The sequence below is a fragment of the Hemitrygon akajei genome, chromosome 2, assembly GCF_048418815.1.
Source record: "Hemitrygon akajei chromosome 2, sHemAka1.3, whole genome shotgun sequence".
In the NCBI taxonomy this organism is placed as follows: domain Eukaryota; kingdom Metazoa; phylum Chordata; class Chondrichthyes; order Myliobatiformes; family Dasyatidae; genus Hemitrygon; species Hemitrygon akajei.
In genome coordinates this window covers 33149425-33221513 of record NC_133125.1, presented here as the reverse complement: position 1 = coordinate 33221513, position 72089 = coordinate 33149425, and the positions used below count along the sequence as shown (strand labels likewise).

At 41.3% G+C, this 72089-nt stretch overlaps 1 protein-coding gene across 1 annotated transcript; it reads right to left on the bottom strand.

The window, feature by feature from the left end:
• Positions 1 to 24025: 24025 nt before the first annotated feature.
• Positions 24026 to 61354, bottom strand: tmc1 (transmembrane channel-like 1). The gene is made up of 17 exons (XM_073063763.1): positions 61230 to 61354; positions 55384 to 55474; positions 53691 to 53772; positions 51822 to 51928; positions 50128 to 50226; positions 49468 to 49610; positions 41087 to 41231; positions 36405 to 36599; positions 35935 to 36114; positions 35687 to 35842; positions 34242 to 34370; positions 34041 to 34108; positions 32983 to 33222; positions 32039 to 32164; positions 31127 to 31205; positions 26580 to 26667; positions 24026 to 24326 (listed from the first exon to the last, which is right to left on the bottom strand). The coding sequence occupies exons 1-17, from the start codon at positions 61325 to 61327 to the stop codon at positions 24070 to 24072; spliced, it is 2283 nt and encodes a 760-aa protein (XP_072919864.1). The 5' UTR covers positions 61328 to 61354; the 3' UTR covers positions 24026 to 24069.
• Between the last annotated feature and the right edge of the window lie 10735 nt (positions 61355 to 72089).

Below are 72089 nucleotides of genomic sequence, written 5' to 3'. Positions count from 1 at the left end.
TTCTCCCACAAAGCCAATGTCTAATCCAATTTACTACCTCATCCTGAATGCCGAAGCGACAGAACCTTCTTGACCAGCCTCCCATCCCATCCATGTACAGGGTCCATAAAGTTGATGCCGCTTTGCCTCACTTCTATAGACTCTGTATCCATCTCCTGAGTAAATACAGATGCAACGAATGCATTTAAGATCTCGTGAAGCGATTTTAAGGAGCTTGAAGACCCATACTCAATGCTTTAGGAACGTCTTATTCCTCTTTTCCATCAAATTTCTACACAGTCAATGAACCCATGATAATTCTGAATTAAGCACAAACGAGAAGGAATGGAAGCTCCGCTATTCCTCAAGGGAAAATAAACAGTTTTATGGGCAACAGCAGAAATCTCTTGATCTTAAGAACAGATGGTGGATTAAGAGGGTTCATTGGGCCAGAAACGTTACCTGAGGGCCTGTAACGTGATATGTCTCTAAATTCAGAGATGCGATGCTGAAGAGAGCACCAGATTCACACTAACTCACTGACAGGGATATGAGTGGCTTCTTCAGCTTCATCTAGGCAATCTGTGGCCTAACCAACAAAAATTTCATCCAACAAGATCAAAGACAGAGGGGCAGTCAATACCCACTAGATGGAATACTTTGGAAAAAGTCCTCAGGTCTTGAAGAGGCACCCTTGACTCCATTCCATAACAACCATCTGGGCTAGCTTGCCACTGGTCTCTACCGACAAGAAGTTGAAAATACTGTGCCAACTCAGAAACAGGAAGGTTTCAAGACAGACAGTGGAGCTCCAGTCAATAGCCTCAGCTTTATTGCCCACGTCGCTGACGAGAACCGTATACTAGGAGTCCTTACAGATGCTGTAATTGTGACTATCTGCAAGGAAGAAGACAAATCTGACTGTGGTAACTGCAGAGTGCTTTCCCACTGACACAAAGGCCCACCATGGCCCTTCTCTGTATCATCAAACAGCTGCTCACCATGTTGCAAAATAGATTCCATTTATCAAGAGGTGTAATGGACTTGATCTAAATCATGGAGCAATTCCAAGACAAAGGGTGGCAGCAGTACTATAGATGGCCTTTTTTGATTTCACTGAAACCTTTGATGTTAATCAAAAGGGTGGTTTTGAAATACCTTACTAGTCAGTGTCCTTTCTCAGACCAACAGCTTTAAAACTGAGACCCTTGGACTCATGGGCAGACCTCATTATCCATATGGTCAACACCAGACTCCAGAAACAGGGGTGCTGTTCTGTTACAAGAAATTTCTAGGTGGACAGAGGAAGATCTTCAAGGAAATACTCAGAGCACCCCCGAAGGAATGTAATATTTGTACGGATTTTTAGAAATCTCTAAGCCAAAGTGCAGATGGGGCATTCAGGTTGGAGTTAAAAACCTTGACTCTGTGCATTAGGAAATGGAAGGAGTACAAGAACATTCAGCATCCTCCTGGTGCATCTGTGAAGAGTCTGCAGCTCCCTATCAACCTTATTAACCATCTCAGAACCCACAACATCTGAGTGGAAGCAAGGCTCCTCAATCCTAAAGAACTGCCAAAAATGAAGAGGTTTGTTACTTCAAACCTTGTAGGAGAACAACAGTGACCCCCAGTGGAAATATTTCACATTTCATATTTTATACTATTTTCAAATACTTAGCAATTAAAACAATAAAATCAGATCATATATTGTCAATGTATATCGCCTGAGTTATCAAAGAACCTCTTAAAATATCTTAAACATGAGAAAGTCTGCAGATGCTGGAAATCCAAAGCAACACACACTCAATGGTGGAGAAACTCAGCAGGTCAGACAGCATCTATGGAAATGAATAAACGGTTAATTTTTTTTGGCCAAGAAGTGCCTGAAACATCATCTGTTTATTCATTTCCTCCAGCATTTTGTGTTTGTTACTTAAAATATCTTGGCAGCTCGATATTCCAGAGTTCAGGTGTTTCATGCACGATAGAGAGGGATGTAATAGAGATGGAGTTGTGCTGTTGATCAGGGAGCATGTCAGAGCTGCACTTACAGGGCAGATCTTTCAGAACTCAACCAGTGAGGTAGTATGGGTGGAGGGCCAGAATAATAAAGGAATAAGCATTATGATTAAGTTATATTAGGGCCCCCTATGGGGGGTAGAAGAATGCATATGTAGGGAAAGTATGGAAAGATATGAAAACAACAAGGATGTTATGTGGGTGAATTCAGTTTCCTCTGTATTGACTGGGACTCTCTTGGTGCCAAAAGCTTATGGGTGGCAGATTTGTTAGGTGCATCCCAGCATTACTTGACATATTATGTAGATAGTCCAACCAGGGAATGGAACGTACTTGAGCTTGTGTTGGGGCTAAGCTTGGTGAAGTGATCAGAGTTTCAGTAAGAGATTTTTTAGGAACCGTGATCATAACTCCATAAAGTAAGGATAAGACCAGACCACTGGAAAAAATGCTAAATTGGGGAAACATCAATTATGATGGTATTTTGATGGAATTTAGGACCAACAGGTTCACATGAGGAAGAAAGACAAGATGGGAAAATCTGGAAATATAGGATAATCAAAGATGTTGTAAGTTCAGAAAAAAGAAAAAAAATACATGTAAATAGATGCTTTAGGGACATGAAATCAGACAAGACCATTAAAGAATATAGAAGTACATCAAATTATGAGAAGCATAGATAGGGTAGGTAGCCATCATCATCTTCGCAAGGTGGAAATATCAAATATGAAAGGATAGAGATTTACTCTGACATGGGGAACATTTAAAGGAAATTTATGATACAAGTATTTTTATACAGAGTGGTAGATGCCTGGAATGTGCTACCAGGGGAAGTGATAGAAGCAGATATGATAGCAATATTTAAGAGACATATAAACAATATGATCAGATATTAAATGGAGGAGTACAGGTATTCAGCAGGCTGATTATGTTTGAGACATCATGTAAAGTCATCAGGCTATTGAGAGATGCACCGTACACCACAGGATCCCCAGCTTGCACCAACGGCCATAGGGTATACATTGCTGATCGAGTTGAGTTTGTGTTAATGGTAACCAAATAGAATGTTGATTTGACAATGATTATCCCACTTAATGTCAAGGATAAAAGTTTGCATTCTCAGTCTCAGAAGATGGTCAACTCCTGAATATTACTTCCCATTCATCAATATAAGGCATTGATATTGGTTCAGATATCCTTCCACTGAATTTGTGGAGAGTGCATTGATGGTACTTTATCAGTTACTCAAGGTGCCTGTTATGGGTGGTCCAAATCCCCAGACATTTAGGAAAACACAAACCATTTACAGGTAAACTATTAGTCTTGAGCTACTAACAGCCTTTTGCTCAATTGACATTGAAGATGACTGAGAACTTTGTCATGAGTGTCAGCCCTCTCTGAGAGACAGCTTCTGGGATATAGGAAGCGCTCCATGGCTGACAGAGATTCAGTGTGAACCTTCGGTATCTGAGGACAGTGTGGTGCAGCAGCAGAGGATTTTAGTCTTACAGATGTGAGTTTAAGGCCTAAGTCTCATATCCTCCAGTGACTGGGTGAAGAACAATGCCTTGCTGCTCGGCCGCCAAGAATGTGTAAGCATAAGATACATGAAGTTGCATAGTGCAACTCAACAAGTGAGAAGCAGAGGACCTTACTTCAGGAGTGCCGTTGCTATAGGTTCAATAATTTCCCAGTATTTCTAAAGATAAGACCAGCACCATAAGAAGTAGGAGTGGAATTATGGAATTACCTGATAATAAAATGATAAAAATTCCCATTAAAACAGTCTTCTCACTTTATTGCTTCACATACTGCAAGGAAAATAAAAAATTACTTCTATGAATTCAAGATATTATCTCCTGAAGTCTAAAAGGAATAAAGCTGTTTCCAAAATAATCAAAATAGCTGCTTAACCATGAAGCATAAGAGATTCTGCAAATGCAGGAAGAATTCGGCAGGTCAGGCAGCATCTATGGCAGGGGTTCCCAACCTGGGGTCCACAGACCCCTTGGTTCATGGGAGGGGTCGCTGGCAGTAAAAATCTATAGAGAGGAATAAAAGCTGTCATTTTAGGTGGAGCCTTCATCAGGAGGACTTGTTCCAAAACGTCAACTCTTTATTCCTCTCCATAGATGTTGTCTGACCTGTTGAGTCTCTCCAGCATTTTCTGTGTATTGATCTGTCTTAACTGTGAATTTGATTATTAGAATAACTTATTAGCACATCCAACATTTTTAGACCTATGGATATCAAAATGCCATGTTATAATCCAACACATAAAGAGCTCATTCATGATATTGTACATGGGCCTATCAATTAGTCCAACTTCCCTGCTAAATTCTCACAGGTATTTGTTTCCTTCTAAAATGACAGGTAGGTCTTTTTCCAAACTCAAACTCAAATTCCTCAAGGCACTGCACTTCATTTCGTAAAAGCTGTTTGCTTTTATATAAGTTTCTTCTAGTTCCTGGTGGTTATTTTGCCAGAAACCTGTACTTTACCTTTTGCTTCTAGAACATTCTACTCCTGGGAGTAGTTTCATCACTCTGCCAACACAATTCTTAACTCTTAAAGTCCCCTTTATAACCTTTCCAGTTCAGAGGAGAACAATCTCAACTACTCCATTCTGTCCATACTTCTGAAATCTCTGATCTCTGCTACATTGTTTTTGTAAATCACTTCTTCACCTTCTCCAAGGCCTTGGCACCCATATTAAGGTGTTTTGTACAGAAGTAAAGACAATTTCCCAGCTGAGGACCAACAGGTGGCTTATAAAAGTTTGGTATCATTATCATCTTCAAAATCGTTATGAACATTTTTCTGATATTCTCAACTTCTCCTGCCCAATTCAGAGATTTATATTCAGACCTTGCTGTGTCTCCCTGATTACGCACTCACTGGAAAGCTAATCTATTCAGGTTATCTTACGTCTTCTCAATCTTCCAACCAAAATGGTCTAAATTTAACTTGCTGTTTCTTCCACTTTCTGTGTCCTCCTGGTGTCTCTCACATTGTCCATCCTGTGTAAAACGTTCTTGACTCTCATGCTATCTGTGAATTTATATGCTTTTTCAATTTTATATATATAATTGCAAGAGCAAGGAGCTTCATATACCATTGAGAATATGCAATATAGTTCCATCCAGTTCAAAAATTGGCTTTCATTACAGTTCTTTTTATTTTGTTTTAACTTCCAAAGTCTAGCTTGTATTGATATTGCTACTGCCCTTCAGATTCATTATGTCACATTGTCTGACAAAAAAATACTAATTTTTCAGGTTCTTTGACATATTTGCACTTTGTCATGGCAAGCTGTATCATAAAGAATTTGTACTGTACCATCCCTGTTGCCTAATATCCCTCCAACAATACATAAATGAAAATTTTATTTGGTTCTCCAAATTTGATTTTACTATGATTTTATAGAGATTCTATCTCTGTTTTTAATACAGTATCCCTTTTATGATACAATCCATGACCCTTTAGCTTTCTTTCAGGTAATATCTTTATTCTATCGAAGTATGGTTTATAAAATCTGAAATCCTGACTCCTGAAAGCTTGCAATTTCTCTCTAAGCATTGACTATTCAATGTGTAATAATTGCTGTTAACCAGTATACCATCTAATTCTTACTGACATTGAATTCCAGACCATGAATAATTTCCAGAGCTTCGTTCTCTCTTTGTGAAAGCAAGTGTAGTGCTGACCATTCAGAAATATACAGTATATTGACTCTCAATAGAAATGTGAAGCATTTTTTCAAGGATTTCTGCAATTTCCTCATCCTTATTTGTCACCTTCTTTCAATACTTCGCATAATTTCACACTCGTTTCCTCTTTAGCTTAATTTCTGAATTGAACTCATTTTGTTTCATGACCCCATTTTTTTCTTTGCACAAACATCACATCACCTATTCTTCATATATTTTCAATATCTTCTTATATAAAAAAATCTGCACAAAGTGTAAACAGAACCAAAAAAAGAACTGTTTACTGTAACTGTTTTCAAATGTTGGTTAAGGTTTTATCTGCAGACACATGAAAGAGATAGAGATAGACTTAATTTATTGATATTTTTATACTTATAGCAGAAAATATATTGTTTCTGTAAATTCTCTAGGAATTAGGATATGCAAAAATTGGACAAGACCATTAAATAAACAAAACATAAATATTCTACCAAATTTATGAAGTAAAGCTATCATTAATTATCACAGTATGATATTATCTGCTATGGTGTCATTCACATCAGTGAAAGCCAAAAGGCTCCAATTTACCTCAGAATTTGATCGCTTCATTCAAAACCGTTTCAGAATCCTTATATTTTGCTTCTGCTGCCGAAGAATTTGATGCACTGATAGCGCGATGGCTCATTCACAATGCTGCAGCATTAGAGTAAGCCATTGTATTCAGATTGATTTTCATTTGAGTGTAATTTAATCTGAATCCCACAACCCTGATTTAGTTTTAATGAGTTGAGCGAGAGGACAAACAAGTGCTGGATTTTATGTCAATTGAAAATGAAAGTGGCTTCTGAATAATTTACCTGCCTCCCTCTGATCCATTGCAGAATTTCAAATAACTTCATAAATTATTTTTGTATAGTTGCAACATTGTTTATGAAGTTGTAATGAACTGAAAATATATCATAAATTGAACTTTTGCCACAACTTCAGTGGAAGTCCGACAGAATATTTCTCAGACAAGGACATCATGGATTGAATCATGACTTACCATCTCCAAAAGTTTTTGATCAGCTAGGAAAAGGAGATGATTACTATACTAAATGCCAAACCATAGATCTGACTTCCCTTTTCAAAAATTCTTGGTTTTCTGACCCATACATAATGAAGAGAGTGGATCAAGAAATATGAAGCGTATGAACTTCAAGAAAAACACTTTAGCCATTCCTGCAGCAAGTGTGTATTAAACTGCACCTACATTAAATGTTCTCAGAGATCTGTAAGGTTAAGCCATAATGTATTTATACCCCATAAACATATAAATTACCAAACATGAGAAGGACGTATGAGAGGACCAGACATATAGTTGTTGAATTTTAACCACCTTTTCCTGCTTTGACCACCAGTGGATTGGTTGTCCGTGTGGTTCATAGATTCACACAATACTAACAATTTTAATTTCAAGTCTGAATTTATCCCAGAAAGCTGTGAATATCTGTGCTTAAGCTCATAACTTAAGGGAGAGAAAGTGTCAGATTGTAGTGTCAGGTACGACATGAAATTATTGTGGCCCTTCAACTCATGTTAAGGTAGATCTTCACAAAAGAAAAACTGCTGATCTGTCATGTTGCATTATCAGCAAATATTCAGCCCTGACTCCTTGTAAACCTAGGTAGATATAGTTCTACAGCATGGCTGATCCATGTAGGAAAGCACACTCGCCTCTCTAACAGCAGCAACTCAAACCAGTGGCCCCTCCAAGGAAAGCAACATGAATCAGCGGTCTCTCTGAGAACTCTTAGCTCTGCTCCAGATTTGCTTCAATGTTTCAATCTTCCTTGACGCTTTAATCAGCGAGAAATGCAGTCGATCATCGCCCCTCGTCTCGTCTCTGAGCTTCTCCACATGGTAGCTCATGCTTGCATTCCTCTCCTGGAATTTTCTTGGGGACAGAAGAGCACTAGCTCACTTCAAAGGTGGTGATGAATAGGCATAAAGCAGGGAGGTTGGAAGTCTGGTTGAATGGTACCATGACAAAAAACTCTCACTCAAGGTCAGTAAAAAAAACAACAAGGAGCTAATTATTGACCATCAGAAGAAGAAATCAGAAGTTCATGAGGCACTCCTCATCATGGGAATCAGAGGTAGAGAGGGTCAGGAATTTAAATTCCTTGGTGTTATCATATCAAAGGATCTGTTCTGGGGCCAGCATGTGAGTGCCATTACAAAGAAAGCACAACAGTGCTTCTATTTTCTTACAAGTTTGCACAGATTCGGCATGTCACATAAAACTTCTACATAAGCACTGAGGAGAGTACCCTGACTGGTTGCATCACAGCACGGCACGGAAACACCACTGTCCAAGAATGGAAAGCCGACCAAAAGTGGTGGATACAGGCCAGTCCATCACAGGCCATTGAGCGCATTAGCACTAGAAAGCAGCACCCATCATTAAGAACTGTGACATTAACATTAACATTAAGAACATTAACACCCATCATTAACTAAGCCATGCCTTCTTCTTGCAGCTGGCATTCGGAAGGAAGTACAGGAGCCTTAAATCGCACACCGCTAGAATCAGGAACAGTTATTACCCTTCAGCCTTCAGGTTCCTGAAACAGTGCAGATAACTTCACTCACCTCAACTCTGAACTGCTTCCACAACCCACGGACTCATTTTCAAGAATTCTGCAACTCATGTTGTCAGTATTTATTTGTTTATTTATTAGGGTATTTGCACAGATTGCCTTCTTTCGCACATTGGTTGTTTGTCATTCTTCGTGTGTAGTTTTTCATTGATTCTATTGTACTTCTGTGAATGCCTGTGAGAAAATGAATCTCAGGGTAGGATATGGTGATATATCCAGCATGAACTTTGGTAATAAATTTAACTTGCACTTTGTACTTTGGGGAAAAACATGGTGAGCTGGAGCTACTATGAAGGAAGCTATGGTATGTTGGAGGTACTATAGAAACCATATAGAGTTACTGCATCTTGAAGGTAGTCCACATTGCAGATAAAATGCAAAATGGAGGATAAGCCAATGATTAATTGTACTGCTTCATCCTCCATGTTGCTGAGCTGCTTGAGTGTGTTGGAATTGCTCATTGAAGCAAGTGGAGAGTATCTTATCACTGACTTATAGAAAATAGTTGATGGAAAATTTTTGGGAAATTGCTTGTTGTTTCTCTCCCAAGAGTAAATGACCTTTGTAGCTAGTGGGGACTGACTAGTAGTAACGTCAATTAGTAGCACAATAAAAATAAACTTTCTTTATTTGGGATGACCACTGCCTGATCTATGTGCACAATGACATATTACAGAACAGTGGACCTACTCAAGATATCAGCTTAGCATACGAGTAACAAGATTCATGCAGTAATCAAATGGTGCAGCAGAAAATACACAGCTTCAGCGATCCTCAACTCAATCCTGATCTCAAGTGCTCTCTAGGAGGAGTTTGAACGTTTTCTCCGTGACCGTGTTGGCTTCCTCGTGAAGTTTCAGTTTTCTCCGACAACAAACAAGTAGCAGTAAACACGAGGAAATCTGCAGATGCTGGAAATTCAAGCAACACACACAAAATGCTGGCGGAACACAGCAGGCCAGGCAGCATCTATAGGAAGAAGTACAGTCTGACTCCTGACGAAGGGTTTCAGCTCGAAACATCGACTGTACTTCTTCCTATAGATGCTGTGTGGCCTGCTGCGTTCCAAGTAGCAGTAGATCATTATTTTACTCTAAATTCATCCCTAATGTTTGTGATTGATGAAAAGGATAAAGCAAATTTAAGATGCTTCCTCTACATTGGTAGAACTCAGTGTAGATTGAGGGGCTGCTTCGTCGAGCATCTTCGTCCTGTCTGCCACTGAAGACAGGAAATCCTCATGTCCACCCATTTCAATTCAATTTCCAATTCCCACACTGACGTGTGAGTCCATGGTCTCCTCTACTGCCATGATGAGATCATGCTCAGGATGAAGGAGCAACTCCTCATATTCTGCCTGGGTAACTTCCAGCCTGATGGCATGAACATTGATTCCTCTAACTACTGATAATTTTCTCCCCCCCCCCCCCCATCCCCTTCTCTCTTTTTCCATTCCCCATTGTGACTGCCCCCTCATCCCTTCTGTTCCCATCTCTCTGGCTCTCCTCCTCCTACTCTTTCTTCCGTAATCCATTGTCTGCACCTATTAAATTCCTTCATCCATTGACCACTCCCAGTTTCTGACTTCATCAGTCCTTCCTCACCCACTGACTTTGCTCTTCACCAAGTTTCTCAGATCACCTACCAGCTTGTCCTCCTTCCCCTTATCCACATTATTCTGGCTCCTGCCCCTCCACCACCAACCCAACCCCCCCCCCCCCCCCCACACTTCTTTTCCAGTCCTGTTAAAAGGCCTCGGCCTCAAACACCAACAGTTTATTCTCTTCCATTCATGTTGCCTGACTTGCTGAGTTCATCAAACATTTTGAGTGTGTTGCAGACGATTTCCAACATCTGCAGAATCTCTTGCTTTTGAATGTTTCTGGGCATGTGTGTGAGAGAGAATAAGTTGCTGCAATACAGGAAAATAAAGAAAGGTGTTAGTGGACTCGTGGGTTTGTTCACCTGGATACCTTCCCAGATTTTAATGGCTGAAGACTTCCTCCTTTGTCCTGGAAGTCCAGGCTCTAAGTTTTAGACTGTGTCCTAACCCTAAATTCCCACCTAATCAGAAACTATATAGCATTTCAATTAAATATCTCACTCAGTATTTCTGTGCATTCTTCCTATAAGCTGCAAAAGGTTTTTCTTTCCAGGAGAGGCACTTAAAAAGAGATAAAAATAAGAGGAAAATCTAGATTACTAACTATAAACTAAGCAGTAATGCTAATTGCGAGGAAACACGAGGTGTCAGTGAAATCCAGGCAGTATTAGTGTAGTGTAGCGGTTAGAAAAATCGCTTTACAACACCAGCTGTAAGATTGGGATTTGATTCCCACTGCTGCCTGCAAGGAGCTTTTATCCCAGGAATGACGAAGTTCATGTATGAGGAGTGTTTAAGGCCCTACACTTGCAGGAGTTTAGAAGAATGGTGGGGGGGGGGGGGGGGGGTTCTCATTGAAACCTATTGAATATTGAAAGGTCTAGATAGAGTGGATGTGGAATGTATGTTTCCAATAGTGGAAGTCTAGGACCAGAGGGCACAACTCAGAATAGAAGGACGTCCCTTTTGAAAAGTGATGAGGAGGAATTTCTTTTGGCCAGAAGGTGGTGAATTTGTGAAATTCATTGCCACAGACAGCAGTGGAGGCAGTCATTGGATATATTTAAAGCAAAAGTTGATAGGTTCTTGATTAAAAAGGATGTCAAAGGTTATGGGGAGGAGGCAGGAGAATCTGTTAAATTCTCCTTCAAATTTATTGAAGTACATATATTATCTAATAAAAATTTACATGCAGAGAATAACTAATTCTTCAATTTTGGAAGAGTGGGCTAACGAAAGAAACGAAAGTAATAAATGAAATAAATTTCAGGTCATATTGATTAGAAAATATTTTAAATTACTTAACTAAGTTGTACACTAAATGGAATAAATGTGGTTGATGTTAAAAATATTTTTAAAAGTCCATTTGATCTTTAATACTTTATCTACATTTGGACAATTAGTTGAGAGTGCAGAAAGGTAATATAATGCAGGTTATCTGTGCCGTGAGGACAGCCACAAGGTATACTTAATGGTAACCATAATTTTAGTTCACATGCCCACTTCCTCCGTTTCTCAAGATAATGAGGAAGGTTTGGACTAAAGGCTCTATCCCACCAAACTGGAAAAGGGATGCTTTGTTCCCAAGAAAGAAGATTCCTCTACAATCACCCAGTTTAGAACAATCTCACTACTTAGTGTGGAGTGCAAGATATTCTTCTTGGCGTTTGTGAGAAGGCTGACCTCTTACTTAATGGAGAACCACTATATCAACACATCCATCCAGAAAGGTGGCATCCTGGGTTTTTCTGGGTACCTTGACCACACCTCAATGATCAGCCAGTTGATCTGCGGGGCCAGGGAGAAGAAAGATAATCTAACAGTCGTCTGGTTAGACCTAGCCAATGCCTACAGATCAATTCCACACACCCTCACCTAGGCTGGCCTGTATCACTACCATATCCCACCAGTAACGCAAGACATGATCATCAGCTACCTAGGAGGATTCAGGCTATGCAACCAGGTGGCAAGACCTCCAAGAAGGGATTCCAACTGGCTGTATCATCTCCCCCGTCTTGTTTGTCATGGGTATGAATCTCCTCATATCAGCAGCAGTAGACATTACCCAAGGCCCAGTGTTGGAGCCCGGCATCCGACAACCTGCAATACAGGGTTCATGGATGACATCACAGTAACCACTGTAACCCATGTCCAAGCAAGATGGAAACCCTGGCCAACATAGCTACCTGGGCTAGGATGATCTTCAAGGCCAGGAATTCCAGACCCATGGTGATCAAAAAAGGGCAAGGTCACTAGCAAGTCCAGTCTTCAAGTACAGAGAGAAGTCATTCCATCCATAGAGGACAACCTAGTCAAATGTCTTGGAAAGTGGTTTAATGCAGCAATGACCGACAGCGCTAACATCACCAACACTGTAAAGTAGACTGAAGGGTGGCTGAAGAAGATCAACAAAACCAGACTCCCTGGTAAATTAAAGGCGTGGAAACACCAACATGTCTTCCACCAAGGCAGCTCTTGCTTATCACAGTGTACTAGCTCCCCATGACCACTATAGCAGGCTTCAAGAGGAAAGTCAACAAGCACCTGCGAAGTGGCTGGGGATCCACCCCAGTTTTTCTTCAGAAGAGCTCTACATATGATCAGGCCAGCTACGATTCTCATTGTCATCGGTAGTGGAAGAGTTCAAGGTGGCAAAGTGTAGAGTTGTGTTAGCACTGAGGGGCTCCAACGACAAGCTGATAAATCGAGTAGGAGTCACAACAATATCAGGCTGAAAGTGGGCTGCCAACTCGGCCATAGACCCAGCAGTGAGCTCCCTGCAATTGAGAGACATCACTGGCAACCCATGCCTGGGAAGTCGAGGCCTTGGCTCCTCAGTCTTCCAATGATGGGAGAGTGCAAGTGCAAGGGATAGGCGTGACATGGTCCAGGCAGAGGTACGGAACTGCGAGGACGAAAGGTGGTTATTGAAGGCAGTGGATTTGGGATCACAGGGTGGCTGGACAAAATGGGATCTTCTCAAGTGCTAGATCACTTGGGCAGAGCTTTGGAGACTGGAGCCCTCCCTACACCATCACAGCTGCACACATGGGGGCCGAGAGAAGACCTTAAATGTAAGCTTTGTGGTCAGCAAGGTTCACATGCACATGTTACGTCAGGATGCAAAACAGCTTTAACACAAGGACGATGTAGGTGGTGCCACGTCAAGGTCCTGCTGTCCCTTGCTGACACTCTGGAATGGGAGAGGGGTAAGTAGGACCAGCTGGCAGAGAGGCAAACAGGACAGTCGTTTTCATCAAGAAGAGGGACACACCAGTCATATCAAAAAGGATTAAATCCAATCTGCTGCAAACTGCCAAATTATGGAAGATAAGGGTTGATGTGGGGAGGAAGCTGCTGTTCCTGGAGGTGGTGGAAACCACACGGATCAGACATCGTACTGTGGTCCACGGAAGACAAGAAAATCATCCTGGTGGAGCTCACAGTACCATGGGAGAAAGAACGCGAGGAGGCTCACGAGAGGAAGGCCCTGAAGTACCAGTCCTTAGTCCAGGAGTCCTGGGACAAGGAACAGCAGACGTGGCTATTCCCTATGGAGAGCAGCTGTAGAAGGTCCCCGATAAGGACGGCACGGAGGTTGCTGTCTATGTTGGGCCTTGATGAAAAGAGCAAAACCAAGCACTTGCAGGATGAGGAAGGAAGCAGAAAGAGCCTCTTGCTGGATATGGAGCAGACGAGAGAAGTCGAGCTGGAAGTCAGAAGCAGATGGGCAGTGACTCGGCTACCACTGCTGACTCACCAACTGGACTGTGTAGTGGTTAAGGGTTGAAACATTCTGTGAAGGTTGGGCACCACCTGTTCCTGGCTAAAGGCCATGGTTACCTCATGAAGTAACTGTAGAGAGCATCCCTGTGTATGAAGCAAGTTTAAGAGTATAATTTCTATTTCTTACAATGATCTTGACAACTTTCTTGTCATTCATTTATAATGTTTACACTTCCTCTGAGCAAGAAAACAGAAACTGAACATTCTGTTCTGATATTCTTACAACCTCTCCTTTTAATCTAATCTTGACTGTTGCCATTTCTCTCCCCCAGTCACTCATTCTGGCAAAAATATTCAATGCTCACTAATGTCAAAGAGTATCTTACAGTTAGTTTTAGACCTTTTATAATTATCTTGAATCTATATCAGTTATTCTAGACCATCCACTTCTATGTATCTACTTCTAGGTATCCCTGTCTTCTCCTTTCACAATCTTACACACTTCCATCACAGTGGCCTGTAATCTCCACCTAGACTAAATAGTTTTCTCTTTTTCTTAGTTCTGATGATTGATCTTTGACCTGAAAGATAATTGTACATTTGTACATTCTAAATTGGATTATTATTGTTACATGCAGAGGTACAGTTATAAACTTTGTTTTGCATGCCATCCACACATATTGTTTATCCACATCAGTAAAATGATACAGTTACAGAGAAAGTGCAGTGGAAGGCTATAGCAAGACTGATTGACATCTAGAGTAATCTTATTGTACCGGAACACTATTTAATACTCTTTAAACAGAGGGATAGAAGCTGTCCTTGAGCCTGGTGGTACATGCTTTCAGGCATTTGAATTTTCTACCCAAAGGAAGATAAGGATGATGAGAGAATTTCTAAGATGAATGGGATCTTTAATTGTGTTGGTTGTTTTACTGAGGCAGCAAGACAGAGTTTATGGAGTCGAAGCTGGTTTTCATGATGTGCTGAGCTGTGTACATGACTCTACAGTTTTATTGGGATTGTGTGCAGAGTTGTTGCCATATCAAGCCATAATGTATCCAGATTGAGAGCCTCTGTCAGTCAAAGTTGACCATGGATATTGCATCCTAGCTGTCTAGCTATGCAAGCCTGTGTTGTACAATATGGACAACAAGCTGTTGACCATGGAGTAAACTCCCCCTCTCCATGCTTCTGATGAACCCAAAGTGAACGTCAGAGACCAATACAGTTTGGTACCAGCAGCGTCGCAGGAGTTGCTAGTCAGGATTAAACTCAATGTTCAACTGCCTTAGGAACTCCAGCTCCAGATTTTTCTCTCAGGGTTTACTCCTGAAGCCTTCCCCATGAGAGGGTATAGCCGCAAGGCAACTAAGATTTGAGATCAGAGTCTTTTTTCTCCTAGATGAGCTGCCAACCATGGCTGACAAGCCCCATCTGCCCGGTGATTGACTTTAAGGCACCAATAACCTGCCTTTGCCCCTTTTCCTGTCAGTCGAAATGGCTCTGCCAGGCTTAGTAGCTAAGCCACACATGAAGACCAGGAGCTAGACTTTGTTGTCAGAGGCTATTTGAGGCACATGCTATTAGGAGCTTTAAATAGGTAGTGGGAGCTTATCCCCATTACCACCCCCACTCTAACAGCCTTAAGAACCATGTATCCCGAAATGTTGCTTTTTATGGTGTTTCCAATAAAATTTGGTAAGTGTTCATTGGGAAATTACATATTTTTTAGCTTCCTGAGGAAGAAGAGACACTGCTGATTATCTTGGCCATAGTGTCTATGCAGTTGGGCCAGGACAGGCTAATTACTCTTCAGAATTTAAAGTTTTCAACCACCTTGACCTCAGCACCATTGACGTAAACAGTAGTGTGTGCAACACCCTCTTTCCTGTCGTTAATGACCATCACTTCTGTTTTGTGGACATTGAGCGAAGGTTGATTTCCTGACCCCATGATACTAAATCCTTTCTGTAATCCGACACACCATTATTTGGAATACAGCGCACTGCAGTGGTACCATCTGCAAATTCCTCAATGGAGTTGGAGCAGAACATGAGTGTATAAGTATCTGAGGATTCCTATACTATCTGAGGATGAAGCAATGTGGGACATCACTGTTGAGGGTAATCGTAGCAGATATGTTCCTGCCAGTCCTTACTGATTGTGGCTTGTTAGTAGTAAGTCAAGGATCCAGTTGCAAGTGGAAATGTTGAGACCAGCTCAAGTAGTTTGGACATAAGCTTGCCTGGAAATATGGTATTGAAGGCTGAACTGTAGTCAATATATAATTACCTTCTGCAGACGCTGCATGACCTGCTAAACTTTAATTCCGCCATTTTCTGTTTTTATTTCACATTTTATGCGCAGGTTTTGTTTTATTTTCAGCCTCTGATGTGAAGTTGCGTTTTTCTTACCTTTATTTCCTGTACAGAAGTAAAATTTTTGATGCCACACTTCCTTTGAAATGATTGAATTTTAAAAATGTCGACCAGCAATACAGCTAAGCTCTATGATGTGTTCTGTAATATCATGAAGTGTGAGTGGCAAACACAATGGTAACAATTTAGCAGAACTAGAAAGAATGCAGGACTACTTAAGAAAACAGAACCCTTCAGCAAATAGGCACAAATATAAAGAAATGACATAGCTATTTAAGCATTCCTAATATACTTGATAAAGGAAGCAAAAATGTACTTTAAATTTCTACATACCTACTGAATCCATTTGATGGCTCCAGAGCTTTTCTCATTTTCAAAACAAAAACAGCGAAGCATAGAAACATAAGGTTTAGTTTTAAATTTAACAATATAAATGAAAAGGGCAAAAGAATTAAGCATTGCAAAGTGCAAATTCAAAGTAAATTTATTATCAAAATGTGTCTATGTCACAATATACAACCTTGTGATTCATTTTCTTGGAGGCATTAACAAGAAAAAAGAGAAATACAATGGAATTTAATGAAAAACTATGCATAAACAAGCAAAGGCTGACAAAAACCAACGTGCAGAAAAAGGTGCAAATAAAAATATTATTGAGAAGATGAATGGTAAAGAATCCTTGAAAGTGAGTCTGTAAGTTGTGAAATCAGTTCTGAGTAGTGGAGATGAAGTTACCCTCGCCAGTTCAGTAGCACGAGGGTTGTTGGATAATAATTGCTGCCGAACGCGGTGGTGTGGGATTTAAGGCATCTCTACTTCCTACCTGCTGGTCATAGTGAGAAGAGGGCATGGCCTGGATGATGAGGGTGTTTGATGCTGGATGCTGCTTTCTTGTGGCAATGCCCCTACAAACTTACTCAATAGTCGGGAGAGCTTGTGACCGACTGGGCTGTACCCACTATTTTCTGGAGCTCTTTCTGTTCCTGAACATTGGTGTTTCCACACCAAGCAAGGTTCCTTTTGACTGCAACAATATAAAATAAGTGAAAAGGAATCTGAAATCTGTTTAACATTTCTCCCAATTATACTTTCATTACTTAGTCAATAATATTTTAATTTCTTTACCCGAAGAAAAATACTGTATGTCATTTTTCTGTGTGGGTAAATATGATGCCTTCTAAGCTGCCTAGTACCAATGTGATAGACTCAAGTAGTTCCATAGAAGTAGATGGAGAACTAATTTATACCACTTGTCTGACCCACTAATTAACTAACTGGCAGATTAATTCAGGTATCCCCGATAATGAGTGGATTATGGAAACTGAAGTGCCTGCAGCTACAGATAATTTTCCCAAGACGGTTCCATTACTGTCCAGTTGTTAGTTGTTTTTTATTCTTGCCTGTAATGAAATGAAGTAGTATCTAACAGAATCTAATCAATTACTGAGGTTCTGTAAATTAAATCCCATCCATGCCTGGATAGGTTAATGACCTGTTAATGACTACTGTACACATTCAGGGCAGGCTGCTTGTCGTCACTGGTTCCTGACATTTTGTCTGTAATCCTGTTGTTTCAGCAGATGGCAGTCTCCTGAGTCCAACAACACTGACCTAGAAATTTCCTCACATGACTCCAAAGAAACACTCTTGGGCAGTAAAAAATCAGCGAAACCTGGAAAAGGGTCACTTTCCACAAATTTATGGGGGCCTGTTGGGAAATGTAGCTTCTGCCTTCTTTGATGCCCTGGTATTTCTCTGCAGCCTACAATTCCCCTGAAATAACATCAATACTATGCAAAATAAAAATGTACATGCAATAAGATTTTCGCAAAATCTCAGCTGCCTAGAACTATGATTATGTCAAATTTTGGTGGCCTAGGCTTTGTTACACTTAGCATTGATGCCAACTGGAGCCCTTGCAAGCTATCACGAAATTGACCAAAACAGCATTTTTTAATGCAGCTTACATTCAAAAACAAGCACTAAAATGGCAGCTGTGTGGACTCTAAAGGAACGTTACCAAGTAGAAAACAGCTCCCAATGCTTTGATGTATAACAATCAAAGAATGATGTCAGTCCTTCAAGGCACTGAGTAGCAAAGCACACTTCATTAGGACAATTTTTTTTAGCCAGAGAGTAGTGAATCTGTGGAATGCTCTGCCACAGACTGCAGTGGAGGCCGAGTCCGTGGATATATTTATGGCAGAAGTTGATCATTTCCTGGTCGCTCAGAGCATCAAAGGATATGGTGAGAAGGCAGGTGTACGGAGTTGAGTGGGATCCGGGATCAGACATATGGAATGGCAGAGCAGACTCAATGAGCTGAATGGCCTAATTCTACTCCTTTGTCTTATGGTCTTAAGATCCAAAAAAATGTTCTAAATCAGATAATTGCTTAGGAGTTTTCACAGATTTGGCATGTCACCTAAAACTGATAAACTTCTATAGAAGCACAGTGGAGAGTTGCATTACAGCCTGGTACAAAAAGACCAATGCTCAGGAATGAAAAAAGTCTACAAAAAGTGATGGATACAGCCCTATCCATCATAGATTTATATTGTATTTCTTTACTTTCCTGCAAACACCTGCAAGAAAACAAATCTCAGGGTACCATACGGTGACATATATATGCACTTTGATAACAAATTTATTTTGACTTCTACTTTATCTTTGAAATGTTAGGACAAATGTCCTATATACTGTGAGAAGAGATGTGGGAGTGCTAGAATACCAGGGCAGGAAGTAGTCTCCTCCAGGAGTGACAATCTGTTCAGATTTAAATTCCTCACTGTTATCTTTTCAGAGGATCTGTCCTGGGCCCAGCACATAAGACCCATTATGAAGAAGGCACGGCAGTACCTCTCCTTTCCTTAGAAGTTTGCAAAGACACAGCATGACATCCAAAACATTGTCAAACTTCTATAGGTGTGCGGTGGAGAGCATATTCACTGATTGCATCACAACCTGGTGTGGAAACACCAATGCCTTTGAATGGAGAATCCTACAAAAATTTGTGGATATGGTCCAGTCCACCAATGAGCACATCAACACAAAACACTGCTGTAGAAAATCAGCATCCATCATCAGGGATGCCACCACTCAGAACATGCTCTCTTCTCACTGCTTCCGTCGGGCAGATGGGGCTTGTCAGCCGTGGATGGCAGCTCATCTAGAAGGAAAGCTTTGACCTCAAACTTCTGCTGCCTTGAGGCTATACCCTCTCTTGAGGAAGGCTTCAGGAGTAAAACCCAATGGAAAAATACAGAGCTGGAATCCCTAAGACAGTCCTACATTGAGTTCAATGCTGATTTGCAACTCCTGCGATGCTGCTGGTACCAAACTGTGTCAGTCTCTACCATTCCTTTGGGTTCATCAGATAAGTGGAGAGGGGGAGTTTACTACATGGGCAACAGCTTACTCTCCATATTGTACTGCCCAGGCTTGCATATCTAGACAGCTAGGATGCAACATCCATGGTCAACCCTGTTCAACAGAGGCCTTACCCACTCACTCTTTCTTGTTTATCCTGTATTATTATATCCGGACAGTTATTATGGATTGTCCTGTCTGTAATAATGGATCAGTCATAATATAATTTGTGGTATTCTGACTCTAAAACTGGATCAGGCCTGTATTTATAGTAAGGTATGATTTATTTTATGAATTTGTACTTTAAAGCAAGATTTTGGTGAATGATGTTTGAAACTTGATTGTGCCTGTGTAAGATTGAGTTAAATTGCTACAGAGTCCCGTAAACTGTTGGATTGTTTCTGGTCCTTCTTGGCATTTTCTACATTTATCATCTTGAATTTGGCAGTCTTTTATTAAGTATTTTTGATTTTTTTTTGTGTTGACCACCTGGTCCTGTATAGCCACAAGGAACCCCCTGTTTCTGGGACGAGGTCTCCAAGTCTGAGCCAGGCATTCGATACTTCCTTGTCGACATCTAGTCTGCTCAGATTGTGGGGATGTCTTCTATGGAGGGTCATGCTCTTCCATTGATTAACTTTTTCTTCAATAGTGATAATGTCTTCATTTTCTGGGTTGTGGTGTGTACTTCTTATCAGAATTGCATATTCATGCTTGGAGTGCCAATTATTACTATTAGTAGTAGTAGTATTAGCATAATAAAATAATTTCTTCTTTTTCTTTTCATATTTGCACAGTTTGTTCAAATCTCAGGGTTGTATATGGTGACATAAATGTATTTTGATAATAAATTTACCTTTGGACTTTGAAATAAGCCATGCTGAAAGAATTTGCATGTTTTTCCAAAATATGCCAGTACAAGTTTCACACTATAGGCACCTACAGAGTGGAAATCAACACTATAAATAAACTTTATGCAATGGTCTAAGTTTATTGTTGGTGCTAAAGGTTACTGCAAGTCAGAGAGTCACAGAATCTTACTGCATGAAGATGTCTCCTTTGGCCCAGGCTTTCGAGCATCCACTTACACTAATGCCATTTAATTCTCCCTGCTTTCCCATCAACTGACCACCAATCCATTGCACACTAACATGATACATACATTCTTACAGCAGTTGCTACCATATTATATGCTTTTGTTTAAGATCAGAGCAACCTTATTGCCCTTAAAGAAACTATATGGTATATGAATGCCACACTAACATACACACACAACAGTGATTAACAACTAGGAGAGTTTATATGAGCTAATTTTCCAGTGACCAATAACTTCTTCTGTTGGATCTCTTCAAGAATGCATTAGTCCATTGAAACAAGTTTTATACCATATAAGTATCACTTTGTGAAAAGCAAATTCTGATGCCGTGTCTGGATGCCTCAGTTCTCATTCAAAGCATCCAAGCAGCAATTCACACTCTTAATTAGAATTAGACTTTGGATTTAGCACAGCTAAGAATAGATGGAGAAAGTGGCTTTGTGTGGTAAATTTCTGTTCTAGCTTGTGCCTACCTGTGCTGAAGAAAATAGGGACAAATTCCCAGCATTTCAAACAACAGGCCTTTGAACTGAGATGTTAATTACTCCAGCACCTTCCATATTTCCACCCTGATGTGCCCAATGGAATTAGCTATGAAACCGCTGCCTAGTCATCAGCTCAATGTGGGATAATCTTCCCTCGTATTTAGTAACACAAAAGCTTTTAATCCTGGATTTTGCAGGAAAATACCACCAATCTGGGATTGCCATGAGCTATTGGGAATATGGGATCAGTGCAAGATTAGTTTAAATGGGTGCCTGCTTCTTAGCATAGATTGATGGGCTGAATGACTTACTTACTTTTATAAACTTCAGTGAATACACTTGAAAGCAGATGTCCCACACTAGTGGGCATCTGTTCACCTGTGTTGTCCCAAATGCTCAAATTCCATTGTATATCCAAATTTCTCAATGTGTGGCTGTACCACAATAATTAAGCCAGAGAATGTATACCTTGGAAGGATATTAGGTTTGGCCTAGTTCAGGATGGTGCGCTCATTCTTTTGAATAGGGGTACAATGGCTAAGAGCGACCAACATAAAGTTTATTTACATATTTTTGAATTAACTGAGTTTTGTTAATTGTTCTCAGTACACTCTTCTTTGCAAAACTTTCACCATCTTCAACAGGATCCTACCACCAAGCACATCTTTGCCTACACTCCTCACCCACTCCCTCCACTTTCCGCAGGGATCACTCTCTCCATGATTCCCGTATCCCTTGTGAGCAGAAGAAGTGTTACACCTGCCTATTCACCTCCTCCCTCATCTCCATTCAAGGCCCAAAGAAGTCCTTCCCAGTGAGGTAACACTTCACCTGCAAACCTTTCCACCAGCATTTTTTGTGTGTTACTCTAGATTTCCGGCATCTAGACACTAGAATACTACAGCACAGTACAGGCCCTTCAGCCCTTGATGTTATGCCGCCCTATATATTTCTTTTAAAAAAGTACTAAACCCTCACTACCCCGTATCCCTCTATTTTTCTTTCATCCATGTGCCTGTCCAAGAGGCTCTTAAATAACCCTAATGTTTTAACCTCCACCACCATCCCTGGCAAGTCATTCCAGGCATCCACAACCCTCTGTGTAAAAAACTTACCCCTGATGTCTCCCTTAAACTTCCCTCCCTTAACTTTGTACATATGCCCTCTGGTGTTTGCTATTCGTGCCCTGGGAAACAGGTGCTGGCTATCCACCCTATCTATGCCTCTCATAATCTTGTAGACCTCTATCAAGTCCCCTCTCATTCTTCTGTGCTCCAAAGAGAAAAGTCCCAGCTCTGCTAACCTTGCATCATAAGACTTGTTTTCCAATCCAGGCAACATCCTGGTAAATCTCCTCTGCACACTCCCAATAGCTTCCACATTCTTCCTATACTTGAGGTGACCAGAATTGAACACAATACTCTAAGTGTGGTCTCACCAGAGATTTGTAGAGTTACAACATGACCTCTCTACTCTTGAACTCAGTCCCCCTATTAATGAAGCGTAGCATCCCATAGGCCTTCTTAACTATCCTATCAACTTGTGCAACGACCTTGAGGGATGTATGGATTTGAACCCCCAAGGTCCCTCTTTCATCCACACTCTTAAGTAACCAACCATTAACCCTGTACTCAGTCTTCTGGTTTGTCCTTCCATAATGCATCACCTCACACTTATCTGCAGAAACTCATGTGTTTTTGAGAAGTAAAAATTATCAGTCATATATTGTAAATCTAAGTATTAAAAATATACAATTAAAAATATCCAATCTATGGAAATACATTAATAATATTAATGATAGTTAAAATGAGAGTAAGAACGCAGTGATCTTCATTTACCTTTGTCAACTAGATTAACAATTGCATTCAAATGAATGTGCCTTGTTGTTTTGCTTCAGTTATTGTGGGCATAAGACAGACAGGCTAGATTCTTTGAACTATCCCATCCTCTAATTGGCAGCCTTGGGTAACGGCCTGTACTTGGTACAGTGCACATCTGGCAATCACTGCATTCCACGCCACAGTGTGCAGCTGTGGTAGTCAGAATGTGCTGCCACATGCACTGGAGCCAACAGAACTGTCCTAATGAAGTGTCCTGACCCAAAACATTGACTGTTTATTCTGATGCTGCCTGACCTGTTGAGTTCCTCCAGCATTTTACCTGTGTTGCAATGCGTCTTAGTTTTGTTTTTGACTATTTTAACATTTTACGTATTTTTGAATTTAGTTTCTTCTTGTCGGAGACATTAAGGCTATTTGGTGGAGCTTAATTTTCCCTGCCCATGTGTTGTCATCGATATGAAGGTCCCAGCCCCCAGACAAGATCTCACTACTAAGAAACAGGCCGGAACTTTGCAGCAGGTTGACACCAGATTCCCATTGAAGTTGATTGCCTATCTAACACAGAAATCAGTAACAAACATGGGTGGCTCACTTGTACCAGGAAGTTCTGTGTTTGATCAGCATCAAATAAGAAGAAAATATACTGGATGTCTGTCATAGCATGCAAAGGCATCTCTGGTGGACAAGGCAGATGAAATTAATGGGGAAATTCAATGGCCAGGAAGACAATTCTGCAACACTTTGTGGAGAGTGATGGGCATGACAAGGCATAGAGGTCATGGTCATCCATTGCACCCAAGGAAAACCCCAGTTGTGACAATTGCTCATACCTCTGGACCTGGACTTCCAAGGTCAAGAGAGTGGAAACACCCCAGTGCAACAGTTTTTCCACTTTAAAAATTCCTCTACACATGTTTTTTCATGCAGTTCACATCTTCTATATCCAACATCAAGTCTTGCCAAGTAAAAGTTATCATCCTCGGGTATGACAGACAAACAAACATACAGGATTATGTCATGTTCTAAAATCTATCAGTAATGCCTCTAAAATGCAAAACAAACAATTTATATTCTAAATAAAATTTTATTTTTGCAGCGATCTGATACATGCAATTTTGCATTTTGTACTTGAATTATCTTCTTCAATCACAAAAAACAATTAAAATCTGTTGCAAATTGTTTGGATGTTTATTAATTTAAACCACAGTGAACCATTCATGAGTTACTTCATCCTGATCATCTATAAGCAGCAGCCCCTCTGGGAATCCGTGGGCGAACTCCATAATATTGATGTGGACCAGGATACCGCGGTTGGCCTTGGAATTGGCCAGGATTCCTTGGCCTTGGTGGTCGTGTGATAGCTACTCGTGGGGGAGCCGCAAGCCTCATTCCTCTTTCATTGGGCAGACTAGCATTGTGAGTTAGAGGCTGGTTAGCAGAATTAACACCACTTGGTTTCTTGTCCACCTCAACAACTGTTTCGCTGTTGCTGTCTGCACGGAAAACATGAAGGCAGATTTTCTTTACTCAGAAATACTTAACTGTTACATTCATTTGCCTCAAAATTGAAAAGAATTGTTAAACCACATTGATTGTAAATAGCAAACACGAGGAAATCTGCAGATGCTGGAAATTCAAGCAACACACACAAAATGCTGGTGGAACACAGCAGGTCAGGCAGCATCTATAGGAAGAAGCGTTGTCAAAGTTTTGGGCCGAGACCCTTCGTCAGGACTAACTGAAAGGAAAGATAGTAAGAGATTTGAAAGTAGGAGAGGGAGGGGGAAATGCAAAATGATAGGAGAAGACCGGAGGGGGTAGAGTGAAGCTACGAGCTGGAAAGGTGATTGGCAAAAGGGGTACAGAGCTGGAGAAGGGAAAGGATCATGGGACGGGAGGCCTCGGGAGAAAGAAAGGGGGAGGGGAGCACCAGAGGGAGATGAAGAACAGGCAAAGTGATGGGCAGAGAGAGAGAAAAAAAGGGGGAAGGGGAGAAAACTAAATATATCAGGGATGGGGTAAGTAGGGGAGGAGGGACATTAACAGAAGTTAGAGAAGTCAATGTTCATACCATCAGGTTGGAGGCTACCCAGACGGTATATAAGGTGTTGTTCCTCTAACCTGAGTGTGGCTTCATCTTGACGGTAGATGAGGCCATGGATAGACATATCAGAATGGGAATGGGATGTGGAATTAAAATGTGTGGCCACTGGGAGATCCTGCTTTCTCTGGCAGACAGAGCATAGAGCGTGGAGCTGATTGTAAATAGCTCCTTTTCTCTGTTCTTTTCTACCCCTAACTTACCAAAATAAATATTGCCTGTGGCTATCTGTCCCCACCCCATTTCATATTCATATGCAGCCCCTTGACAACAACATTTGAGAATATAATCACAGATTTCAATTCTTACTGATAACCTGGAGCTCAGTGTTATCATCACCTCATTTGACCCCTGTAATGTCTCTGATTTGTCGTACCCTCTTTGCAAGCTCTGTTGAAAGATGACCAGAAATTTCCAACTAAGTACCTGAAAAATCAATTCCTGCTTTCATTCCCCATCTTCTAGCCATCATTTCCATTGCTCTCTGTAGCCATTATACGAAGTAGAGGTGGATTACCCCGATCATTGATCCCATATGGAATTTCTGATCCAAAAACCATTCCCAATCAGACCATTTACTTACATCCTTGTTTTCTCACTTGGCTTCAATCCCCTAACTTATCTGCTGCTATCCTAATCCACACTTTGATGATTGGTGCACTCGGCCATTCCAGTATCTGGTCAGCCTTTCATCTTCCACCAATGTCTACTGTTCATTTTCCTTTATCAAAATGGTGCCATGTGTGTCTTTCTGTGCCAGTCCAGCCAAAATACTTCACTTAACACTTCTCATGAAGTCATCTAGTCATAGGGAGATTCAGCACAGACCCAAGTCCCTCAACCCACTAAATACATGCCAACAATGAAGCACCAGCTTTTACACTAATCCTAACCTAGCCCAGTTTAGACTTCCCATATTCCAACTATTTCCCTTGATTGCAGCAATTTATAGTCACCAGTCAGCTTACCAGCTCATAAGGATTTGGGATGTGGGAGGTAACAGGAACATCAGGAGGAAATCATGAAGTCAGAGGAAGAGCATGCAAACTCCACACTGACAGCACCACCAGAGGTCAGGATTGAAACCACATTACTGCACTTAGGAGGTAACAGCTTAACTAGCTGTACTATTGAGCCACCTCCAACACAGAACAACATTTGCCGAGCTTCATATCCTCCTTATCCCATCTATTGCACCCTGGAGCCTTATAATATCCTTGTTATTATCAACTACACAATCAAACGTGGCATCATCTGTGAACTGAGGAATACAGCAACTTCCTTGCACTTTGTTTTTAAGAAAACTGAAAAGCAGATTGATGTCACAATCTTCCTCCTCTGCACACTTCAAGTTGCACAGAGGCTAATTTCCCCATCAAAAGCTATCCAGGACAATACCAGTTAAAAAATGTGCAGACACAAATGGAAATGATTTTCCACTCATGCTCTGCGAAAGACTTGTGTAACAGAGCCAGATATATGATATTTAACCATATATCATATTGCAGCCAATTTTTTTTTTTGATTTATGTAATCAGAAAATCAACTTTCTTCCATCCATAACTAAGGAAGTAAAGAAAATGCCTTTCCAAATCACAGAACAAAGACCTATCTTCTGCTGTTAACCTTGATGAATTTTCCATACCTTTATTCAAAGAATTTTGCAGTTCTTCCATTTGACTTGCTGCAGCTTCAGCGTTCATTTTGCTTCTCTTTTTATTTTCTTCACTTTGCTATTAACAATTCCAAACAAAAACAAATCAGTTCTCATTTTAAAGCTCAGTGGGGTAGATATTCACCTTTAGTTGTTCCTACTAAATCCACTATTTGGAACTGGCCGCATGCTTCCAAAGTTTGTTTCTGATGGTAACAGAACCATTGACTTGGCTGGAAAACAGCATTTCGCTCTGCTTTTCAAGAATGATGAGAATAGAAAAGCAAGGAAAGAGAAAATGACAGCTTCTATGAAACTGACTGGTCAGGAATTTACTGGATGACAGGCAATGGGGATGATATGCAGATGCATCTGTAAGTGGCAAAATCAGGCAATCAGCTTTGCACTGGATTTATATTGGCAGATACAATATATCGCTGCTTATCCAATTTTGCCAATGATTCATTAACAAGCATTATTATTCAATTAATACAGAAGAAAACAAACAAATTGCAAAGTTATTATTAAAAACTGGAACATAAGAAATAGCAGCAAGAGTCTCCACAGACTCTCTTGGATCATTAATTAAGCACCCTATCCTAAATGGCTGACCCTTTTTGTAACACTGTGACCCTTAGCTCTGGACACCTTAGCCAAAAAAAATGATCACCGTTTGAATTCAGAATCAGGTTTAATATCACTGGCATATATCATGAAATTTGTTGTTACAATACATAATAATAAAAAACCTATAAATTACAATAATAAATATGTATAAAAAATAAATTAAATGCATAGTGCAAAAAGAGAACAAAAAGGGGAAAAATAGTGAAGTACCGTGGACAATGGTTTCATTGTCCATTCAGAAGTCTGATGGCAGGGGGAAGAAACTGTTGCTGAAACATTGAGTGAAATAAGTGTATTTTGATTTTAGATTTTATTCTGCAGGTCTCACTTGCTGTCTATAAAACAATACAGTTTAAATTTCCAGGCGATTGTGGGAAGTGAGGGAGGAGATTGCTGAACCTCTGGTGATGATCTTTGCATCAACAATGGGGACGGGCGAGGTTCCAGAGGATTGGAGGATCAGAGGATTGCAGATGTTGTTCCCTTTGTTACGCCTGTGCCCCAACTCTGAGGGGCCGAAGGGTACAAAGTAGCCCCCTCCTTTTTGAGAATCGCAAGATCGCTCTTAATTCAGGTCAGGAGACCCAGGAAATGAGAGAAAGACACGCAGAATCCACAAGGGGTTTGGAATGTCCTGGCCCCTCAGCGATACAAAGCCACGGGAAACGGCCATTGTCTCTTGGAGACGGAATTGTGTATTGAGCACTGTGCTATTCATCGAAGCCCTCAAGGAATGAGCAACGTGGGCTGGTTGGGGGATGGCATCATCCCAACCTTATTGACATCTGCGACCCCGTGAGTAAGGATAAAAGAGGGTCTGGGGAACAACCCCTTCAGACGCACCAGGAGAAACGCTAGAAATCCCGTGACAGCGTTTAATAGCGACAGCCGGTGGAAGGCCCATGTGCGTCCTTTCCCGTTGCCCGGGATTGAGGCCCTACCACGGAAGACGGCTTAGCTAAGGAAGAGATCACCACCGACGCCATTTCGAAGGATCGACATCATAAAATGGAAAACCGGGCAAGTTCTAAACCTCCGTCTCTCTCTCCAACCAAAAGCTGCAGCTTGAATGAACTTGAGTGACTTTTATATTTCCATCGGACAATACATTATCCCCTAGACAACGATAGAGCTATTTCTTATTGATTATGATTATACCCGCGCTTTTAGATTTAGTATTGACGACGTATATTATCTGTATGTTTGCATTGATATTATTTTTGTGTATTTTTATCAATAAATACTGTTAAAAATAGTACCATCAGACTTCAACGGACCTCTCTATCTTTGCTGGTAAGTGACCCAGTTACGGGGTACGTAACACCTTATTTAAGAAAGGGAGTAGAGATAACCCAGGAAATTATAGACCAGTGAGTCTTACTTCAGTGAATGATAAGTTGATGGAGAAGATCCTGAGATTAATGAACATTTAAAGAGGTATAATATGATTAGGAATAGTCAGCATGGCTTTGTCAAAGGCAGGTCATGCCTTACAAGCCTGATTGAATTTTTTGAAGATGGGACTAAACACATTGATGAATGTAGAGCTGTTGAAGTAGTGCATATGAATTTCAGCAAGGCATTTGACAAAGTAACCATGCAAGGCTTATTGACAAGGTAAGGAGGCATGGGATCCAAGGGGACATTGCTTTGGGGATCCAGAACTGGCTTGCCCACAGAAGGCAAAGAGTGGTTGTAGATGGGTCATATTCTGCATGGAGGTCAGTCACCAGTGGTGTGCCTCAGGGATCTGTTCTGGGACCCCTACTCTTCGTGATTTTTATAAATGACCTGAATGAGGAAGTGGAGGTATGTATTAGTAAATTTGTTGATGACAGAAAGGTTGGGGGTGCTGTGGATAGTGTGGAGGGTTGTCATGTGTTACAGCAGAATATTGATAGGATGCTAAACTGGGCTGAGAAGTGACAGATGGAGTTCAACACAGGTAAGTGTGAGGTGGTTCAGTTTGGTAGGTCAAATATGATGGCAGAATATAGTATTAATGGTAAGACTCTTGGCAGTGTGGAGGATCAGAGGGATCTTGGGGTCCGAGTTGATAGGACACTCAAAGATGCTGTGCAGGTTGACTGGTTAAGAAGGCATACGGTGCATTGCACTTCATCAATCGAGAGATTGAGTTTAAGAGCCGAGAGGTAATGTTGCAGCTACATAGGACCCTGGTCAGACCCCACTTAGAGTACTGTGCTCAGTTCTGATCGCCTCACTACAGGAAGGACACGGAAACCATAGAAAGGGTGCAGAGGAGATTTACAAGGATGTTGCCTGGATTAGGGAGCACGCCTTATGAGAATAGGTTGAGTGAACTCGGCCTTTTCTCCTTGGAACGACGGAGGATGAGAGGTGACCTGATACAGATGTACAAGATAATGAGAAGCATTGATTGTGCGGATAGTGAGAGGTTTTTCCCAGGCTGAAAGGGCTAGCACAAGAGGGCATGGTTTTTAGGTGCTTGGAGGTAGATACAAAGGAAATGTCAGGGGTAAATTTTTTTACGCAGAGAGCGTTGAGTGCGTGGAATGGGCTGCCGGCGGTGGTGGTGGAGGCAGATACGATAGGGTCTTTTAAGAGATTCCTGGATAGGTACATGGAGCTTAGAAAAATATGGGTAAGCCTAGGTAGTTCTAAGGTAAGGACATGTTCAGCACAGATTTGTGGGCCAAATGGCCTGTATTGTGCTATAGGTTTTCTTTGTTTCTATGTTTCTACCAAAGTATCTGCTAAATGAGAGCAGAGCAGGGAATGAAGATAAGGATAAAAAATGCTCGAAACCCTCAGCAGGTCAGGCAATAGTTTTGTTTTTAATCAAAGTCTTGAACATAACCAGTTAAACAACTTGATCCTTTTCTATTCCCACCATAATCCCACCATAAATTGTGTTATTTCAACACACTATCTGTAAAGGATTTTGGCAAACTTTGTTGGGTCATCGCCTGTTCTTGTCAAAAACTTCTTGATGTTCTAAAGTTCTATTGTTCTAAAATTCAGGAAGTGACATTGCCAGATCAGCTCACTCTGCTCTGTCATAACAAATCCTCTTCCGAAAATTGCCTAATGCTGCTGATCTGCTTGTTTCTTAGCCATGTACGTTGTTTTACGTAATTCAAAGTGCACGATTTCTAGCCACGATGTCCAGTCCTAGCTAATTAAATGAGATAGCTGTACAGAGTTCCTGTCAAAGAAAGAAATGATACAATGCTTCAGATAGTATTTGAAATGAAACTGGGGTCTGCGCCAGTTAAGAACAATTTCCTCATGCAGGGTGCCGTGTCCTATGTATGGCGAACAAAGGACTTGCTTTGTCATTCCCTGCAACGTGAGATTCCCGAATTTAGAAGTGCAGCCCACTGGCATGGCAAAACTCTAACAGTGATGGCTTTCATGATAACTGCTGTTTCAAACTGTGAAGTGAGCATGGCTCCGCTTTTGAGTAAAGTAGTTCATCAGGGACTGGACAGAAAATGCATTCAGTACATCCCAGTATCATGGAGGCACACTTGGAGCAAAGCTTGCCCCACCACCCACCAATGAATATCATGTCCAACATTTAAGAGCATTGTTTTCACCAGTGGATTCCCCAGCTGTGGCTTGAATAAGAACAGGACCATTGACTCATAATTGAATAGGCTTTCTTCCTACCTTTAAGATCTGGTCTTGAAATCAAGACCCATACGGTTTTAAAAATGAATATATGCGCTTAACTGTGGCAGTGGCATTGCCACACACGCATTACGCATCAATTGACATTTTCTATATGCCAGCAACCTCAGTAAATTAGCTACTTTTTAACTGCATTAACTGTGCACAAAAGTGCTGTTTACGGTTTGTGATCAAATTTTCCAAAAGTCTGCTAGAAAACAAGCACTATGCTTCATTGTTGAAGCGATTCTTACATTTTGTAGTTTCTTCTTTAATTCCAGGTTTGCGGCCTTGTATGACTTAGAAGTTGTCTGAAGATAATATATTGCCAAACTAGAAAACAACAAAAATTATTTTGTGGTTAAGTTCTGTAATTTGACAGCAAGAGTTCAATTCAAACGAGCATTAAACTACATATATTAAATATGTATAGCAGAAGTTTTGGCATTCAATTTCCCCTGCTGAAGGGCCTTGGCCCAAAACATCGGCTCTTTATTCCTTTGCATAGATGCTGCTTGACCTGCTGAGTTCCTCCAGCATTTTTGTGTGTATTACTGTGGATTTACAGCATCTGGAGAATCTCTTGTGTTTATTCAATTAACCCCATGGGACTTTATTTTACATTACAATTGTTAAAATCCAATTGAACATTTTTTTCACAGACATAAAAAATTGTAATTTGCTTCAAAAGCAATGTTATTTTCATTTTTATACAATTATTCCCAAATGTATTTGGAGAGGGCTCAATGATTCTTTTCTCTTCTCCTGTCCCAAATCAAGCCAGTCACTGTCATCCTTTCCTTTATCAATGACTTGCTGGGCTTTGATCTGTCTCCTTCTACAAATCAGTGTATTATGATTCTTTGCAATCTTATAGGACTATTAAATTGCAGAATGCATTAGAGGAAAGAATAATATTACCCTTACTCTAAAATGTAAATGTAACAGAGGTTTTTGATTAGCGACACAGATTATTTTGAAAAAGTGATACCAATCTGAGATTTTCAACTCTTTATGTCACAACAACTCACTTTTCTAACAGCTAAACTACTAGGAGGATTTCAGTATCAGGTACAGTTGAAGAGTCATTTGATAAAATAATATAAGGCACCAATTCTTTGAAAACACAGAAACTGTAAATGAAAAGTTAACATCAAAATACTTACACCATAATCAAAATAAAAGAAAGAACCAAACCAGGGTTGCTCGCAGCACTGAAAACTTTTGCGAACCAGGCTGGAAAATCATTTTCCAGTGTTTCTTGAATAACATCAAACATTCTATTTTTCCCACTGCAAAGGAAAAATTAAAAGTGATGACTTTCCTCTTTTTTAAAATTTTACTATGATACTTGCTTGAAAGCCAAGAATGTGAAGAGTCAGCAGTTTCTTTAATGGCTATGTTTGCAAAATGGTTCCTTTGCTTTTCCTGACTCATTGATACAATCATGAAAAAATCAGGCCTGCAGTTCTGTTTTACTAGGAGTTTGAAGCTAATGCTCAAGTTTGCAAACAGGCTGCAGAGGGTTGTAGACTCAGTCATGGGTACAACCCTTCCCAGCATTAGGGGTATCTTCAAGAGACAGAGCCTCAAGAAAGCAGTGTGAACCTATGAACACTACCTTGCTTTTTGCTCTACTTATTTAGTTTTTATATTTCTTATTTATGTATTTCACTGTACTGCTGCTGCAAAACAACAAATTTCATGACATATGCCAGTGAAAATAAACCTGATTCTGTGTAATCCACCAATAAGAGCTCTCAGCATTCTAGGGATGCTCTCTTCTCACTTTGCCATCAGGCTGGAAGAACAGAAGCCCGGATATCCACACTCAGCTTCTTCCCCTCCACCATCAGATTCCGTGAATTAATAAACATTGCCTTTTATTTTATTTATTTTATTATTTATAACAATTTTATGGCTTTGCACTGTATTGCTGCAGCAAAACAGATTTCACATCACATAAAATAGTGATAAGACATGCCTCTGAAAATGCCAGTGCTCTTCCCCAGGCTGCTATCTAGTGACTCTTTTTGGGTAATGATTATGTGCAGCCAAATTGAGAATGGAATCAGAAAAATACTTGTTAGTTATGAAGCAAAGTTATTACCTAAATGGTCCGCAATCAAAAGATGGTGGTATTGAAACAATTGTGTAAACTGCAGGCAGTGTTGACAGAAACAGGATAATCAGCAACATAGCCATATAGAAGTTATTGGATCTTGATGCCTTAAACACTCGCTCATGTGGAACATTGGTACACATGACAGCCCAACATTGTAGGTACATTGAAGCCAGGAGTCGTAAAACATTGATAGCTGGAAGACATGGAGCATAAAAGGCACCCATCCTGAGGAGAAAAAAAGGAAAAGGAATTGTTGCTTTATGTTCCTGTTTTACAACTGCATGTTTTACAATTAAAAGTTCTACCAAACAAAGTTAATCCAGAAGTTTATTCTAATAAACGTTCATGGTGTATTAGATTAAATCAAGAAGAATTTTATCTAGAAGAGTGCTAATACCATAGAAATTATTATATTAGTAAAACATAGTAATAAATTCATTGGAACAAATCTGTGTGATAGTTATACATTGTTCTTCTTTTCCTGTCATTCCCTGTGGGAAATGTGCCCATTTCATGAATTTCTTTTTGGTACTTCTATTTAAATTACATGTTAAGGATTGGTTTATTAATTAAGCAAATCTTAAACATCTTCATGCTTACACCTTTTGGTCAATTATAACAGGGCTTATGTTAAAACATGAAGTACAACTGAAAATGATGTCAGTAATTTCCTCAAAAATTTCTGGAGCCCCAGATAGTATTTAATTCAATTATTAATTGTGATACCATCTGCATTCATATTTCCATAAACAAACTCCAGAATGACTGGGATCTCTGATAGCAACATGAGGTTTGAATGTTGCTGTTTAGAACTCCAAGAGGCCCATCACTGATGAAAATCTTAAATAAGAGAAGCAATATTAGATTATCTTGCTACATTCCTCTCCTATCTCAATGAACCTTTCATCTCTATTCATGCAAGGAACTTGAAGCTGAGGCACACAGAATATGATAATAAACTTATATGTCTTCAGTTTCCTGAAGATTATGTGAGGCACAAGTTTAAAATAAATATTTTAGAATGTACTTTATGCTCCACCCACCATATCATGCCTTGATTGAAGATCAAACCCAAAACATTCCCACTAATATCAAATTCTCCATAGGAAGGCTAAATGAAAATAATAGCAATTTTTCAATCATTACTGAAAAACAATGATCACTATTTATAATTCTTCATATTGTATTGAACTTTGCGTGTGTGTGCGCGTGTGCATGTTTATATAAAATGAGTTAGCTCTTACAAATCCATACTCGAGATCCCAGCACCAGCAATAGTTAAAAAATCTGACAAATACAGCACGAAGAAAATCCCCGATCAGTATAGTTATCACTGTGGTCAAAGTATCTGAAACTGTGAGCCGCACAAACTCCTGTGAGAGAGTAGAATTGAACATTGACATTTTTACATTTCTCAGTCTCAATAACATATCTGTCTGAGTTACAAAATCTCATTTCATAATTTGTTTTTACCTGAATAAGATCAAACACAATCATTTTTTCAAGCAAAGTGAAAAATTAAAATATTTATTGGCAGAAATTATACTTATTCAACTGGAGGCAGTTCTAAAACAAATACAAATACAAACCTCAAAACTATTTTCTGTTCCTGATCCAATTCACAGACTTGATGCCAGCATTTTCGATGAGGGTTAATACAAGTAAGTTTAAAATGGGTCTATCCCTACATCAAGCTTATAATCCTAAGTATCCTTGCCTACAATAATCAGAAGGATCTTGGGGTCTGAGCTCAAAGTAGCTTTGCAGGTTGACTCTGTGGTTAAGAAGGCGTATGGTGTATTGGCCTTCATCAATCGTGGAATTGAATTTAGGAGCCAAGAGGTAATGTTGCAGCTATATAGGACCCTGGTCAGACCCCACTTGGAGTTCTGTGCTCAGTTCTGGTCGCCTCACTATAGGAAGGATGTGGAAACAATAGAAAGAGTGCAGAGGAGATTTACAAGGATGTTGCCTGGATTGGGGTGCATGCCTTATGAGAATAGGTTGAGTGAACTCGGCCTTTTCTCCTTGGAGCAACGGAGGATGAGAGGAGACCTGATAGAGGTGTATAAGATGATGAGAGGCATTGATCCTGTGGATAGTCAGAGGCTTTTCCCCAGGGCTGAAATGGTTGCCACAAGAGGACACAGGTTTAAGGTGCTGGGGAGTAGGTACAGAGGAGATGTCAGGGGTAAGTTTTTTACTCAGAGAGTGGTGAGTGCGTGGAATGGACTGCCAGCAATGGTGGTGGAGGCGGATTTGATAGGGTCTTTTAAGAGACTTTTAGATAGGTACATGGAGCTTAGTAAAATAGAGGCCTATGTGTAAGCCTAGTAATTTCTAAGGTAGGGACATTTTCTGCACAACTTTGTGGGCCGAAGGGCCTGTATTGTGCTGTAGGTTTTTCTAATCCCAATGAAAATTTCTTTCCAAAAACTGTTTTCTAGGAGCTGCCCTGACGCACTTGCTTCAAATGAACAACTCAACTTCTTATTTAAAAATGGCTTGGCCCTCTGTTTAGTGCACAATCTGTCTGTTAGTACATTCCATTAATCAAACACCTGGAAAATTAAAACCAAATCCAATGTATTAACCTGGTTCTGCAGATTTTGCGAACTTGGCCACAAATTACAGACTCCTTGGCATTGAAATGATTAATGTCAGTAACAACTATTTTAGCAATAGATACCTGTCCCACCATCGTCTCCCAACAAGGTCCTCTGGGTACAATGGCAGGATCTACGTCTATTGATGGACGTGCTGTTGAATTCTCCAACCATGTTCCATTGTAAAGATTCTGCTCCCAGATAGTAATATTGTATTTAATTACCTTCTCTTCTTCGAGCTGGAATTAAAGATGCAGTGTGGAGAACTATAAACTCCAACAGCTTAAAATAAAATATCTATTGCATTAAATAACTGTCACATTATTCTTACCTTGAGATTAATTTCATCCAATAAAGCAATAATAAATGTGTAGAGATTACCAAGAAACAAAGCAAAAATGCGGCCCAGTTGCCATTGGAGTGCAATTCGTGGGTGATAGTTCTCTAAAGGACTGATGATGTCAAATAACATCGGACAGAACATACCCAGCAGTGACATGACCATATTTACCTAATGAAAACACATATTAGCCAAAATATAATAACACATAAAATGGAAACAAACGATTACTGCTTATAATTTTTCAATAATTTTAAATAAAATTATATGAAGCCACAAATATAATCCTCAGAATAATCTCATCCAACTGTCTCTTTTTAATTTTCAAATAAATTTAATAAGGCAATGCCTCCAAAAGCAAGAGTCATAGACTAAGTGCAGAGAAATCATAATATCTAATTATGTAACTTATTGCATGTCAAAGACTTTTTAGTTTAATGAAAATTATGCTGTGCACTAACTTCATTTCTTTCCCACCATCCATAGTCCTCCAATCCTTCCTGCGCAAACTTCTGAGACCTCCTGACGACAAAGAAAATCAGGTAACCACTTCCAGCCAGAGTGAGGAGCACCAAGAAATTGGCAAGAACCCGTAAGAACCTGGTTAAATGGATGTTTCCTTCTTTCCGATTCTCTTGTTCTTCAAGAATAGATTCCTGCATTCAAGGTAACTTTTTAAAATCATACATAAATGTTTAAAAATAGCTATCTACAAGATGAAAAACAAGGTATGCAAAGTTTGCATTAACCTGTTACTCTAGATATATATTTAGGTTCAATAATTCATTAGTATGCCACAGAATGTGAACATTAGTGAGCATTCCTCTGTCGTTTCTGAAATATCTGTGTCTTATCAATAGGTAACTCTGAATGTGAATGTATTCAGCAATCCTGCATAAATCAAAGAGCACATCAAAGAAGATAGACTGAAATATAACTTTTTTTCATAACAGATTTTAATATATCATAAGTAAAATGCACAACTATCAACCATCAAGGATGTTGCCTGGATTGGGGAGCATGCCTTATGAAAACAGGTTGAGTGAACTCGGCCTTTTCTCCTTGGAGCGACAGAAGATGAGAGGTGACCTGATGGAGGTGTATATGATAATGAGAGGCATTGATAGTGTGGATAGTCAGAGGCTTTTTCCCAGGGCTGAAATGGCTGCCACAAGAGGGCACACAAAATGCTGGTGGAACACAGCAGGCCAGGCAGCATCTATAAGAAGAAGCACTGTCGACGTTTCCTGCCAAGACCCTTCGTCAGTACTAACTGAAAGGAAAATAGTAAGAGATGTGAAAGTAGTGGGGGGAGGGGGAAATGCGAAATGATAGGAGAAGACCGGAGGGGGTGGGATGAAGCTAAGAGTTGGAAAGATGATTGGTGAAAGTGATACCAAGCTGGAGAAGGGAAAGGATCATGGGACGGGAGGCCTCAGGAGAAAGAAAGGGGTGGGGGGGGAAGCACCAGAGGGAGATGGAGAACAGGCAAACAACTAAATATGTCAGGGATGGGGTAAGAAAGGGAGGAGGGGCATTAACGGAAGTTAGAGAAGTCAATGTTCATGCCATCAGGTAGGAGGCTACCCAGCCAGTATATAAGGTGTTGTTCCTCCAACCTGAGTTTGGATTCATCTTGACAGTAGAAGAGGCCATGGATAGACATATCAGAATGGGAATGGGACGTGGAATTAAAATGTGTGGCCACTGGGAGATCCTGCTTTCTCTGGCGGACCGAGCGTAGGTGTTCAGCGAAATGGTCTCCCAGTCTGTGTCGGGTCTCACCAATATATAAAAGGCTACACCGGGAGCACCGGATGCAGTATACCACACCCCATCCCTTCCCACCAATCTCCCTCCTGGCAGTTATCCTTGTAAGCGAAACAAGTGCTACACCTGCCCTTACACTTCCTCCCTCACCACCATTCAGGACCCCAGACAGTCCTTCCAGGTGAGGCAACACTTCACCTGTGAGTTGGCTGGTGTGGTATACTGCGTCCAGTGCTCCACGACCTTATATACTGGCTGGGTAGCCTCCAACCTGACATATTTAGTTGTTTGCCTGTTCTCCATCCCCCTCTGGTGCTTCCCCCCCTCCTTTCTTTCTCCCGAGGCCTCCCGTCCCATGATCCTTTCCCTTCTCCAGCTCGGTATCACTTTTGCCAATCACCTTTCCAGCTCTTAGCTTCATCCCACCCCCTCCGGTCTTCTCCTATCATTTCGCATTTCCCCCTCCCCCCACTACTTTCAAATCTCTTACTATCTTTCCTTTTGGTTAGTCCTTACGAAGGGTTTCGGCCCGAAACGTCGACAGTGCTTCTCCTTATAGATGCTGCCTGGTCAGCTGTGTTCCACCAGCATTTTGTGTGTGTTGTTGTTTGAATTTCCAGCATCTGCAGATTTCCTCGTGTTTGCCACAAGAGGACACAAGTTTAAGGTGCTGGGGAGTAGGTACAGAGGAGATGTCAGGGGTAAGTTTTTTTTACGCAGTAAGTGGTGAGTGTGTGGAATGGGCTGCCGGCAACGGTGGTGGAGGCAGATATGATAGGGTCTTTTAAGAGACTTTTGAATAAGTACATGGAGCTTAGAAAAATAGAGGGCCATGGGGAAGTCTAGTAATTTCTAAGGTAGGGACATGTTCAGCACAACTTTGTGAGCTGAAGGGCCTGTATTGTGCTGTAGGTTTTCTATGTTTCTATCATTACAATAATTTTGTTCTATATGTTTGGAAAAATATTACTAAACAAACTATCAACTAAAGGCTGCTCTTGAAAGGTAATTTCAAGACAAAATTGAGTGATATAAACAGATACCAACCTGAAAAAAGATGAAAAATGTGGTGGGTGTACCGCAAAAGGTTGTTGAATATGGCCAATAGTCAATTAGAACCAGCTTGATTTATATCCTAACATTATCCACCCACCTATGACTGTAATCATCACAGATATTAAGGTAAATGTTCTAATTTGCATTTATCTTTTGATGCAGCCTCAACAGCTTTCTGTGGAGAGCCCACGTTTTCATAAACCTTTGTATGAATAGATTTCTGATATCTCTGAATGGTCCAATTTTAAGACTATGTTCCTTTCTTTGGTCACTCATTGCCAAGGAAATAGCTTCTCTCTATCTTATTTACTCACTTTAGCAGAGCAGCAAGTTATTTAGCCTATGGAGTCCATTTCAGCAATCACATAAATCCCATTGCCTCTTTTCTTATTTCCCTGTGGCTGTCTAACTTTATCTCCCTCATATGCCTATCAGCTCTCCTTTGATTCCTTTTTGCCACCTACCTGCACTAAAGGACAATTCATCAGAGCCAATTAACCTATTGGTGTATTTTAGAGATGTGGGAAGAATGGGAGCATTTGTGGAAACATACCTAGTCAGAGTGAGAATCAGAATCAGGTTTATTATCACCGGCATGTGTCATGAAATTAGATAACTTAGCAGCAGCAGTTCAATGAAATACATAACATAGAAGAAGAAAAATAAAGTAAATGTATATTGAATAGATTAAAATCATGCAAAAATAGAGATAATACATATTTAAAAAGTGAGGTGGTGTTCTTGGGTTCAATGTCCATTTAGGAATCAGATGGCAGAGGGGAAAAAATTGTTCCTGAATCGCTGAGTGTGAGCCTTCAGGCTTCTCTACCTCCTACCTGATTTATAACAGTGAGAAAAGGGCAGGCCCTGGGTGCTGGAGGTCCTTAATAATGGACGCTGCCTTTCTGAGACACCGCTCCTTGAAGATGTCCTGGGTATTTTGTAGGCTAGTACCCAAGATGGAGCTGATTAGATTTACAACCTTCTGCAGCGTCTTTCAGTCCTGTGCAGTAGGCCCCCCCCCCCCATACCAGACAGTGATGCAGCCTGTCAGAATGCTCTCCAAGGTACATCTGTAGAAGCTTTTGAGTGTTTTTGTTGACATACCAAACCTCTTCAAACTCCTAATGTAGTCACATGCAAATGCCACACAGAGACCATCAAAGATTAGGATCAAGCTCAGACCCCTAGAATCTATGAGGCAGCAGCACTAATTGATGTATGGCCATGCCATCATATCCTTTAATAACCCTTTATTGTTTTAGAAAATTACCTGATTGATATCAGTTTACCGGTCAGATAGTTTTACCTTCTTCCACAAACGCTTCTACATTAGTAAGATACAGGATAGGCCACCTGTCTCATAATTCATTGGTTTCATACTGTCACAGAAAGCATTACAAAGAACGAGTAGCCGTGCATGAAGTGAAATTCGCCATTTTGTTGTAGATAATACAGTATGAGCAACATACATTATTTACTCAAGGTACAACCTACAGGATCATGAAGTGAAAATATGTTTAGAAATACTTCTAGCTGATAGCAGAGAACAAGGGTGCAAGCTTATGATCAGTAAGAATTTTCCACATATTCAATCAAACATGCGATATTTCTCAAGTAATAACAGGATACATCTTAAGGGATTTTTGATTGCATTCATTTTAACTTCAAACATTGTTTGATTCATTGCATGTAATGAGCCCAATCTTACACTTAAAACTGACATGGAAAGATTCCTCCTTCTGACCCCAAAGTGAAAGGAACCAGGATTCACAGAAAAGCACTCAGCAAAGAATGACAATTGCTTAGAATAGACACTGAACAAAAACTTCAGTTGTCATTTAGAACTGAGCATGTTGCAATTGAAAGAAAGCAATATGAAAGGTAATATGATTCAGTCTTTAAAATGGAGTGTGGTTTGCCTCTATTAATTATGTGATCATTAGGAGATGTAATTTCAGAGAGTGACCGTTTTATTTGTTAGTCCTTAATGTTAGGAAGCAGTTTGGCAAATCTACTAAAATTTTGCAGTTGCTTTTCCTCTAGCCAATTCCCTTCTTCAGGCAGTTTAATAGAATAAGTAGAGCAAACTACATGGTCTTGCTGATCAAAATACCCTTTTCTGCTTCCAGTCAAATTTTTATATTATTTGTTCATATGACAAAGAAATCTATACAAACTATAGACACAATTACGGTGTGGGCCTGTTACAAAATTTATAAACCAGGTAATTCACTTGAAGTCTGAAATAAAATGCTAGTTACTGGGAATTAAACACTTTGAACGCACAGATGACGACAGCAAAGTAATTCAATACCTTAAAGCTGGTAGTAATGGATGCAAATTTGTTATCTGCAGTTTCGGAATTACCAATCAAGTAATCCCAGCTTGTGAACATCTTCCAACTAAAGTTAAAACTTGTGTCGTCTCCACTCCCCTCCTCATTCGCATTGCTTGCCATTCTGTGAAGATATATTTAAAGAAGCGGGTAGAGCAAGCACATAGTAAAGGACTTCCGCATTACACCTAATGATAAAACAATTTCTACTGGATTATTTATTGTATTTTTGACTATTTGGTACTGATCACGGCTTCCATTCGAGATTATTCAATATGGAAATTGGCCTAGATATTAATAATCAGGTATACTAGTGATTATCCAACTTTATCCAACCTTTCCTTATAGCTCATATCTTCTAATCCAGGCAGCATCCTCATAAATTGCTGTACCCTTTCCACAATCTCCAAATCCTTCACATAACAGGGCAGTCAGTAAGTGTGGACTTACTAAAACATTATATGGCTGCAGCATAACTTTCTTACTGTGGCAAGCATGCCATATGTTTTCTTTAACATTGTATCTACTTGTGTAGGCACTTTCAGTGAATTGTGTACCTGGACTCCAAAATCTCTCTCTACCTCAATGCTACTAAGATACCTGCCATTAATTGTGTACTTTCTCCTTCTGTTTGACCTCCAAAGTGCAACACTTCGCACTTACCCAGATGAAACATCTCCTGCACTTCTCTGTTCATACCTATAGAGTATTCTCCTGTATTCCTTGATAACCTTTTACACTGTCCACAACTCCACCAATACCCATGTCTTCTGCAAACTTGTTAATCTACATTTTCATCCGAGTCGTTGACAGATAAGCACAGGCAACAGAGCTCTCAGCACTGATCTTTGTGGGACACCACTGGTCGGTGACCTCTGGCCAAAATAATAGTTTTTCACCCCTATTCTTGATCTTCTATGGGCGAGGCAGTTTTGAAGCCACACTTACAAATCACCCTGGATCTCATGCATGTTTATCTACTATATTAACCTGCAATGAGGGACCTTCTTAAAAGCCTTACTAAAGTCCATAAGAGTAACATCCCATGCTATATCCCTTGCTTTGTCATTCCTCACACTGAGGTAACTTGCAGGTGCACCTATCCTGCTTTATCTGTTTCTCAGTCCCCATCTGTCCAGCCATTATGACATCCACCCATCTGCTTAAGCATTGCCTTACTGTTAAGCACAACAAATGCCATCCATCCACCCAGACAAAATTTGCCATAACCCTGAAGCACAAGTCCTCTTATTCCTTCCTGCAGGAAAAGAAAAGCATGAACTATATCTGTCAATGAAATAGATACAGGGACAGAAAGAAATAAATGAAGGCCGAACAGTGCCCTGCTTGCATGGATATTTTGAATAATGAGTAAGCACTTCTATTCTACGCAATTAAGAATGCTCACCAACACTTTGAGAGGCTAAAGACAGCTGGACGATGCATATCAATTCTCATGTCTGTCCACAAATGCACAGTAGAGAGCATCCTAACATGCTACATCACTGCACGGTACTGCAACTGCGCTGTGGCTTTACAATGGGTAGTCAAACCTGCTCAATGCATCATTGGCACCAGCCTACCAGCCAGGATATATACTCAGAGAGGTGCCAGAAAAAGGCAAGTACATCATGAAGGATCTCACCCACCCTGCTAATTGATTGCTTCCCCCAGTGCCATCAGCGAGGAAGCTACGTAGCATCCAGCCTCAAAAACAGCTACTTTCCGGAAGCAGTAAGACTGATCAACACCTCTACTTACTAACCCACCCCACCATTATGTTGTCATACCTTGTCAGAGTCACCTTATGTACAGACAATCCTGTGCCAACCATTACTTTATGGACATACTATCAATCTATTTATATAAGTCCAAACAAGAGAAAACCTGCAGATACTGGAAATCCAAGTAACACACAGAAAATGCTGGATGAACTCAGCAGGCCATCAGCATCTACGGAAAAGGGTAAACAGTCAATGTTTCGGGCCAAGACCCTTCATCAGTCCTGGCCTGATGAGTTCCTCAATATTTTATGTGTGTGTTTCTATGCATGTAAGCTTACCGCATGCACATATATTTGTTGCGCTTTTTTATTATTACGTTCTTTATCTTATTGTGATTTTATTTGTGTTGCATTGGATCCAAAGTAACAATTATTTCATTCTCCTTTACACTTGTCTTTATCTTGAACTTTCTGTTACTGTGGAGGTATTTAACAAAACGTGATTTGAAAAAGGTGATGGACTGGCATTAGGAAGTGTTAACTACAGATGAGACCAGAAGCCCAGAGTAAAGGAGACAAACAACACTTGTTAACAATAATCAGAGGTGCAAAGGGACTTGGGAGTCCTTGGGCAGAATTCCCTAAAAGTTAACTTGCAGGTTGAGTCAGTGGTAAGGAAGGGAAATGCAATGTTGAAATTCATTTTGAGAGGACTGGAATATAAGAACAAGTTAACAAGCAAGAGTAAGGGATTAATAAAAAGCTATAATTAACTTGTCCAGGTCATGCTGGAAAGAACAAGCTATGATTAAATCAAAACTTGAGTAGGTCTGCTTGTCTTGACTGAGTGTAGTGGTGCAGAAAGGAGTTCCATGGGATGATACCAGACACTGCAATCTCCCCATCATCCACCTACACAACAGAGTTCTTCCCTTTATCACAGTGTTTCATTTACTTTAGCTGAATAGGTTTTCAGATTCCCTAACCAGATTTACGTTTTGTTATGAACATTTATCCCCAGAAAATAGAATCCATGTTGCTGAACAGGCTGGTCACCATTCATTTCTGCCAAAAATGACCCATCATCTCCACTGGTCCAATTTATTAAACTGATCCCTAATTACCAGGAGAAATACAGAATGAGGTTCAACCCTGGTCTGTTATTTTGTTATGTTAATAAAAAGACATTGATGCACAAATGAAGTCTGGAATAACTCAACAGGACAACTTTATGATCTGAACGGTTCTCAACGTACAGCCCAAAATATATCATTCTAAGTTCATGGTGACCCACATTCAGATTTTCTGCATTTATTTTTCCCTCAGTGGCAATCATTTGCTTAAAGTAATCTAAATGAAGGTTGTGTAAGAAACAAGTGTTAATACAAGTCTATTAGACCATAAAACATAGGAGCAGAATTAGGCCATTCGGTCCATTGAGTCTGCTCTATCATTCAATCATGGCTTATTTTTTTTATCCTTCTCAGCCCCATTCTCCTGCCTTGTCCCTGTAACCTTTGATGTTCTGACTAATCAAGAACCTATCAACCACTGTTTAAATATATTCAATGCCTTGGCCTCCACAGCCTCCTGTGGTAATGAACTCCACAGATTCCTCTTCATGTCTGTTCTGAATGGACGTCCCTCTTGTCTAGAGGTTTCAAATCTTTTTAATGCCATGATCCCCTAACGTTAACAGAGTGATCCGAGGGGACCCCAAGTTGGGAGCCACTGCTCTAGTCGGAGGCTGTGCCCTCTGGTCCTAGACTCACCTACTATAGTAAACATCCTCACTACATCCACTCTATCTAGACCTTTCAATATTCAATAGATTTCAATGCGAACCCTCCTTCATTCTTCTAAACTCCAGTGAGTACAGACCCAGAGTAATAAAAAACACTCTTCATATGTTAACCCTTTCACTCCTGGAATCAGTTTCATGAATCTCCTCTGGACCTCTCCAATGTCAGCACATTTTTTTTTCTCCGATAAGGGGTCCAAAACTGCTTTCATTGCTCCAAGTGTGGTCCGACTAATGCCTATAAGGCCTCAGCATTACATTGTTGTTCTTATATTCTAGTCCTCTCAAAATGAATTTTAGCATTGTATTTGCCTTCCTTACCACCAATTTAACCTGCCAGTTAGCTTTTAGGGAATTCTGGCCAAGGATTCCCAAGTCCCTTTGCACCTCTGATTTTTGAATGTTCTCCCTGTTTAGAAAATAGTCGGTGCCTTTATTCCTTCTACTAAACTGCATGACCATACATTTCTTGACACTATATTCCACCTGCCACTTCTTTGTCTATTCACTCATCTGTTTAGATCCTTCTACAGACTCCTGCTTCCTCAAAACTACTTGCCCATCTTCTACCTTCACGTCATCCACAAACTTGGCCACAAAACCATCAATTCCAGCATCCAAATATTCACATATAACATGAAAAGAATCAGTCCCAATACCAACAAGTGCAGACCACCACTAGTCACCGTCATCCAATCAGAAAAGGCCCTCTTTATTCCCGCTCTTTGCCTCCAGCCAGTTAGCCAATCTTCTATCCATGCTAGTATCTTTCCTGCAAGAGCATGGGCTGTTAGCTTGGTAAGCAGCCTCATGTGTGGCACCTTGTCAAAGGCCTTCTGAAAATCCAAGTAAGCAACTTCTACTGTCTCTACTTGTCTGGCTTACCTTTATTTCCTCAAATAATTCAAACAGATTTGTTCAAAGATGAAAGTAAATTTATTATCATAGTATATATATGTCACCAAATACAAAACTGAGATTCATTTTCTAGCAGGCATACTCAATAGATCCAGAATAGATCAGTAACCATAACAGAATCAATGAAAGATTGCACCAACTGGACAATCAACCAGTGTACAAATACAAAATGAAATAAATAATTATAATTAATAAATAAATATATAAATTGATAGATAGATAGGTAGATAAATAGACAGACAGACAATAAATATTGAGAACATGAGATGAAAGAGTCCTTGAAAATGAATCATAGGTTGTGGGAATATTTCAATGGTAGGGCAAGAGGCAAATGGTTGAGGGTAATAACTGTCCCTGAACCAGGTGGTGTGTGCCTTAAGGCTCCTGCACCTGCTTCCTGATATCAGCAGCAAGTAGAGAGCACGACTTGGGTGTGAGGGGTACTGCTTTCCTGCGACAATGCTTTGTGTAGATGTGCTTTACCCATGATGGCTGTATCCACTACTCTTTGTAGGATTTCCATTCAAAGGCATTGGTGTTTCCATACCAGGCTGTGATGTAGCCAGTCAATATACTCTCCACCACACACCAATAGAACCTTGTCAATGTTTTAGATGTCATGTCGAACCTTCACAAACTCCTAAGGAAGTAGAGGCACTGCCATGCTTTCTTCATAATTACACTTATGTGCTGGGCCCAAGACACGTCCTCTGAAGTAAAAACACAAATAAATTTAAATCTCCAAATCTGATCCTCTGAAGAGGACTGGCTCATGGACCTCTGGTTTCCTCCTCCTGAGGTCAATAGTCAGCTCCCTGGTCTTGCTGACATCGAGCAAGAGGTTGTTGCTGTGGCATCTCTCAGCTCAATTTTCAATCTCCCACCAGTACGCTGGTCATTCAACATCTTTGATTCAGCCTACGGCATGGTGTCATCAGCAAACATGAAGATATTGTCAGGCAAGATATCCCTTTAAGGAAACCATGGTTATTTTATCATGTGCCTCCAAGTACCCCGAACCCTTATCCTTAGTAATGGACTCCAACATCTTCCCAATCACTGAAGTCAGACTATCTGATCTAGAATTTCCTTTCTTCTGCCTCCCTCCCTTCTTGCAGAGTGGAGTGACATTTGCAATTTGCATTTTGCACACTCAGTGATTTGAAAAAGATAACTAAAATTTAAAATACGCCAACACGATAGCCAAAAGCAATGACAAGATTATTTCAAGTTCCTTGTTATGTGACAGTACACATACACAGTACAACCAAGTGAAACTGCGTTGCTACAGTGCACCCATAATGCTTATACATAACAAAAGTCGCACATAAAACAAAATATTACTACAAATAAGTTAATAATTGTAAGCTTGTGAAATGTGCAGCAAAGGTAAACAGTAAACAACTCGCTGTTCGGTGACGAGACCTCAATGGTGGCAGGGCATTCATTTGTCTCATCACCTGGGGGAAGAAACTGTAACCCAATTTGACTGTCCTTGTCCTGGTGCTCCTGTACCTCCTTCCTGGCGGTAGTGTGTCAAAGAGATTGTGTGATAGGTGGTAAGAATCCTCGTAATGCTTAAGGGCCTTCATATACAAGGATCCTGGTAAACGTCACATGTAGAAGTTCTCCACGTAGAACTTCAATCTTGTTTCCCAAGATCCTGTCGACTTTGAACAAGAATTCAACCACAGTGTCAAAGAGATCAAAGAAACGCTTTATGTAGCAGTAATTTGACAGCCATCACACTTCAGTGTGAAGAAACAATCGTTCAAACTCTTCATCGTTATCTTGGCATAAATGGTGACATTCTGCTATTTAATGAATAAGCTTTAATTTTGTTGATAGCAGATGTTACAAGGGTCATGCTTGAAAACAGTCACAGGCTGAGGTTTTTTGGTTGTGAGATTTTGATGATGGATTACACAATAGATCGCAAACAGACTTGGAATTTCTTTTCTCCTACTTGCCGTTAGACTAGCACGGCGACCTGTTATATATAGTGTCCCATCTGTTGCACAAGAAATCATGTTCCTATTCAAAATACCTTATTCTTAACATACATTTTGAGCTCATCGTAGATTGATTCTCCATTGATATTTGTTTTTAACTTTTTTACAAAAAAGAATCTCTTCATAAACTTTTCTATTTTTGATAAACCATACATATGCCATTCACAATGTCTCATTGTCTCATACAGTTGACTCATCCAGTTGTATCCCAAATTCTGTTTTTTGTAGCTCTGTGCATAGTTGATACTCGATGCCTTCACTCCTTTCGTTAATACGATGAGCTACAGAGGTATTACGCAGAGGAATTGATTTTAAAACACTGATATCCATTTTGAGAAAAGTGGTGAGCACTTATGATAGAGCAGGCATCATTAATCTTTCACCAACTGTAAGAGATTTTCCACACTTTGCTCTCATTTTGGAAATGTTATAAGAAGCAATGAGACCACTATTAAGGTCATTTTTAGCTCTCTCAGCAAATGACTCAAGTTTGCAATGTTTTTCAACTGCTTCTTTCATCTTCTGGAACTGAGTAATACCATATGTAGCCTTTTTAGAGTGTCTTTTATTGAAGTGTTCCTGCAACCTTGATGGTTTTATGGCTTCATTAGACAGTACAGTATTACAAATAATTACATGGAGTGACACAGATCTGACAGAAATAGAATAAAACCATACTACAGGTACGTAACCCTGTATTGATGCACTTTCTGTAGTTTCTGTTTCTTAGCAGGATTAGAATTCAAGGCTTCACTGCCTTCAGACTCAGAGATCACACTATATGTATTTATCCATCATTAGCGGGGCTAAATAAAAATTAAAAATTAGCACAAACTGGGAATATCTTTTGTATGTTAACGAGGCAGCGAGTTGACATGGTTGGGCAGATCTCATGTCTCAAGCTAGGGTGCCACTTACTGGCCCCATCCCCAACAATCTATTTCCCCTAATGCCCCTGTAGAACACTTAGGAATCACTGACTTAGCGTGATTAATTTAGCACCATGATTTTATTGTATTGTACTCCATATAGGTGTGTGGCTGGTTTTTGAGTAAATCCAGTGTCCTGGTGCCTTTGTAACCAGAAGATGAATTGATGGCAATGGGATTAGTTTTGTCACAGCTAATACATCTGCTGATTTTATTAATATAATTTCAAAAATGGAAGGCATGTTCATATCAATTTCAGTTTCAATTGTCAGCTTTATATAGCTTGGTCTGACCATAGCCCATTAAATACCAATCAAAAACTCCAGTATTATCATCGCAGATGAAGCTACCATTGAAGAAATAAAACAGCCCATTTTATTTATTATTTTCCTATGGCTTTTTTTAATCTCCTGTTTCCCATTAATTCATGGTGTTCTGCATTTTAATTGCAACATTTAAGAGAAGTTTGAATAAGTACATGATAGGAAATGTATGGGGAGCTGGGGTTCAGGTGTTTATCGATGGGGTTAGACAGAATAACAGTTTAGCACGGACTAGATGGGCCAAAGAGCCTGTTTCTGCACTGTAGTATTCTTTGACACTATACTTTTTGGCTGATTTGTGACTTGGTTCTAATACTAGATACAACCATAATGCTTAAAGGCTATGTGTCTCATTCAGGTATATAGATGACACTGTATATTTTATAAACAGTATTGCACTTACCCCAATATAGAGCAAATACCATTTTCATCCATGTTATCAGTTGAACTGCCATCACCTCAGTAATTATAAGTAAACTATTTTATTGTTGTAATGGTTCATTTGAAAACCACTTTGATCCAATTATGTAGTTAAATAAATTTCAGTTCAAAGACAAAAATATTCAAAAAACATAAAGTTTGACCTTACTCAATGGATGACTTGTTTGGACTCATTTTCCAAGAAAATATTCTATTCCTGATGATGGAACTTACGTTCTAATCACCACCATGAAGCTGTATCCTATTATGCCAATTCCCACCAGGAAGTAACTCAAAGGAAGCCTGAACTTCAGCCATCCAATTGACCGCTGATGATTATAATAACCATAGAAGAGGACAGAATATTGTGCATAGCCCTGGCAAAAAGAAAAAAAAATAAAACTGTATTTTCAAACTGTGTTCTTCACAACAAATTAAAAACTCTGCAATTTAGTACATTCATATTTCCCTTCAATGAAGAAGCTATTGGCCCCATTGAGTCTATGCCAATGCTCAGAACAACTTCACCAACCCATTCATATGCTTATCCTTTGCTACCTATTCTCTCTTACACCTTAATTAACTCCTCTCACACCACCAATTTCTACCACTCACCTTCTCACAAAGGGTAGCCTACAATGGCAGATTCCCCTATTGAACTGCGCGGGTGAGAATGTGAGATGAAACCAGAGCACCCAGAGATATCCACATGGTTACAGGGAAAATGTGCAATGTCAACACAGAGAGTGCCAGTGGTGAGGATCAACTCCATATCATTGGAACGGTGAGGCAGAAGTGTTGTCTATGCCATCTGCATATATATAACTATGAACTGAAAATATTCTGATGCGATATGTCTTTTCAACAAGGTTCATTCCCCAAAAAAGATCTTACCCCAAAATCCCACAAAGTGGCAAAATTCATGGCTGAGTCCTGTTCACTCTTTGGAACTGTTTTTCTAGGCATACTACCATATGGCTTTCCCATCAGAGCCTAAAATCAAATATGAAATATTGCAATTATTACTGAGAATCATTTAACCAGTCCAATCTCAAACTTTAATCAAGTTAAAAATATCTAAGTCAAAAAAATAAATTTCAAACCTCGTTGGTCCATTGCAATGCTAAATCAAAATAACTAACAACAGAAATTAAATATTTCTGCCTACCTGCTTGTTACTCATGGACAATATTTGAGTTTGAAGCTTTTCTGGTTTGAGACCTCGGTAATAATTTCCAACACTTACAATTTTGTTTGACATTATTCCCAATTTCTAACTGTAATTTATGCAGAAGTCTGGTGAAAATCCAAGCTACTGTATATTAATAGGGTTTCTCTTATCTTATTACAGTCCTTCAGATATGATGGGTAAGATTCTGGCCACTGGCCTTAAATGAGTTTCTTTACGTTTTCTCCAAAGGGCAGCAGCAGGAAGGGTTTAACCCCACTCCTTGTGCATGATATTCTTGTCACCAGACTAACAATCCTGCCCAGACTGAGCAGGAATGTGAACAAGTCCAGCTTTCTAATAAAGCTGTTAACATGAATACATAAGCAGCAGGAGACAGTGATACCCTGTAATTTAGTCTAAATGTCATATCAGCAAGCTATAAACAAATTACCCACCCACCCTGACCCCCTCGATTTTAACCGAGCGATATGAACAGTACAGTATAGACCTAATTTGGTACCTAATTTGGTGAAGTAAGTTTAACTTCAGGATCTTAGAAAAATAGTCGAGGCAGACTCCCAGCTGAACTCAACAGCAAAAGTGTGATGGCTACCAGCAGCTGGACAGGTGGCCAAAATGGAACTACAAGGCTGGTCCTTGCCTGTTACCGAAATGGTTCAGTAACGTTCCAGGATGTAACAGTCTATTGCCATTTGATTACTATCATGGGCAAATTTCCTGGAGTTCCATCCTCAACGCCAATTTTAAAGAGTTCAACAATTCATATAAACTAAAACAACTAATTGTTTTGTCAGCTTCATATACTCTTCAAGAAGGTGCATTTTTTTTAAAAAAGTGACTTGATAAAAAAAATTACATTCCAGAATGCAGATATGTAAAACAGGAGAGGAAGTCACAGTCTTGTTCCTACTCATCATCAAAGAATTATTTGTTCCAGGCATTACACAATTATTTGTTCCAGGCAGATAACCTTATCTGGTTAGATAAGGAATGGTACAGTTGATTGAGACAGTTTCAATTCAAACGTCAAAATTGTCATTGTTAAACACCACTGGTGACTTGGTACTTGGGTATCTCAGCAATAAGATACATGAATCTGAGCACCAATTGCTACAGTAGATATGTAATGCAATGATCTACAGTCCTTTTGAATGAATTTTCCTTCAACAATGAAGGAAACAATATAGCCACTACTGGGATTCTCCTGTCTTTCAAACTACTTGTTTGAGAGCTTGCCTGGTAGCAAAAATGCAACACATTGATAAACTAGTCAGATAACAAGAAATTTTTATTGTCTCAATGTCTGTGAAATCCTATTTGTTTTGTTGAAGAAATTCAGTTAGCAATTAATTAGAGGCTTTTTAAAAATGCAGCTTTAACCAGTAATTGCATTTACCTCGGGGATCATGACCAAACCAAACGTTAATCCAAAAAGAACCATATTGATCCCGTACATCCATCTTAAGAATATGAAATATGAAGCAACAGAAGAACCAAAGTGACCTGGTAAAGCCAAAAAAAGGTGGTTACTACAAGCTACACACGGTGATATTCTTGTGCCAATATACCTATCAAGCAATTATAGAAATGACAAAAAAACGGGAGCAGTATTATAGTCAGTGAAGTAGGAAACATTCATTTGAAACTAGGAAACCAGGAGTGATATTTTGGGGCAGTATGAAGGCCGTTAAGAAAAATGCCAGAACTTGCCCTGATCAGCCACTATCTCAAAGGATATCGTTTCAGAACAGCATAGGTAAAGCACAACTCTCCAATCTGCACTTACTGCACAAGCATTTTCTCAATGACTTCCCTGACTTGCGAATGTGAGAACAATATGTATTCACATTAATTTTGTCGCTAAGTGCTCACACAGCATCATTCACACTTGTTCACAATCCAGCTAGGCCTTGGAATTGCAGACAGTGCTGGATAAGATCTTAGACCTATTGTTTCTGTACACTACACTTCCGAGAAAAAAAATAGATCAGATTATGAAAGTGAGAGCAAGCATTTTGAGCTCCTATCATATGATTAGATTGTAAAAACAATCCCCTCTTGGGCAGGTTGATAATAGTATTCAATCCTGGGATATACCGTATATCTTCAGATTCCAAATCAGCCTGAATCTATGCAGTGGTAGAATGGAATATTTTAGTTCATTTTAATCTACTTACAGGTAGCACAATAGTTATAGGGTCGTTTTACCTTCCAACAGATGCATGAGTATAGAATGAATGGAAAATGTAACAACTGCCTAAATTTCTAAGCCAGATGTTTGCACTTCTGAGAATCGTCAGCCAGATTCTTTTCAACTGCCTGTTTGAAACACGAGCAAAGTGAGAGAAGTGTAGGTGTGATAGTGTAGAGAGGGTGTCTCTTCTTTCTACCTAAAGGAAAGCTTTCAACTTACCTTGAGCACCTCTTCATCTTCCCATTAGTTACTGATCTACTTCTGTCTGGTGGGAAAGTCAGTTTGGTTTCCTCCTATGTCAAGTGATGATCTTTGGGGCTGTATTTTAGATGCTTTTTTTTGCCAAAAGCTGTATTGTCTACCTTCCTAAATGCTGACAAGTTCATAACTCTCTCTATTCATAATTGCTGTTGAAAATATCTTGTATAATCTGTTACACACATAGGATGTATTGGCTTCTGTTGCCTCAATAGTGCAAAATTCATAAGTAAAGCAGTTGTCAAAACCAAACAGGTATCAAGCCTGACACCGATTGTTGACAGACAATGAATTCAGGGGACAGGGTAAAAATCCAGAGTAAGTGAGCTCAGATCTTATTCATTTGCATCAGACTTTGACAAAAAATTCTAGGCAAGAAATGCTGAGCACTTAATTCTACATTTGCCAACAAGACCACTCTCCAACAGAATTTTTTTTATTATTCTTTTTTATAAAGAAGTGAAGACACAACTCATTCAAACAGAAAGAAATCAACTTTGTGAATATAAATTTATTTTTAAGGTGTTTAACTTCCAAAATTACCCTTGATCAAAAGTAGCACATTTCAAATGCTTTTAATGCACTGAATATCAGAGCCATTTCCCATTCTACACTGCTTCCAAAATTTATCTCTAACCTGCTGCTTTCATAAACCCTTCTTAGTGTCGATGAACCAGAATTAATTTCTAGACATTTATATTGAAATGTTAACTGTCTTATAAATACCAGGCAACATGCCAAAATATTTCATACTTGGAAAGTAACCTAGAGTATTTTGTAAGAGACTTAACAATCACTGTTTTCTCCACTTACTTTCAATCTCTTTTATTTTCATTTCCCATGGAATGCAAGCAGTTTTGAAGTTCTCAAAGTCACGCTGAAACTTCATCCATTTCTGAAAGTTGATATTTGAATCATAGTCAGTTTCTCATCACAGATACCTGAGAAAAACACTTTCATCATCTCATCAACCTACTGCTCACTAAGTCAGATAGAAGAATGATACCCTGTTTCTAGAGGTGTTTTATTCCCGAATTAGCTATTACCAAAAAAAAACTTTTCCCCTTACCCTGTCTGAGACTGAGATTGAGACTGAGTCCATCAATTGAGCAGGACTTCTTTGCGCAGAAGACCATGTGACTTCAAATCAATCACTAATGGAAGGCAAGGAATGGCCTAAAAGCCCAATGGATAAAGGAGACAGTGAATCCTATCGGGTAGCTCCTCAAGCAGACCACTTCGTCACCAGAACTTCCAAAAGAGCATTGAGACCTTGCTTATTGCAAGCAGTGTGATTCTGGTCATGGAAGGGGCCCTCCCTATCAGATCCTTAAGGCGCAGTTGAAATTTCAACACTTCGTGTTGCCCCATTGCTGGCTGTATTAGAGATCAGAGCATTCTCCAGTTCCGTCCAGAAGACATGTTTGCCAAGAAGATCTGGAAAGAGATGCAGTGGTTTTTGGCAAGGTTCACCCTACATAGTTGTATGACTCTGCGCTCTACATATTCCCAAGAGTTCACACTGAGATAAAATCCAGCCGCACCTACAAGGTTATCAGTTTGGTGAAAAATGCTCTGATCTGAATGAAATTTGTCAGCCTTCCAGTGCACGGGGCTGTACACAAATGAATACTGCAAACTGGTACATTTCAGAGGCACATGATGTTGAGCTGAGGGAGCATAATGAAGCCTGCTACAGCTGCTTCAAAGGAGCACAACTTAGGACCGTGGCTCATAGCCAACTGAGGAACTAGAACTCATGCGGAAAAAAAAATAACATTATGCTAATGTGAATCTTTGCAATCTCTGCACTGAGAATGGAGACATTTGAATGTACTGTTTTTATATTTGAAAAGTTATGAATAAAATTCAGTTGTGGGTAAAAATGGTAGGCTGGTTCATGTGGAGATAAGGGAAGAAAACCTTTTCAACCAGAGATTGTTTGGAGTCTGGAAGTCATTACCTAGGGATTTGGTTGAGGCAAACAACCTCGTCACATCTGTCAAGCCCTTGGTGTGTATGTGAAGACCCTGACCTGTAACTCTATGAACCTGGTGTTGGAAAATGGGAGTAGTCAACCAGCATACACATAATGCACCAAATGGCCTCATTATATGTCATGAATTTTCTGGGCTCTGTTGCTCTGCTTCCCACAAAGTAGCAGTGCAAGTGTACCTGAGCTACACGAAGGACAGCATTTCACAAGAAGGTGATCTATCTCCTTCTCAAGGACAGCTAGAGAATATGAATGCTGGCCTTGCCTTTAACTTACTTGTGGATTTTGATTTTTTTATGTATGTTTGTTTAAGGTAAGGTAAGAGAAAACTGTTTGCAACAGCAAATCTTGAATGTTCAATGATATATTGAAGGGCATTCTGCATAGGCTCATTATGACAAGGAAATTCAGCAAATTTCAACCAACAAAGACGAAGTGGCTTTAAAGAAACAATAGATCAATTGATCAAAGAATATAGTTGTATCTCTCTCCCAATCTTGGGTCACTTACTTTGGTCATCATTACTTTATAGGCATAAAACCTTTTGCCTTTTCCTTTCCCAAGAGCACCTTCAAATTTCTCCACAAATTCCTGTGCTTCTCTGAAAATTGGACAAACATATTTTGATAAAGTAATAGTTGAAACAAATGGAAAAACAGATCTGTAAATTTAGATTCATCATGTTGTATGATTAATTTCACCATTATCATTAAAGAACACATCAGTATAAAAATTACATCTTTCAACAGATCAGAAAGATTATTATTTTAGTGATGTCTATCAGATGGCCAGATGTCTTTTCATTTATATCGTAACTGCTCAGCCAGGACAGTAGAGATGCCAGGCAGGATAGTAGAAAGCTCCTCTTGCAGGATGTGGGAAGGTAGGGAGACCTGATGACTACAACTGTGAGAAGTCCATCCAGCTGCATCTTCCAACAATCCATGTTCAGGAGCTGGAGCTGGAACTCAATGAACTCCAGATCATTTGAGAGGCTGAGGGGGGTGATAGATCAGACGAAAAGAAAGGTAGTACAGTAAAGATGAAGGAAAAAAGAAACTGGGTGATAGTCAGGAAAGGGAAAGAGGTTAAGGACCTAGTGCAGAGTACCCCTGTGGCCTTCCCCCTCAACAGCAGGTATATGAGGGGGGTTGACTTAACACAGGAAAAACGCATTGACTGGGTCTCTGGCACTGAGTCTGTCTCTGTGACTCAGAAGGAAATGGGGTTGAAGAGGCATGCTGTGGTATCAGGGGATTTGTTAGTTAGAAGAACGGAGAGGAAGTTCAGTGGACAAGAACAAGATTCCCAGATGATATGTTGCCTCCTGGGTGCCAGGGTCCAGGGTATCTCAGATCAAGTCCTCAGCATTCTTCAGAGCGAGGGTGAACATCCAAAAGTCATGGTCCATGTAGGTACCAATTACGTGGGTAGGATGACTGACAAGGGAGTTCACGGAGTTAGGTGCTAAGTTAAAGGGCAGGACCTCCAGGGTTGTGATCTCGGAATTGCTACCTGTGCAACATGCTAGTGAGGCTAGAACTGGGAAGAATATACAGTTTAATATGTGGCTAAGGAGTTAATGTAGAAGGTAGGACATGAGATTTTTGGATCATTGCGCTATCCTCCAGGGAAGGTGGGACCTGCACAGAAGAGATGGTTTGCACCTGGCCTGGAGGGAGACTAATATTCTAGTGGGAAGAGTTGTTAATGCTGCATGGTAGGGTTTAAACTAAAGTTGCAGGGGGATGGGAACCAGAATGCCAGAACAGTTAGTGAAGAGGTTATAGAGGCAAAAATCGGTAAAACCTCAAAGTTAGGAATCAAAACATTGAGCATGGTATGACTAGTGTCCTGAGCTGTGTGTATTTCAATGCAAGAAGTATTGCAGGAAACGTGGATGATAGTGCTGAAGATGAGGCAGCTAGCTTACACACAGAGGCAAGGTGTTGTGAAGAGAGGTTGTTGACAAGGCAAAACTGAAGTCAACAGGATGAGTTGCAACATAAAAGGCAAACAAAGTCGTAGAGTGAATACAGGACTGAAGATGTTATAATTGAATGTGCGCAGTATGTGGAATAAGGTAAATGAACAAGCACCACAGTTGCAGATTGGCAGGTACGATGCTGTAGGCATCACTGATACATTGCTGAAAGAAGATTATAGCTGGGAACTTGATGCCCATAAATGCACATTGTATCGAAAGGACTGGTAGGAAGGCAAAGGGTTTGGTGCTGCTCGTTTGGTAAAGAAATGAGATCAAATCATTAGGAAGAGGTGACATCTGGTCAGAAGTTGTTGATTCATTATGTATAGAGCTAAGAAACTGAAAGGGTAAAAACACCCTGATGGAAGTTATATACAGACCCCCAAACAATAGTAAGGATGTGATCTACAATTTACAAGGGGAGATTGGAAATGCATGTCAAAAGGGCAATGTTACAATAGTCATGGGGGATTTCAATATGCAGGTAGATTGGAAAATCAGGTTAGTGCTGGATTTCAAGAGGGGGAGTTTCTAGAGTGCCTGTGAGATGGCTTTTTAGAGCAGCCAATGGTTGAGCCCACTAAGAGGAAGTAGAGAGGCTACAGAAAAACTTAGACAGATTAGGAGAATGGGTGAAGAAATGGCAGATGGAATACAGTGTCAGGAAGTGTATGTCATGTACTTTGGTAGAAGAAATGAAAGTGTAGACTATTTTCTAAATGGAGAGAAAATACAAAAAACGGAGGCGCAAATGGTCCTGGGAGCTCTTGTGTGGGATTCCCTAAAGGTTAATTTGCAAGTTAAGTTTGAGGTGCAGAAGACAAATGTGATGTTAGCATTTCAAAAGGGCCAGAATGTAAAAGCAAGGGTGCAAAGTAAGACTTTATAAAGCATTGCTGAGGCCTCATCTGGAGTATTGGGAAAAGATTTTGGCCCCTTATTTTGGAAAGGGTGTGTTGAAACTGGAGAGGGTTCAAAGGAGGTTCATGAAAATTATTCCAGGATTGAATGGTTTGGCATATGAAGACATTTGATGGCTCTGGGCCTGTATTCACTAGAATTCAGAAGAATGAGGGATGACCTCATTAAAACCTATCAATAGTGTAAGGCCTCGATAGAGCGGATATAGAGAGGATTTTCCAACAGTGGGAGAGTCTAAGGCTACGTCCACACTAGACCAGATAATTTTGAAAACGCCGGTTTCACATAAAAACAATAGGCATCCACACCAAGCATTTTTGAAAATACCTCTGTCCACATTAAAACAGGTATTTGGGCATATCTCCTCCTACTGGGCATGCGCAGGACACATCTACAGAAAACAAGCAACATGTTTGGTGTCGAATCTCGCCATGAAAATGCACATTTGTGCAGTTACAGGCTAGAAAAACTTAAAACGAAATTGCCAAACAACGGACAGCTGCTTGTTCTCACGCAGGAGGACTTAAAACTAAAAAAAAACAAATACTGGAGCATATGGAGGCAACTGACAAGGAGTTCACGGACAGTATGACCCGGCTGATGACGAACATTGAAAAACTGACTAACTCTGTTCCATTAATAAAGCACCTTGTTAAATGTATAAAACGTGTCTGCATCAGTGTTATCTTGTATTTCCATACAATGTTACATTAGGCTGTTACACATCTATTGTCAAAGTACTTGCATAAATAGGTAAAACACCTTCATACAAGCAAGGACAAAAATCAGGGCAAAGTGAGTATACTTATTTATTCAGTAAGTTATGGGTCAAAGTATTTGGTGAGTACATTTCTAACTCTTCTGGTTTCAGTCTCGTTGCCGTCTGTTCTGAAATTGTTCGGTTGTGTGGGGGGTTGCGTTCAGGAAAACAATGAAATGCCGCCATCTATTCCGGCACATCATGACAGCATTTTTAGAAATCTCCGGTTACCCCGTCCACATTACTCCTGCTCAAGCGGCATCTTCAAATTTAAACACTCTGGAGGGTGTTTTAGAAAAGCTCCGTTTTTAGGAGAGAAAAACGCCATTTCAGTGTGGACAGAGGGTCAAAACGAAGAGAGAAAGCTTCGGTTACAAATTTATCCGGTCTAGTGTGGACGTAGCCTAAGACCAGAGGACACAGCCTCAGAATAAAGGGTCATCCTTTTAGAATAGAAATGAGGAGGAACTTATCTTGCCAGAGAGTGGTGAAACTGTGGAATTCTTTGCCGTAGGCAGCTGTGGAGGCCAAGTCTTTATGTATTTTTAAGGCAGAGGTTGATACATTCTTGATTGGTCAGGGCATGAAGGGATATGGGGAGAAGGCAGGAGATTGGGGCTTAGAGGAAATTTGGATCAGCCATAATGAAATGGCAGAGCAGAATCGATGGGCCAAATGGTCCAATTCTGCTCCTTTCTCTTATGGTCTTATTATAACCACATTGGGCGTTCATAACTTGTAAAACCAGCAATTGGCCAATGTCATAGTATTTGACCATCTTAAAACTTTGAAAAATCATTATTTTATTTAGCAATAATTATTTATTTCAGCTCTGCAATGTAGAAATATTGAGATGTATATTTGCTTTTGACTTTTAATCAGATTTTAAAGGACCTTCAAATGTAGATCTTAATATGCTACACTAAGCAAGTATATAGGGTGAATAACATGTCATGGTGAGTTCATGGTTTCTGTTGCAGGAAAAGGACATATTAGAAATCCTCGGGTCTGGAAACAGTAGTAAAATCTGACCAGTAATTAGACCCTGAGAATGTAAGGAATAGGAACAGATGCCAATGACCTCCAGAACCTTTACTGCTATACACACAACCATGGCTGATTTTCCATCTAAGTCTACTTTCCCTTCCAATGTCTCAGCGACTGTGGAATCCAGTTGTTGACTAAATAAGCAAACTATTGAAAACAGATAACTCAAAAGAGTCACAATGTTTTAAGTGAAGAATTATCTTTTCATCTGAACTAAAATAATCAATGATCATCTTATTCAATCATTAACTTGCAGTGGTCAATGTCTAAGCTTGCACATGAAGAATGACAATGAATGTCAATTGATCAATATGTGAGTTAGCAGCTTCTGGAGAGGAAGGCAGTAAAGCTAACTGCAGAAGCTACACCTATTAATCTTCAAAGCTGATTTCATTTGGAACTCTAATTCTGAGAAGAATCATTCGAAGTTCAGCTCCTATTTAAATTGATCATTACACTCATTACCTTTAATACAGCAAGTAATTGCATCTCAATAAATGGAGCCTCAAGCATGTTATTAAAATCCCTATGTAGTGAATTTAACAGGAAGAGTTTTTTTTATTTTAATGTGCACATTTTGTAGCAATAAGTGTTATAGCAGTTAAAAATAACATGTAATCAAATCATAATCAATGACCTCTCCAGCACATTTGATAGAAAAGAAACCTGTATGTATCAATGGGTATTAAACCTAATGAAACAAAGGGATTTGCCATTGACACATTTTAAAGATTTTTCCAGTTTTTCAACTTAAATATATTGCAATATGAATGTACGGTCAATTAAAAGTTAAATGTCAAGGTTGAGTTAAAACTTATTTGTCCATGCAAACCGATCAGGTGTCTAGCTAAAGGGCTGTTTACCTTTTCAGATCTTATTCAGCTCCATTCATTTCAAATATTATTCATTTTGGCTCTGCGGGCAGCTGAAGATCCTTCTAAAGCAGGCATGTTTATCACAAATCTTCACAAATCAGAATTCCATCAGCCCGACAAGACCCAATCGTAACCTGAACTAATGTGGTTTAAGTACTTTGAGTGTACCTCTCGGCAAGAAGGTGTTGCTGACTCACCCTTCGCCTTATTTATTTCATTCCTGAGATACAGTGCAAAATGGGCCCTTCTGGCCCTTCGAGCCATGCTGCCCACCAACCCAAGCCTAATTATGAAACAATTTACACTGACCGATTAACCTAACAACTGGTACATCTTTAGACGGTGGGAGGAAACCCACACAGTCACAAGGAAAATGTACAAACTGCTTACAGGCAGCAGTGGGAACTGAACCCAGGTTGCTGGTACTGTAAAGTGATGTGCTAACCACTACATATCTGACACTGGCCTAAAGGGAGAAGGGCACTTTCTGGTAGGTAAGCTCCATCTCCCTTCCTCATCACCTTCATATCACCATCCTGACAACACCTCCCTGTCATTCATCTATATCTACCGGGTGGCCAAATATCAGCCAATCTTGACCTGGAATTTAAATAAGGCCTGGGATTCCAGATACACAAGACTGAAACTATCACCAGTCACCCTCCATGCTTTCCTGCCTGCCCACAGTTCACAGTGAATTTGCTATTTATTTCTTATTAAGACTTTATAACACAGCTGTAATCAATTATGAAACAGAAGGATTTACTTCAGTAATTGCAACTTCTGCTTCATAGGTGAGGGCTTATTTCGTAAAGTTGCAATGAGTTTCTTCTTTTCTTCCACTTCATCCTTCAATTTAGCCATATTTTCTTCTGTAATGACTTCATCTTCATCAGATTTTTCTTCAGAGCTAAAATCAAAAGCAAAACATTTAACAACTTATTGTTGTGATGGTGACAACCCTCAAATAGAAAAGAACAAATGATAGAAACATAGAAAACCTACAGCACAATACAGGCCCTTCGGCCCACAAAGCTGTGCCTAACATGTCCATACCTTAGAAATTACCTAGGGTTACCCATAGCCCTCTATTTTTCTGAGCACCATGTATCTGTCCAGGAGTCTCTTAAAAGACCCTATTGTATCTGCCTCCACCACCATCGCCAGCAACCCATTCCATGCACTCACCACTCTCTGTGTAAAAAACTTACCCCTGATATCTCCTCTGTACCTACTTCCAAGCACCTTAAAACTGTGCCCTCTTGTGCTAGCCGTTTTAGCCCTGGGAAAAAGCCTCTGACTGTCCACACGATCAATGCCTCTCATCATCTTATACACCTCTATCAGGTCACCTCTCATCCTTCTTCGCTCGAAGGAAAAAAGGCCGAGTTCACTCAACCTGTTCTCATAAAGCATGCTCCCCAATCCAGGCAACACCCTTGTAAGACTCCTCTGCACCCTTTCTATGGTTTCCATGTCCTTCCTATAGTGAGGCGACCAGAATTGAGCACAGTACTCCAAGTGGGGTCTGACCAGGGTCCTATATAGCTGCAACTTTACCTCTTGGCTCTTGAACTGAATCCTACAGTTGATGAAGGCAAATGCACTGACTGCCTTCTTAACCACATAGTCAACCTGTGCAGCAGCTTTGAGTGTCCTATGGACTTGGACCCCAAGATCCCTCTGATCCTCCACACTGCCAAGAGTCTTACCATTAATACTATATTCCATCATCATATTTGACCTACTAAAAAGAACCACCTCACACTTAGCTGGGTTGAACTCCATCTGCCACTTCTCAGCCCAGTTTTGCATCTCATCAATGTCCTGCTGTAACCTCTGACAGCCCTCCACACTATCCACAACACCTCCAACCTTTGTGTCATCAGCAAATTTACTAACCCATCCCTCCACTTCCACATCCAGGTCATTTATAAAAATCACAAAGAGTAGGGGTCCCAGAACAGATCCTTAAGGCACACTACTGTCACCAACCTCCATGCAGAATATGACCTGTCTACAACCACTCTTTGCCAACTGTAAGCCAGTTCTGGATCCACAAAGCAACGTCCTCTTGGATTCCTATGCCTCCTTACTTTCTCAATAAGCTTTGCATGGGGTACCTTGTCAAATGCCTTGCTGAAATCCATGCACACTACATCTACTGCTCTACCTTCATCAATGTGTTTGGTCACATGCTCAAAAAATTCAGTAAGGCTCGTAAGGCATGACCTGCCTTTCACAAAACCGTGCTGACTATTCATAATCATAATATGCCTCTCCAAATGTTCATAAATCCTGCCTCTCAGGATCTTCTCCATCAACTTACCAACCACTGGCCTGATACGTTACAACTTTTTTTTATTTCTTAGTATCAGTCTTTTCATTATTGCTGTTGCCTCACATCATAGATCATTCACCTTCAGTCAATTTAAAACAGTAAGCCATTGTAATTCTTCAAAAAAATTAAACTATACTATTTATATCAAATAAACTCAACTTTAATTATCCCCAAAATAGATGTTTAAATTTTCAATTACTCCAACATAGGCTCCTAATACATCTATAAAATGCATTGTGATTCTCTTTAATCCTATTTGCCAAGGACATTTCATGGCCCCATACAGCCCTTTTTTTGCTTAAGTTGTTTCTTGCTTCCTTTATGTTTCTCAAGGATGTTGTATGATTTCAGCTTCCTAACCCTGATTTATCCTTTCTTTTCTCTTTTTGACTAAACTTACAATATGTTTTGTCATCCAAGATCCCCAGATCTTTCCATCTTTATCTTTCCTCCTCACAGGAACATGCTGATCCTGAACACTAATCAATTGACCTTTAAAAGACTCGCACTTGTCAGACGTCACTCTCAAATAGCCGCCCTCAATCTATTTTCTTCATTTCCTGTCTAATACTATTTTAATTAACATTCCCACGATTTAGCAATTTCACCTAAGGACTAGTCTTATTCCTGATCCATTACTATTTTAAAACTAACAAAATTATGGTCACTGTTCATAAAATGCTGCCCCATTGAAACTTTGATCACCTGAACAAGCTAATTACACAACAAAAAGTCTAGTACAGCTCCACCTACATATTATTTCAAGAAACTCCATAAGGCCATAAGAGATAGCAGCAGAATTAGGCCATTTGGCCCATCAAGTCTTCTCCACAATTTCATCATGGCTGATCTATTTCCCTCTGAACCCCATTCTCCTACTTTCATCCTGTAACCTTCCATGCACGGATTAATCAAGAACCTATCAACTACCACTTTAAACATACTCACTGACCTGGCCTCCTCAGCCACCTGTTGCAACAAATACCGCAAATTCACCACACTCTGACTAAAGAAGTTCCTTCTAAATGGACGTACCTCTATTCTGAGGCTCTGCCCTCTGGTCCTAGACTCCCTCCACTATAGGAAGTATTCTCTCCACATCCATTCCTATATACACCTTTAAATATTCAATAGATTTCAATGTGATCCCCACTCATTCTACAAAATTCCAGTGAATACAAGCCCAGAGCCATCAAATGTTCCTCATACTATACCCTTTTCAATCTTGGAGTCATTCTTGTGAAGTTCCTCTGAACCCTCTCCAATGTCAACACACCCCTTCTTAAATAAGGTGCCCAAAACAGCTGACAATACTTCAAGTGAAGCCTCACTAGTGCCTTTAAAGTTTCAGCATTACATCCTTGCACGTATATTCTAGTCTTCTTGAAACGAATGCTGACATCATTTTTGCCTTTCTCACCACTGACTTATTCAGCAAGTCAACCATTAGGGAATCCTACATGAAGATTCCCAAGTCGCTTTGCACTTCAGAATTTGAATTTATTGCACATTTAGAAAACAGTCTATGCTTTTGCTCCTTCTACAAAAGTGCATGACCATACACTTCCTGGCACTGTATTCCACCTACCACTTCTTTGTTCATTCTCCTAATCTGTCTAAGTCCTTCTGCCGACTCCCTGCTTCCTCGGCACGACCTGTTCCTCCGCCTATCTTCGAATTGCCCACAAATTTGGCCACAAACCCATCAATTCCATCATCCAAATCATTGACATATAACATAAAAAGAAGTGGTCCCAGCATAATCCCCTGTGGGACACTACTAGCCACTGGCAGTCAAGCAGAAAGAGCTCCCTTTATTCCCACTCTTCACCTGCCAATTCATGCTAGTAACCTTTTTATAATAGCAGCCTCATGTGCAAAACCTTGTCAATGGCCTTTTGAAATCCAAGTACACAATATCCAACAATTCTCTTCTTATATCCTGCTTGTTATTACCTCAAAGAATTCCAACAGGTTTGTCAGGCAAGATTGTCCCTTAGGGTAACCATGCTTATTTTGGCTTATTTTATCATGTGCCTCCAAGTACCCTGAGACCTCATCCTTAACAATCAACTCCAACATTTTCCCCAAGCACTGAGGTCAAGGTAACTGGCCTATTATTCCCTTTCCTCTGCCTCCCTCTCTTCTTGAAGAGTGGAGTAACATTTGCAAATTGCCAGTCCTCGAGAACCATGCCAGAATCTGATGATCTTGAAAGATCATTACTAATGCCTACACAATCTCTGTAATTACCTCTTCCAGAACCCTGGAGTGTAGTTCATTTGGTCCTGATGACCTTTCTACCTTCAGATAATTCAGTTTCCCAAGCACTTCCTACCTAGTAATAACAATTGCGCTCTCTTGCCCCCTGACACTCTCAAACCTCCAGCATACTGCTAGTGTCTTCCCCTGTTAAGGCAAATGCAAAATACTTATTTAATTCATCCAACATTTCCTTTCCCCCATTGCTACAACTCTAGCATCATTTTTCAGTGGTCCGATGTCCACTCTCACCTCTCTTTTACACTTAATATATCTGTAAAAGTTTTTGGTATCCCTCTTTGATATTATTGGCTAGCTTACCTTCATATTTCATCTTTTCCCTTCTTATGGCTTTTTAGTTGCCTGTTGTAGGTTTCTAAATAGCTTCCAAATCCTCTAATTTCCACTAAATTTTGCTCCTCTACTTTTATGTTGTTTTTGGTTTCCCTTGTTAGCCATGGTTATGTCATCCTCTTCAATTAGAATACTAATTCCTGTTGTTGAGTGGCTCGCTGAGCTGGCTTGTTCGCTTATAGATGTTTCGTTACACAGCTAGGCAACCGTCATCAGTGCAACTATGAATGAAATGTTGGTGATCTACATTGTTCAACTTTTATGTGGTGTGTGTGTGTGTGTGTGTGTGTGTGTGTGTGTGTGTCTCTCGGGGGGGGGGGGGGGGGGGGGGGGTGTATCTGCCATTTCTATTTGTTACTGATTAGGTGATAATTGTTGTTGTTGGGGCTGTGTTAGTTGACCATTATATATGAATAACGTTACCCTGATAGATTGGCGCATGTAATCAGGTGTGAATTGGCTCCTGACTCTGGACTGATGACTTGACACTGACGTGGGATGTAAACCGGGTTCATTTCTACATGCTGGTTGATAGAATTCTCTGTGGGAAACAAAGCCTCTAAGAATTCTTGCGCTTGTCATTGATGAGCTTGGCCTAGTCGAATTGTCCAGTCTTTGGAGGCAGGGCTTCAGATAGCTGGATCATGAGATCTCTTGGCCTAGTGACATTGGTCCAGTCGAATTGTTGTGCTTTGCTGTCACAATGTATAGATATAGGGGAAAGTCGATCATGACGGTTTACAGCCAGTTGGTGTTCATGTACCCTTGTTGATAGCTTCCTACCAGTCTGTCCAATATAATGCATATAATCCTTATATCTATACATTGTGACAGCGAAGCACATTAATTCAACTGAACCAACGTCACTATGCTAGGCCAAGTTCGTCAACGACAAGTCCAAGAATTCTTAGAGGTTTTGTTCTCCACCCAGAATTCTATTAACAAGCACGTAGGAACGAACGTAGCTTACATCCCACTTTAGCATCCAGTCATCAGTCCAGAGCCAAGAGCGAATTCACACCTGATTACATGTGTTAATCAATCAGGACAACGTTATTCCTACATAACGGTTGACTAATACAGCCTGGACAACAATTAGCAACTAATCATATTTTAATGAACTAATCGCGGATTACATAATCGGTAACTGATAGAAATGGCGCGTGCGCGCGCACGCACACACACACACACACACACACACACACACACACACACACACACACACACACACACACACACACACACACACACACACACACACACACACACACTCACTCAAATGGACTAATCGCAGGACACATAACAGTTGAACAATGTAGATCACCGATATTTCAATATTTCATTCATAGTTCCACTGATGATGTTGCCTAGCTGGGTAACAAGATCTCTGTAACTCAAAATGCCTTTACTGATTCAAAATCGCGCGCTTTAATCTCCCCTCCCATGGGCCCCTGTGACCCGCGGGGCGGATGTAACGTCAGATTGTCCCCGGAAGGTCCACCCGAGCGGGTAGTTCCAAACACGCTACCGTGTGTTTGCCCACGGCTCCCGATGGTGGTTCGAGTCCCGTGTGTGCGGGCCGCCACCCCCCCAGAAACGTCCATCGGGGGAGTGGAGCCCCCAGTCTGTGTGGCTTGCCTGGGTGGCCGGCCTCGCCAACGCGGCGCTGTGTGGGTACCCTCACTGGTTGCTCAATGTCCACGTGCGCCGGTTTGAGGCGGTCCACTGTAAAAGTCTCTTCCCGGCCACCCACCTCCACGACACACGTGGTTCTGTTGTGCCGGATCACCTTGAAGGGTCCCTTGTACGGCCGCTGTAGAGGTGTCCTGTGCATGGCCATGTGAATGAAAACATACTCACAGTCTCAGAGGTCTTTAGGGGTGAAGGATGGCGTGGGACCATGCCTGGAGGTTGGGACCGGTGCCAGGATCCCTACCTTGTCCCGCAGCCTCGTTAGCACCACTGCTGGAGTTTCTTCCGAACCTCGGGCCTCTGGTACGAACTGGCGCGGGACCGTCAGGGGGGCGCCGTAGACCAATTCCGCCGAGGAGGTGTCCAGGTCCTCCTTGGGGGCTGTGCGGATGCCCAGTAGGACCCAGGGAAGTTCATCTGTCCAGTTGGGGCCCCTGAGGCACGCCATCAGGGCCGACTTGAGATGCCAGTGGAATCGCTCTACCAAACCGTTGAACTGGGGATGGTACGCTGTGGTGTGATGCAGCTGGGTGCCCAGGAGCTGCGCCAGTGCTGTCCACAAATGAGACGTGAACTGCGCCCCTCTGTAAGAGGTGATGTCCGTTGGGAGGCTGATCCTGGCGATCCAGTTTGTAATGAGCGTCCTGGTGCAGGACTCAGTGGACGTGTCTGCGAGCAGTACGGCTTCCGGCCATCTGGTGAACCTGTCTACCACAGTAAAGATATACCTGGTGCCCCGGGAGACTGGCAGGGGGCCAACAATGTCCACGTGGATGTGTTGGAACCTCCTGTGTGTCGGCTGGAACTGCTGGAGGGGAGCCTTCACGTGCCACTGGATTTTGGCGGTCTGGCGGTGTACGCAGGTCCTGGCCCAGTGTCCAACCTGTTTGTGCAAACCGTGCCAGACGAATCTGTCCGCTACCAGCTTGATGGACGCCCAGATGGACAGGTGGACCAGGTCGTGCAGCGTGTCGAACACCCGGCACCTCCACGCCGCTGGTACCATGGGTCGGGTTTGCCGGTAGACACGTCGCACAGGAGTCGATCTGCTGCCGGACCGATGGAGACGTCCTCCAACTGGAGCCCCGAAACGACGGTGCGGTAAGCCGGGATCTCGGTGTCTGACCGTTGTGCTTCCGCCAGTGCTGCGTTGTCTGTTCCTGAGGACGATATGCCTACTGAGTGGAGGCAGGGGCGAGACAGTGTGTCGGCGACAACGTTGTTCTTCCCTGCGATGTGGCGGACGTCCGTGGTGAATTCTGAAATAAAGGACAGGTGCCTCTGCTGCCGAGCCAACCATGGGTCCGATACCTTGGCCAGTGCGAAGGTGAGGAGCTTGTGGTCCGTATACATGGTGATCTCCATTCCCTCGAGAAAGTATCGGAAATGCCGGATAGCCAGGTAGAGCACTAGCACCTCTCTGTTGAAAGCGCTGTACTTCATCTCCGGTGGCCGTAGGTGCCGGCTGGAGAAAGCGAGTGGTCGCCACTGGTCCTCGACGAGCTGCTCCAGGACTCCGCTGACTGCCATGTCGGAAGCGTTGACTGTGAGTGCCGTGGGTACATTGATTCTCAGGTGCACTAGGAGGGCTGCCTTTGCCAGCGCCTCCTTGGTCTGCTCGAACGCCTCCGTGGACTCCGCGTCCCATGCCCCTTCTTTGGCCTTGCCGGCCATCAGGCTGAACAAGGGTCTCATGATGCGGGCCGCCACCGGCACGAACCGATGATATAAGTTGACCATCCCTACGAACTCCTACAGGCCCTTGACCATGCTGGGCCTGGGGAACTGGTGGATGGCCTGGACCTTGTTCGGTAGGGGAACTGCGCCATGTCAGTTGACTCTGTGGCCCAAGAAGTCGATCTCCGTCAGCCCGAACTGGTACTTTGCCAGATTGATTGCCAGTCTGTGGTCGCTCAGGCATTGGCAGAGCTGGCGCAAATGTGCCACGTGCTCTTGGTGCGAACTGCTGGGCACCAGGATATCGTCCAAGTAAATGAAAACAAAATCCAGGCCGTGTCCCACTGAGTCCATGAGCCTTTGGAAAGTTTGAGCTGCATTCCTGAGACCGAAAGGCATCCTCAGGAATTCGAACAAGCCAAACGGGGTGACGGGGGCTGTCTTGGGCACGTCGTCAGGGTGCACTGGGATCTGATGGTATCCCCTGACCAGGTTGATTTTCGAGAAGATGGCCGCTCCGTGCAGGTTCGCTGTGAAGTGTGAAGGATGTGGGATACCGGGTATCTGTTGGTGGTTCTGGAGTCGTTGAGCCTTCTGTCTTCTCCGCAGGGCCTCCGTCCTTCCGCGGACTTGGGCACCATGTGCAGCGGGGATGCCCACGGGCTGTCTGAGTGGCAGATGATTTCCATCTCTTCCATCTTACGGAACTCCTCCTTGGCGAGGTGGAGCTTGCCGGGTGGGAGCCTGCGAGCTCGGGCGTGCAGTGGCGGTCCTTGCGTGGGGATGTGGTGCTGCACGCCGTGCTTGGAGTCGGCCGTGAAGAACTGCGGGGTGACTATGGAGGGGAATTCCGCCAACACCCTGGTGAATTCATTACCCGAGAGGGTCACGGAATCCATGTGGATGGTCGGTAGCTTGGCTTCTCCGAGCTGGAAAGTCTGGAACGTTTTGGCGTAGACCAAACGCCGGCCTTTCAAGTCGACCAGGAGGCAGTTGGCTCGTAGGAAATCTGCCCCTAGTAGTGGCCGTGACACCGCTGCCAACGTGAAAGTCCAAGTGAAACGGCTGGACCCGAAATGCAGTGAGATAGTTCGTGGGCCGTACTTCCGAATACTGGTGCCATTTGCAGCAGTGAGTTCGGGGCCTGGGATCGCGTTAGGAGTTTCCATGTTCGAGGGGGGAGTATGCTGACTTTGGCCCCAGTGTCTACCAGGAAGCGCCGCCCGGAGTGTTGGTCCGGGAGGTATAGGAGGCTGTCTCAGTGGCCAGCCGTCGTAGCCATTAGCGACAGCTAGCCCCAGCGTTTCCCGGAAAAGCACGTGGTGGACGGCAACGGTGCGCACCTGAGCCCCATCTTTGGTGATAGAAACACCATTGTTCCGAACTTTCGTCTTTTTCCCCCTGTGATCCTCGACGGCTTCGGTTGCGGGGCCTGGGCTTTGGGGCGCGTGATCGTAGCTAGGCCAATGGAGACTGCTCCACGTTGCTTGCTCTGCCAAAGGACGTCTGCTTTAGCTGCGACCCTGCGTGGGTCGCTGAAATCTTCACTCGCGAGGAGGAGGTAAATGTCCTCTAGCATTTGTTCGAGGAACAACTGTTCAACTTAAAGGCACGGCTTATGGTTGTTCATGAGCGCCGGCATATCATTCATGAGCTCCGATGGCGTGCGGTCGCCCAGGCCGTCCATGGGAAGGAGCCGCGTGGCCCATTCGCGGTGGGAGAGTCTGAAGGTACGGATCAGGAGCACCTTAAGCTTAGTGTACCTGTCTGCTGTTGGTGGCTGGCATAGGAAGTTGATGATCCGCCCTGCCATCTCCTGGTCGAGCGTGCTGACCACGTATTAGTACCGCGTGGTGTCAGCTGTAATGTCTCTGATATTGAACTGGGCCTCAGCCTGCTCGAACCAAATGTGGGCTGAGTGACCCAGAAAGTCGGGAGCTTCAGAGAGACCGCGCTGTGCAAGTGGCTTGAACTCATGGCTGGTGGCTGAGTCGCCGGCTCCAGGTGCCGTCTGGAACATCGGGGTCACCAGTGTAGTCACGCGCAACGTGCTACTAAAGAAACACACGGAGGCAGAGAGAGCTGAACTCAGAATGCCTTTACTGATTCAAAATCATGCACTTAAATCTCCCCTCCCATGGGCCCCTGTGACCTGCAGGGCGGACATGACGTCAGACTGTCCCCAGTAGGTCTGCCCCGAGCGGGTAGTTCCAAACGTGCTACCGCGTGTCTGCCCGCGGCTCCCGATGGCGGTTTGAGTCCTGCGTGTGCGGGCCGCCTCATTGGATACAATATCATAGTTGTAGTTTCACGTATTAATCCAGGCTCTAAGCTCATTTTACACTTCAGGTCATCATTCCTGCTGTGTTTAGTATCCTGGCACAACCCGTTTTTGCTGTTAAAGTTACTTGACTGATGTACCCTTAATCACTCCACTTGCTGACCTACTATTTCAGTTCCCACTCTCACTACCACACGTGTTTAAATCTCCCTGCAGGAATATTAGCCCCTTGAGTTAAGGTGTGCAAACTGCTTCTCTTTTATAAGTACCATTTGCCCTGAAAGAGATCTCAATGATCCAGTTATGTGAATCCTACCTCCAACACCAGTTGTACTGTTCTCCATCCTCACAAGCATGTAGCACTTGGGATTACAGCTAAAAATATCCTGCTTTTTTAATGTTCTACCTATTCCTCAGAACCGTGGTCTCTCTTCACTCTCCCTTTTCAGAATGTCCATATCTGCTCAGAGAAATGGTTGATCCAGGCAACAAGAAGGTAATACACCAGCCTGGAGTCTTTCTCGTAGCCATAGAATCTCCTGTCATGCTCCTGGTTATGAAGTCACCTATCACTACTGCTTACTTGGCCTTTGACATTCCCTGCTGTGTAACAGAGCCAGTCGTGATGCCACTGATCTGGCCTCTGCTACTGGTCCCACTTATGAGGCCATCAGAAGAAAGTATTCAATGATGGAGTGTTGCAAGTGGAATTTCAAGTATGGTACATATGTAGCGGTGTAGCGGTACACGCAGCGTGAAAATTACGACACGGAGTCGGTAAACTGCAATTAAAGAAGATTTTATTCGAACTTCACAGCCTTGCTTTAATTTCCCTCATCCCGCCCTCCCCGGGCGCGGATGCTGTAAGGGACACGTACTCACAAACCCCCACAGGCTTTTCCCTTTGTTGGTGAAGCAGACCTGGCCTTTGTGCCGGCGCACTGGCTATTTGTGAGCCGGTTCGAGTGCGCTAGGAAGTGGGTCGCCACATAACCCGCCCCCAGAACCGGCGATACACC

Bases quoted from the DNA above. Each gene is read 5' to 3' on its own strand.
- tmc1 (XM_073063763.1), bottom strand. From the start codon at position 61,327: ATGGCTAAATTGAAGGATGAAGTGGAAGAAAAGAAGAAACTCATTGCA. The intron at 34,109-34,241 runs GTAAGAGCTAAC...ATTTTCATTTAG, and splicing joins GGGATCTCGAGTATGGATTT to CCTTCCTATGGAGAATTTGA. The intron at 26,668-31,126 runs GTAAGAATCGCT...AATTGTTAATAG, and splicing joins TAAAGAAGAAACTACAAAAT to CAAAGTGAAGAAAATAAAAA.